At 37.0% G+C, this 72,089-nt stretch overlaps 1 protein-coding gene and 1 long non-coding RNA gene across 3 annotated transcripts; one reads left to right on the forward strand and one right to left on the reverse strand.

Annotated features, from left to right (window-relative positions):
* Positions 1-29,283: 29,283 nt before the first annotated feature.
* On the forward strand, positions 29,284-38,314 carry TMEM74 (transmembrane protein 74). Of its 2 annotated transcripts, XM_012786314.2 has the most exons (3): positions 29,284-29,397; positions 31,401-31,442; positions 31,636-38,314. In XM_012786314.2, the coding sequence occupies exon 3, from the start codon at positions 31,799-31,801 to the stop codon at positions 32,711-32,713; it is 915 nt and encodes a 304-aa protein (XP_012641768.1). In that variant the 5' UTR covers positions 29,284-29,397; positions 31,401-31,442; positions 31,636-31,798; the 3' UTR covers positions 32,714-38,314. The 2 variants fall into 2 exon arrangements, with proteins under 2 accessions (XP_012641768.1, XP_012641767.1); XM_012786313.2 differs by having other exon boundaries at positions 31,401-38,314.
* Positions 38,315-41,927: 3,613 nt separating this feature from the next.
* LOC105883265 (uncharacterized) lies at positions 41,928-51,403 on the reverse strand. Its single transcript, XR_001159719.3, has 3 exons — positions 51,374-51,403; positions 42,560-42,710; positions 41,928-42,085 (listed from the first exon to the last, which is right to left on the reverse strand). It is a non-coding gene; the product is annotated as an uncharacterized LOC105883265 (long non-coding RNA).
* Between the last annotated feature and the right edge of the window lie 20,686 nt (positions 51,404-72,089).

A 72,089-nucleotide genomic window follows, 5' to 3' on the forward strand; every position in this document is an offset into this window, starting at 1 on the left:
ATGCTCCTTTGAGTCTTGGTCCACTCAGACACTTCCAGCCCAAGCCCCCAGCACTCCCTGTCACGGGGGGAAAGTTAAGCCTAAATGTTTTAAAAGGAAAAGATAACCTTTACAGAATTAGATATATTTAGGTATGGCAATTTCCACCTGCTCTTATCAGAAAGAGTTTAACATTTATTCTTGTGTATTTAGTTCTATAATAAGTACCTTCAATCTGTAAGTTTCTACCTAGGGTTTCATTTTACATATGTAAGAGAGGGAGAGGGCTCTGTGGTAAAGAAGCTTCTTTGAAGCCAATTTCCAATGCTGCTTCTACTCTGCATACTCACTCAGAAAAACAGAAAAACGGATGTGGGACTTACAATAGAGATAGGGTAGTACAGTGGTTAGACACACAGGCTGTTGGTCAAATCTCCTAGGCTCAGATCCCAACTTTAACACTTATTAGTGGTATGACCTTAGACTAATTTCTGAACACTTTTCTGGCTCTGTTTTCTTATCCGTAAAATAAGAATTATTGCAATGATAGAACCTAATACATAGGATTTTTATGAGAATTTAATGATGTGGTATTAAATCATGGAAAACACTTAGAACAGTACCTGGCATAAAAGGTGCTTGATAAATGGCAACTGTCATCACAGCCAGCAGCTCACTCTGTGACCAATGCAATCCATAGACTTTTTCAAGAGCTCACTACCTTCCTCCCTAAACAGCCTTGGCCTGGGATCCACAAGTCCTTTCTGTCTCTGATAATATATTCGCTCACTAGAAATAAGCTCCCTTGACCAAATGGCAATCAGTTAAATTCTGACTGTTGGCATTTCACACATTTTAATATTTCAAAGCTCTAGTATAAATCCCCTCCCACACCTCCTGCACAATATGTCAAACTAAAGTAGGGGACAGTGAGAACAGAAATCTCATCGCCATTATTATTCCCCTTGCATGATTCAAAATGTACTATCGTTTGTCTGGTATCTGCAATAACTCCCAAGAAACCTCATTCTGTCACCAGAGATATAGCCTTTGAGGATTTGCCTGTGTTGTTTGTCAAGCTTTGCAGCCTTCACTTTATTCTCTCAACCAGAGTGGTTGTCTTCTAAAGAAACGTTTTCCCAAAGATTGTGTAGGTAACTTATTTTTCTCTCTGCTGTATTCTCCTTTATGGATCCCTTCTTGTTCAGGATTAGAGGCAAGAATTATAGACAAGATTCATTGAAAAACCCATGCCCTTCTCCTCTCAGTGTCAGGAGAATGTAGCATTTGAGGTTAGCTCAGCAGACAGGCAGACAATATCCTGACTCCACCACTTACTAGCTGTGTGATGCAAGGCAAATGTCTTGATATCTCTGAGCGTCAGTAAAGAGGGGTTACTGAGAAAGCAAATTAAATGAGGAGATGCATTTAATTGCATATAGTAACCTTTCAGTAGTGGTATCAGTTATTACTGTACTTTCCCCTCTCAAATATCCGACATGCTGTTTCCTCTCTGCAACTATGTCAAGATCATGATGCTTTACGGTCTATTCTCCCTCCCTCCCCCACCCTGCAAGTATATTCTCTTCATAATCTCCTCTGAATCCTTCTTCACCATCTGATCAAAACACATCTGGTTTGATGATCATCCACATTCTTTTCGAAACACTTACTCTGATTCCCATGTTTAATTGTCTGCAGCACCACACAATATAAAGCAATTATCATTCCACTTTTGCTAATGTAAGGTTAAAGCTTCAATAATTCCTCTCACTTTCCATAAAGGCCACTTTTCTGAAACCCTAGAGGACTCAGGAGGAGACCTCCTAGGGCTGCTGGTGATATTGATATCGGAGCAGATTTGAAACTGGCTGCGGCTGCCTCAGAAGGCTGCTCCTGCCGTATTCGCCTTCTCTCTAGTCACTCCAAAGGAATCATTGGTGCCAGTGCAGAGGGGAATCATCTAGACTCATTCTCTAGATCAGGTGGCAGACACAGAATAGAATAGTGCTCAAAGGTATGGACTCCAGAATCAAGCCAGATATAAAGTCAGGTTTCAGCAACACTGCTTTCTACCTCTATGACCTTGAGCAAGTTATATTAACTTTTTCTAACTTTTGTTTTATTGATTTAAAAACAGGAGGGTACATATAGCAGTATCTAGCATAAATATGTATGTATATGAAATATGCATTCATCTCCTTCTCTACTGCCATGAGACTACTACATTCTCCCTGGAATAATATAATAGCTTTTAACTGGTCATCCTGTTCTGCTCTGCATCTCTGTCTCTACACTATTATCCACAAACTGTTTCTTAAAAAATGTAGACTTGATTATATGTCACTCTTCTATTCAAAATGAATTTTCATTGCATTTAGGGAAAAAACATTTCCATCTTTAACAAGTTGGATCTGGCCTCGTCTATATCTCTCTCTTTATATCTTACCACTTTTCTCCCCCCCCCCCAGTGAAATTTCAGCCACATGGTTTTCTTGCAGTTCAAGTGCACACATTTCTTCCCTACTCAAGGGACTTTGCACCTGCCATCCCTCTGACTGGAAGGCCGCCCACCTGCTTGTTTGCCTGTTCTCTCATTCTGCGTTGTCAAGTCTCAGCAGTGTGTCCTCAGAGAGGCCATTCTTCACCCTTCAGTTAAATTTCACTCCGTCTTTATATTCTCCCATGGAACTGTGAATTTTCCTTTAGAGAGCTTATCCCTATTTGCATTTCTATATTTATGTTTATGATCTCAGTTTAATATTTGCCTCATGACTAATCTCTGAGCACAATAAACACAGGAGTTATACCTGTTTTGTTTGTTCCTTTACACCCAGCATCTAAGCCCATGTGGGATACATGGTAGATACTTTATGAACATCTGCAGAATTAATGTTTGGTGAATATGACAAACATAGGAAGGAAGCTCTTTCTACTCTTGCTTTAGCATACTTGTCACCATCGGTGGCATCAGCAGAGCTTTCACAATAGCAGTAGCTGTAATTTATCAAGATTGCTGGGCCCTGTGTTAAACTCTATGTCTCTTCTCATTTAATCCTCACTATCGTCCTCCTATACTTTGCAGATAAGAGAAAAAAGCACAGAGCTATTGTGGGGACCAGAATTAAACTCAGATCTGTATTCCTTGACATCTATGACCTTGCTATAGGAAGAGAGACCTGAGCAGATTGCAGTTTATCCAGAAGAATGAATTAGTGCTTTTCTTCAAAAAAAAAAAAAAAAAAAAACGAATTTTCAAAACCTCCTTCAAAAGGTACATTCCAGTGCTTAAATTTTCCAAACAACCAAGAAATTAGGTTTGAATCAAAATTGCCTTCTCCCAGTGCTAACTAGAAATGAATAATAAATTGTCTGTGTCCTAAGCTCAGTGAATTTTTTCATGATGTTTCTATTCTTTTATTCCATTGCAAAGGTAAGAGGTAGAGAATTAGAAAGTAATGTTCCTTGGATATCACTGAACCTTTGTAATGATGCTGGAAGGGTTATTTTACCCTGTCACTCCATTTGACTACCTAATCACCAATTGTACTCTTTTTAACTAGTAAATAAAGACAATAAGTGTCTATCTTAATTTACAAAGAAGAAAACATAGACATTTAATAAAATTTTATATATGGCTTTCCAGAGCAAAAAAACTATATCACCTTAAATGGTCATAGGTGATGTGTTTTAGTTATTTAATCATCTCAGAATTGAATTAGAGACCACTAATTCCAATAGACTTTTATTCCATTTTCCATTCCTTGAAAAACAACAACATTAACAAAAGATGTTGACATAACTTGTCATGCATGAATGTCAACACAGAGAGATGTGGATTCTTAAAAATAGTTTCAAGACGTTGTATAGGCAATATATTTAAACTCCAGAGAAGAAAATCTACCTTTTTCTGGCTAGCCTTTATAATGTCATCAGTTAGCCTAGAGTAATAGATAGCCAACTATATCCAATAGTAAGCTGACCTTGAATATCAAAGTTACCAGTACTCAGAATTTTTCTTTAAAATTCTTACTTCTATTTGGCTTCCATATTAATATCTGGGAGCATTATGAATAGCTTTCTAGTTTTATGCTTGTGGTATTACATGCATCTGCTCTCATTCAACCGCCATATATAACCAAGAAAAAAGTTTTTCATTTTTTTGATGTGACTATTATAATATGTTTCATTAGCTTGGAGTACAAGTATAGTCATTGCATTAGTCTGCTCAGGCTGCATAACAAAATATCATAGACTGGGTGGTTTAAACAAATGAAATTTATTTTTTCACTGTTATGGAGGCTAGAAGTCCAAGATCAAGGTGCCAGCCAATCTGATTTATGGTGAGGGCCCTTTTCCTGGCTTGCAGATGGCCACTTTTTTGTTGTATCCTCACATGGTATAGAAGAAGAGAGAAGAGGAGGGAGGAAGGGAGAGTAGGAGAGAGAGAAAGAGAGAGAGAGAGAGTGAGCTCAGGCTCTGGTGTCTCATCTCTTCTTTTTAGGATACTAATCCTATCAGATCAGAGCCCCATCCTTATGATCTGTCCTTTAACCTTAATTACTTTCTCAGAGGCCACATCTCCAAATACAATCACACTGAAGGTTAAGGCTCCAACCTATAAATTTGGGAAAGATACGAACTTTCATTCTGTAACAGTCACATTTATTTTATTTTGTAAACAATTAATCCAGTACCCATATAGTTAAATAAGTAGGAAGTTCAGAATCCCCTTTTTGAGACCACCTTATATCCCTACATTATTTAAGAACTCCTGAGCTTTAATTGTTGCAAAAGGTCAGTTCTGCTTTCTAACACTAGGAATAGAAAAATTAAAAATCAGACTAATTTGCTAGTGGAACCTAGGTTTTGCCTACATTTCTTCCATCTCTACCACAATGATGGAGCTGAACATAGGTCCCGCAGAGTCCTATACTTCAGTGATTGCCTAATTGGCCCCAGTTATGAACAGGTCACAGTGGTACCCATGGTCTGGATCTCCAGATGACAGTTCAACCAATAGAACATTGAACTGGACACCACTCTGGCCATCAACACTGCTCAGGCTGCATAACAAAATATCATAGACTGGGTGGTTTAAACAAATGAAATTTATTTTTTCACTGTTATGGAGGCTAGAAGTCCAAGATCAAGGTGCCAGCCAATCTGATTTATGGTGAGGGCCCTTTTCCTGGCTTGCAGATGGCCACTTTTTTTTGAGTCTAGGCATTGATCCCAGGTTAGTATCCCTGATTTCCCTCTCTCTCAAGATGTGTTTTCTTTCAGAGCCCTGATTTTCTTTCCACACATTAAACATTAGTGAGACCATCCCTGTCCATCAGAGCAGTGCTTGAACTTTGAAAGAAAAGGGTCCTTAGACCTTATGCACATTTGTTTATCTCTGCTCTTGCAATGGGAAACACATATCGTTAAGGCTGGGCACGGTGGCTCACTCCTGTAATCCTAGCACTCTGGGAGGCCAAGGTGGGAGGATCACTCAAGGTCAGGAGTTCAAAACCAGCCTGAGCAATAGCAAGACCCCATCTCTACTAACAATAGAAAGAAATTAATTGGCCAACTAAAAATATATAGAAAAATTAGCCGGGCATGGTGGCACATGCCTGTAGTCCCAGCTACTCAGGAGGCTGAGGCAGAAGAATTGCTTGAGCCTAGGAGTTTGACGTTGCTATGAGCTAGGCTGATGCCATGGCACTCTAGCCCAGGCAACAGAGTGAAACTCTGTCTCAAAAAAAACCCAAAAAACAAAAAAACAAAAAACTTCAGCTATTTAGACCCCAAGTTGGACAACTCTGATGAACTATTTTAGCTCCCAACTATTTTAGCTCCCTACAGGACTGGCCTATGCTCTCATTCAGCCTCCATCACAGTGTGACTTATCCCTATGCCCACTCCTGATTTCTCCTTCTCCCTCCCAAAGATGCTGATTATACCTCACAATATCCATTATACACATTGTACTTAGTAATATAATTCCATATTTTAGATGGGACTATTTCAGCTCAGGTAAAAGAACTTATTTTCCAAACTCCCTTTCAAGTTGGTATAGCCAAAGAACTATATTTTGGCCAAGGAAATGTATGAAAATTATTTTTAAAAGATGAGGTATACCTTTTTTCACCCTTCCTTCTCAATACTTGTTGGAATGAAAACATGATGTCTGAAGATTGAACAACTCTCTTAGCTCATGAGGCAACATGGTAAGTATGACAGAGAAGAAAATAGGAGCCTCAGTACCTGATACTTGTAAAGCCACATCATCAGCTCAAGGTTACTACTAGATTCTTTTTGCATGAAAATAAATAAATTTCCATTATTTACATGTATATTTGGGGAGGTTTGTTTTTACTTACAGTTGAGTCATAATGTCAAAATATATACAAGAGATTCAGAGGGAAGAAAAAATCAACAAAGAGTAGAAGTAAGGGCAATTCCCAAAATAAAATTAAACAGCAATTAAAAAAAAAAACTAAAACATGTCTATCTAGCCTAGATAGCAACCTGTTAGGTCAGAGCATGAAAGGTATTTTCAGAAAAATATACCTGGAATTAATAACTCATCTGATATGTTTGATCTGATATGTCAGGAAAATTGTACTGAGAAATATTTAAAGAGCTATTGGAGAGGGGAAAGACTTAGATGTTCAAAGAAGCTAAGTGAAAAGCAAACAAACAAAATAAGGGCTTTAGTAACTATAGAGGAAATATATAAAAAATAAAATAAAAATCATAATATTTTCCTGGTTCTACATGAACAATATTTATGTAGTCATAGTAATGAAAACCTGAGTCTTCTTTTGACTAAAAATTGACATATATACTGAGAAGATGTGAGGGATCAGGAAAGAGAAGAGGAATTATAAGTTAAATCCTTATATCCCATGTTAAAAGAAAAACTTTAGAGAAATTAAACTTGACTGAGTTTATTTGAACAAATAATTCTTCATGAATTGAGCAGCACTCAGGACCAGAAGAGGTTCAGAGAGCTCCACCCAGCAGCATGGGAAGCAAAACATGAAGCAAAGTAGAGAAATCGCCTGATTGGCTACAGCTAATCATTTGCCTTATTTGGGCATGCTGTGATATGGTCTGTTGGGAGGCCACCAGTTGTATAACCAATTGGCAAGTTGACTGTTTGTGATTTGCTGAGTCTTTTTGTTGTTGTTGTTTCGATTTCTGAGTCAGTTACAAAAATGTTTCTAAGTTAATTTCCAGTGTGCTGACATACAAACTCTGGGTACAGAAACAGCCCCAGGCTTATGGCCACCTGCTCCTTTTGCTTTGTTATCCACAATAGAAAATTTTCATTGGTGAATAAAGGAAATGCAGTATATGCATATTGTTTAAAATTATGGAAATAAATTCCTAGAAAACAAACTAAAGGAGTTCAAAGTAGTTGTCTCTGGGGATCAAGTAGGTATGTTTTTGCAAGTAGGTATTTTAGTGTTTTAACACTATTTGCATTTGAATTTTGCAAATATTTCTTTGTATGTAATACTTTCATAAAAATAACATTTTATTTGTAAGAAATCAGGAAATGAAACTGAAAAGCTTTCACAAGAAGGCACAAAGAAACATGAGAAATGGATAATAAGAAAGGCTGAAGCAAAAGCCTGAGTAACTGGGAGTACTTTAGATTTTAATCTTTGCAATGTCATTTCTTCTCACAGGATATGTATAAAAGCTGAATTATGATAATCATAATTATTGCCCATATTCTCTGCCAATTCACACAAGCTAAATGTCCTGAACTTTCATTTTCAGAATTAATATTCTTCCCAGAGGGAGAGATCTGTGTTACATTCATTTTTAGACTTTGCCATATTGTGAGCTGCTTGAAACTACAAAAGACATTTAAAATCCAGAATGTCTAATACACTTTTCAATATGTATTGATTATCACAAACTTCACATAAAATTGGTATACAATAAAATAAAAAAGCTTCAGCTATTCTGAAGATGACTTAAAGACTTTGTAGGGGTTAAAATACATTAGTAGAGTCTTTTTTGGGTGGTTAATATTTTTTTCTCTTTTTTTTCTCTCTGGCCATAGGTGATCTCTTTTAAATATCTATCTCAGAATTCTTCCTCAATAATTATTTTCAGGAATCTTTGTATTATGTTACTTATATAATCTCTGCTTGATAGATGAACTAACACTTTTACTGACTTTTGTCTATCATATTACCTGCTTTTTTAATGTAAGTTTTCCCTATATTTTCCATTGTTTATTCATCACACATATCTCAAATGTAACTGTCATTATGAGCTATACAAATGTTGAAAGATGAGATATGTAATTTAGCCAACCTAACCAAAAGTTTATCCAAGTTTGCTTTCTGAACTATTTCAAACTTTTTAAATAATGCAGTTGTGACACTATTCTACTTGATACAACTATTCTTCTTCACCAATCAAAATAAAATTAGATTCATTTCCTCCAAAAAAAAAATTTAAAGCAAAATCCTTTTAAATTTGCTTTTTGTACTTGAAAAATTCTATTAAGTACAGTCTTACTGACCCACTAACTACTTTAAGTAGATTTTGATTACAGGCTTCATAAATGTAAGTATTCTTGCTAATATTGCTGCATGACAATTTACTCCCAAAATTTAGCAGATAAAAGCTCTATTATATTGGTCTGGGCAATGGTTTTTTGGATATGACCCCAAAAGCATAGGCAACAAAAGCAAAAGTAGGCAAATTTGATTTGTCAATTTAGATCAAACCTAAAAAGCTTCTGTCAGCAAAGGAATCAATCAACAGAGTGAAGAGATAACTTGTAGAATGGTAGAAAATATTTTCAAACCATGCATCTGATAAGGACTTAAAATCCAAAATATATAAGGAATTCATACAACTCAATATCAAGAAAACAAAACCTGCACACTGTCTGAGGGATGGACACGTTTCAAGCTCTGACTCAGGGGGGTAGGCAGGAGCAAGGGCAATATCTATAACCTAAACATTTGAACCCCCTTAATATGCTGAAATTTTAAAAAAATTGGCAAAGGATTGAAACAGACATTTCTCCAAACAAGACATACAGATGGCCAACTGGTATATATATTAAAAAAAATGCTCAACACCACTTACCAGGAAATTCAAATGGAAACCACAAGGTGATATCACCTCACCTGCATTAGAATGGCTATCATCAAGAAGGCAAAAGATAACAAGTATTGGAGAGAAAGTGGAGAAATGAGAACACTTGCACATTGTTAGTGGAAATGTAATTAGTATAGCCATTATAGAAAATAATATAGAGGCTCCTCAAAAACTTAAAAATAGAACTACAATATAATCCAGCAATCCCATTATTGGTTATATATCCAAAGGAAATGAAACAAGTATGTCAAAAAGATATCTGCATTCCCTTGTTCACTACAGCATTGTTTTACAATGTCCAAGATGTGGAATCAACCTAAATGTTCATTAATGGATGACTGGATTTAAAAAATGCGGTTTATACACAGTGAAATGCTATTGAGACTTTTTAAAAAGGGGGAAAATTCTGTCATTTGTGACAACATAGATGAACCTGGAAAATATTAAGTTAAATAAGCCAGGCAAAGAAAGAAAAATACCAAATGATCTTACTCATATGTGGAATCAAAGTTGAATTCATAGAAACAGAGAGTAGGGTGGTGGTTACCAAAGGCTAGGGCGGGGACTGTGGGGGTGGGGAGATGTTAGTCCAAGGATACAAAATTTTGGTTAGATAGGAAGAATAAGTTTAAGAGATCTATGGTATAATATGGTGACTATATTATATACCAGTATCAAAAGATAAAATCACCACAAATTAAAGATCTATTTGGTTTTTATTTGCAATTCTAGAATTGGGCAACACTTTATTCTATAACATAGAATGAATGCTCTGATGAGCTGAGCAAAAAGGTGTGGCTTTATAGACAAAAAGAATTGAAGAAAGCAAAAATAGGAAGCAAAAAACAGATTGGTCTTTTCAAAACTGTTTTCCTTGTAAGGTTAAAACAGACGAAACTGCTTTATTACCCTGACTCATGTTCACTGAAATCTCCTGTTTGTTTGAAAAACCTTAAGATTTCAAGTTACTGAAGAAAACTTCTGAAATTATAAGAAGGTGATTTATAAACTTTTATTCCATTGTCACTCACCTAATTTTCTCATTCTTAACTATACCCTTGAATTGCTCATTAAACAAAGGTAGCTCTTGAAGGAATTCAGGAAATGTCACTCTAAAATATGTCACTTTGGTTTATTGGTTACTTTGAGCTGAAGGTACTTGGAAAATGGCAAAATGCATGGAGACACGTTCTGTGAATTTCTGTCATCTTGCTAAAGACAGCTCCTTCAAAAGGAACTTTGAAAAGGAAGAGGATTGTCACCAATCCTTTCCCAGGGGAGTTTCATCAACCAGGAAAGATGAACTGCTATCCTAGGAGAGGAAGCCAGACACCACACCCAGACACACTTTGTCAAAAACCATCATCTGTTTTTCCAAGGACCTATTCATCGTTCCCCAAAATCATTTCCCCCAAGGATATCTCTCTTCTTCACCTCCTGACCATTTTACTCACGTTAGCAGGGGGCTGAGTCATGGAACCCTTGCCTCTTCTTGATTGACCTGCCTGATTATTGCCCTAAGTGACCATTAGCTGGGTTGCTTGTTATAAAACCTTGCCTTCCATTTTAGTTTTTAGATTTTTAGATTTCTCCAAACTGGGACAAATAGAATGAACTGGTTTGAGGTCTGAAATGTTAGAGGACCAGCAGGTGATTCCTCTGACCCATTCAACATTTGGTAGATTAAACCTTTATTTTAAACCCATTCCTGTGCATTTTATTTATCCCATTTTTAATGATCATCTAAAAATTTTCAACCTTAAATTTGCATTTCCAAAGAGAGGGCTGTAGTTGCAACAAGGTAGAAAATTTACATCTCAAAAGCACAGACCTTAGATTTCAGACCTAAACACCATTATCTGCCCAAACAAAGAAGGGTATAGGTAGAAAGCCTAGTTAAGACAAAAATGATCAAAAATGAGGGTTGTTTAGACCAATGCTTTCTCCCACTATAAACATTTCTAATGATTTTTCTTTATAGAAGTGAATATTTTACAAGAGTTTCAAAATAATCAGCTAAATTCCAGAAAGGTGGCTTTTCAGTTAGCTTCTGTTTCTTGACCAGATTATTGAATTCAGAGCAGAGCCCATTAGTGAATAGGGGTAGATGAAGCATTTTCTATGCCTGGAGTTAGCATGGTTAACTCTGAAAAAGAAGCAAGCTGCTCAACCTGAAGGCCTTTTATAAACACTTTAACTTTCTTTTGCCTTCTGGGTGAGATAATAACTATTAAAAAGGTTGGCAGATTCAATTTTCATTACCAATTAGTTGCTTATGCTTTTTATTTGCCTCTGTAAGGAGTCTTTTAGAGGGAAAAATATTTTTTACATCTTTTTAGAAACTTCTGCACATCAACAGGTATTCCTGGGTGGGTCTAATTTGGGAGCCCTCATTTTTAAATGCACTGCTTACATGAGCAGTCTTGTTCATCTGGAACATTCCACATGTGAGTATCATAATTTTAAATTATCTTTAGTAAGATTTCACAATTTATGTAAGTATTTGCAGCTTCTGGAACCTAATACTTGCACATGTAAAAGGCAGGTGTAGCTGGAAGTTGGAGTGCCCACTTTTTTTCGAAATTAAGAATCCCATTTTTTATATTGAATCTTGGGTCTCTGAGAGCCAAGATAAAACCTAAAAGGGCGACACTGTGAGGTTGGGTTGTGTAGTATTTTCACAGTGTTCTTTCTCTGCACAGAAATCGTCTTGAGGCTGGTAGGTAACCTAGTGTTAAAGATGAATCCATTCCATGATCCAGCTACGCCAACATGGCAATCTTATTCTTAGGTGGCAAGCACTCAAAGCAGCTTTGGGGTACCCACCCCATGCCACCAGTTAAACTGTGATTTTGGCTCTGAGATTTCTCTTGACCAATTTAGCCAATGATTTTCCCCTATCTATGCACACAAGAAGCAGAAGAAACAAAGAGGAGAAAACTCACATCTCTGGGTGTTTCTGAAAGCCAGAGTTGTATACCTCATGCAATAACAGCCACTGACTGCAACTGCTGTCAGTTGCCTTAAATACTGAAGCCCTTTCCACTGATCAGTCGCAGAAAACTCCAAAAGGTTGTGTGCTTTCTCACAGCACAAACTAACCGTGGATTCGAAAGCCACAAGCATCAAGGGCTCAAAGCAAAAAGAGCAGAGTCCAACCTTTGGGGCTCCATGAGTGAAGACAGGACCTTAAAAGGGGTCAGGGTGCCTCTTCCACATCCCTCAAAGAGTCTCAGGAGTCATCAGCAGCGTCCCTTGGGTCCCTTCCTGGTCACCAAAAACTGTCAAAAAACAAAATCACCACAAATACAGTTTAAAAATGTAATTGGCTTTTATTTGCAATTCTAGAATTGGGCAACACCCTGTTCTGTAAAATAGAATGAGTGTCCCTATGAGCTGAGCAGAGGAGTTTGGTTTTATAGACAGAAGAGGGCTGAAGAAATCAGAAACAGGGAACAAAAAGCAGACTAGGGAACTTACTTTCCTTATAAGGTTGAAAGAGAGGAAACTTCCTAATTATGCTGACTCTGGTTGACTAGAATCTCCTGTTTCTTTTGGACAACTGGCCCATTTCCAAGTTCATTTTGATCACCTTGCACTTAGCACAAGTGACTCCATTCTGGTTTGGTCTGGTCTGCTGGGGCCGGGTGCAGGAAGCTAGTCCAAAATAATAGTCTCCCATAAAATTTGTTTAACACTTGAAAATCACTAGTAGAGTGGATCTCAAGAGTACTCACTACACACACACACACACACACACACAAAGAAAGATATGTGAGATAATACATATGTTAATTAGCTCACTTTAGCCATTCCACAATATATATATATATATATATTTCAAAACATTCCATTGTACACCATAAATATTTATACCATTTTTATTTGTCAAGGAAAATACAAATTAATTAAATAATTTTTTTAAAATAATTTTTTATTTTGCTCACGATTTTATGATCATAGATTCAAGAAGGGTTCAGCTGGATATTTATTGCCAGAAATTTCTCATACAGTTGATTCTAGTCTATTGCATGACTGGAGCTGTGTTTATGTGAAGGCACAATGGGATGGAAAGTCCCAGGTGGCTCACTCAAATAGTAAGCAGTTGATGAAAGCTATTTGTGGGAGGTCATCTAGGATGTCCACTAAGCACCTCCACATGGCCTCCCTGGTTTCAGAGCAGTCAGGCTTCTCCCATTTAGGCTCCAGCTCCAAGTGATCCAGTAAAGATGATGGCAGCTGCATTGTCATTTTGGACCTACCCTTAGAGGTCACTCAGCTCACTTCTGCTGCCTTCTATTGGTTAATAACAAAAAACAGCCCCACTACAATTAAAGGAGAAGAACACAGATATTCCACTTTTTGATCCAAAAACTTATAATTATTTTTATATTATTCATTAAACAGTCCTGTATTTGTGACTGTCATGTGCCAAACATCATATTAGGGACTGATCATTTATCATCAGTGGACAAAATATTCAAACAAGACAGAAGTAGATAGAGTAAAAGTGTAAATTCTCTTTAAACTCATATTTCTCTCAAGTTTTACTCCTCTAAAGGACATTACTCTTTTCAGTTTTTTAAGTGCATTTTGTTTTGGTAAGAACACTTAATATGACCTCTACCCTCTTAACACATTTTAAGTGTACAGTATAGTATTGTTAGCTATAGGGACAACATTGTGCAATAGACCTCTAAAACTTACTCATCTTGCATAATTGAGAGTTTGTCTCTTGATTAGCAATTTCACATTTCACACCCCCCTTACTCCAGCCCCTGACAACCACCATTCTACTCTCCGCTTCTATGAGTGTGACTATTTTGGATACCTCATATAGGTGGAATCCAAAGTATCTGTCCTTCTGTCACTGGCCCATTTCACTCAGCATAATGTCTTCAAGGTTCATCCATGATGTCTCATACTGCACCATTCCTTCTCTTTCAAGGCTGAGTAATAATAGTCCATTGTATGTATGTACCACATTTTCATTATCTATCTCTGGATATTTAGGTTGCTTCCAAATCTTGACTATTGTGAATTGTGCTTCCATGGACAAGCTCATATTGTTATTTTTGTGGTATTTTTGAGATTTCCTAATAAAGTAGCCATTTTGAGCTCCCGTGCTTTTTAAAAGTTTACCATAGTTAGCCTCATCCTATTATTATGTTTAAAGTTATCTTCTGTTCCTGAGTGTTTTCTCCTCTTTGATAAATATATCATATTAAGCTTTTAACAAACATGAAGGTTTTGTCAAGTATGTTTGACAATGGAGAGTTTCTAACCATCTCCTACCACGTTGATTAAAAGAGTTTTCCACATATTGATTGCTACATTTCTTCATCTTCCTTTCCTTCCATCTTCCCTACTTCTCTTTCTTCCTTTTCTATCCAATATGCTTTGACTTTTTGGTTCCGCACTCTGCTAGGTACTGGGGTACTGAGATGAATAAACCATATTCCTTGCTCTGCAAGTGCTTGCATTTTGATGGGGGAGATGGGAACTAAAAATGACAAATAGTGTGGTAAATGTGATTGCAGAAATATGTTCAGAGGATATGAGAGTGCTGAAGCAAGACTAAAGCTCTTCAAAACCTAAGTTATTCAAGAAATAGCAGTAAAAATTCATAATCAATTTACTTTTTAAGAGTGCAAGGGAAATTCAAGGTCTGAGATTCCTGACTATAATATCCACATCTTTCTGGGTCATACATTTCTGAATATAAACGGTTTTATAAATGATACATCCAGAAAATAGGATTCTTTTAAAAACAATATTATTCACATTTACACAAACATCTGAAAATGGACACTAATTTGAAATCATCATATACCCACATCATCAAACCAGTAAAGGTCATCTTCTTCAGGGCTAAGAGAAATGGCAGAAAAAAACCTTTGAGATAATTGGAAGTTCTAGCCCACTCCAGTGTTTGAATTCTCACAGCTCAATTAAAAGAGAAACAGCAAGCACATCTGATCATGATATTTAAAATATTTATGAGGATAAAAGGCCTGTAATAGTGTGTTTCACTATTCATTTATCGCTAGATGGAAGGAGAATTACTTTGGATTCTTTTATCTTCATTATAATTTCTATGACAAAGTATGCCAACTATTTCCCTTTTGGTTTAGCTTGAGAATCAAACCAGTATTTGCATTTCTGATGATTTTTAGGGTAGTTTCTTCCCATCTTACCCAAAGAGAACTTGGCTGCTCACTGTCATTGACAGAAGACAAAGGAAAGATAACTTTCTAGTTTATGGAAGACATCAGCACCTTACTCAGGAGAATGCCAGGTATTTAAACTGGTTCAGTCAAGCAATTGGGCTAAGTTTGGGAGATATTTAGAGTATCTTTCAGGTAGATAAATGGGCTGCAAGACATTTAATACACAGGAAAAATTGCTTGTAGTCTAAAACACTGGAACTTTTCTGACACTTTTAGGAAGACGGAAAAGGTAAGGGGAGTATTTCTTCTACAAGCTAGCCTGTACTACAATAGGAAAACTTGAAAGTAGATACATTAATCATGTGTTCCTCTGTCTCTGAATTCCCAGCAACTAGCTAGCACCGGACCAGAGTGTGTGCTCAATAAATTTTACTAAATGTATAAAGCAATAAATGTGCAGACTGCAACATCATCATAAAAAAAATTCACCAACTATAACTAGGCAAAGGGTGGACAAATGAAGTTGGCTTGTACTTGAAATTTGCAATTTCATTTTCCTTGGTATCGTTCAAAGACAGTGTCCGAACATGCTTGTCATCCTAGGTCTTGAAGAAATGCATATGATATTCTCATGTGTTATGACTATATAAGATTTTAATAGATTCATAAAAATAGAAGTGAGGACTGCTGGGTTAAGAGAATTTGGTAATGAATTACATAGTCTGCCCCCACAGTGAAGGGCAGATAGAGTAATACTGTAATGATCCACTTAATTATTTCTAAAGTATTTTTGAAAGATGGATGTCATAGCTTAGCAGATGTAACAGTGACATTGATTCTGCACAGTGACAGACTCTTCCATTACATATTTTACAGTTCGTTATAGTGTTTTTCCCAATATTTAGCCTTCCTTTCTATTGCTTCTTAAAATTGCCCTGTCTTGATTTTTAAAAGGAAAAGCTTTATCTTGCAGGTTAAGACATACATTACATTCTAATTCTCAGAAGATCAAAGAAAGAATTCTTACCACTTAAGAGCTCTGTCTCTGTTTCACAGAACTAACACTCTACATTGCTATTTGATTCCCCTTTTTGCAAAGCATCCGTTCTAGTTAATTTCTGCAACAGCCACTGCCAAATAACCAAATTCCCTTTTCCTAGGAACACTGAAATCAAAATGTTTATAAGGACTTAGGGAATTAGCCTCAGCTTGCTTGTACATTTTACAGAATGAGAATGCTGTTTGTCTCATTGCCATGTTCATGACCATCACTATGAACTTGATCTTCTACTCTCCTGTGGCTTATCTTCCTTTTCTTATTCTCTTATTCTAAAACTCATTATCCATAAATAAAAGATTGGATTGCCCTTTCTAGAATAATTCCATTTTTTTTAGGGACATTTTTAGTTTTCAGGGTTTTTTTTCTTTCTTTCTTTAAACCGAAAACATTAACTTGTAGCTGCTGTTTTAGCTATGATTCTAGCAAAATAGACCTATATGGAATGTTAGATTTTAGGTTTAAGTTCTTAATTTATCAGTTAATTTACACATTTATTCTATAAATATCAACAGCTGAGCCTTATGAATTGGAGTCTGCTTACTGTTTCTTGTTTTTTAAAAATTTATAGATATTGCTTCTACTTTATTTACACAGGAGAGCTATATTACAGCAGGTTTCAGGTTATACAGCACCCTTAAACACTTATTTTGCACCTATGATGAACTAAGCACTAGGCTAAAGCTGGGGAGGGAGATAAATTAAACCTAGCACTGCCTCAAAGAGTCTGATGAGATAGAAATGTATGACGTTTGGATGCTTTCACAGGTATTAGAAAATCCAACTCCAGCTGGTGATTTGTTGACTTATTAAGAATATCAAAGGCAAGAAGAACTTCTGCACAGCTTAACCTTGACTTTATTCTGTTTCTTTGTGATTCCTTAGTTTCTTTCCTCCTCCTCTGTGTCAGCTTGATCCTTAGGCTAACTTACCTTATGGTTACAAGCAGAAACTGTATGCATCCTCTATCTTCAACCATTGGTCAAAATTTTGAATTTTATCTTGATTGGACTATTTTTGAGCCAACTATGGCTAAAGTTCCATATTTAATTTGGTTTAGGACTTTTTCCTTCCTTTCCCTGAACCAATCACTGTAGCATGGGGAATGGGATTAGCTTTATTAATTTGTGCCTTTCAGCAAAGAGTAAAGTCACTTTCCCCCAAACCACAGTTGCTACACAAAAGAGGAAGATCATTACCTCAAGAGAAATCCACAGCACTGTTACAAAAGAGAATGGGGGAAATTGATTTTGGTAAGGCAACCAGTGATTATATGACTGGTGCTCCACAGATAGCATTGGTTCTCCACCGATTCCCACTTCATGTTCAGACTCAGCACTTTATTATTTAATATTACAGTAGACTGATGGCAAAAATGGCCCTACTTATTGTACATCCCTGGTAATATGACTTCATAGGTCATCCCATTAAGAGGTAGAGTCTATTCCCCCATCCCTTGAATCTGGGCTGGTGATTTGATTTGACAAAATTATGTGTTGGAAATGACCATGTGCAAGTTTTAAGCCTAGCCCCTAAGAGGCCTTGTGTGCTTTCACTCACTCTCTTGGACTCCTGCTGCCATCCTGTGAGCTAGCCTGGTCTAGTCAGCTGGAGGATGAAAAACCACACAGAAGAGAGACAAGCGTCCCAGCTCAGGCCATCCTCAACCAATCAATGACCCAACATTTGACCACAGATATATAACTGAGTCCAGTCAAGACAAAGAGGATCTGGCAGGGAGGTGAAAGCAAGGGTTATATAGGGACACTGCTTAGTCATTCTGAAATCCAATAAACCCTTAAAACCAAAGGATTTTTATTAATTTTTAGTAAACTCATTTGATAGCAAAACCAAATTTAAATGTACATAAGGCTACTTGCACTCTTTGTTTATCCGGACTTTTTGTGTAAATATCCATACTTTTTGCTGAAGATAATATTAATTTGTTTGATCACAGAGTGCTGCCCAAGACTTCACTGGGGATTTTACAAAATATATTGTATATGTAAAGTTTTAGCTTTCTAAATTAAAAACAACAACAATAAAAAACCCAAAACCAAAACAAAAAAACCTACCCAAATCTTGAAATATATGTGGCTCAAAAATTGGGGAACATGAAAATCCATTTTGCACAGAAAAATCTTTAGCCATCCCTTTTTCTTTTTGCCTTTTCCCATCCTACTCACAAAGAATCTTCCCTAATCTCCTTTCACTGTTGTTGTTTTTTTTTGTTTGTTTGTTTTGTTTTTGTCTTTTTCTTCCTCCTCCAAAGTCTCTCTTTTCCAGCCTTTCACTGTCTAGTTTCAGCTTCCTTCCCACTCTGGGATTTGCTTCCCTCCACCTCTTTCCTTATATAATGCTATTTAAATCTTTCTTGGTTTCCTGGTTTGCACTTTTATATATTACCAAGCTCAGCAACCTGAAAGACCTTCTTGACATCTGCCTTATCTGTAAGGGAAGTGGAAGTTAGAGATCAAGGATTAAATTATGATGAAAGTTCTCCCCTTTTATACAGACAAATAAAGATAATAATATATTGTTGGTGCTCTGACAGGAGTGTAATAACTAGGTTAGGCTGAGGTATAGTGAGAGTAGTTGCTAATTCTAGCCAGGGAGGGGAGGGTTGTTAAAGGAACAGCTTATAGAGGAAACCATAGGCTAAGCAGAGTTGACTCCTATGTAGGTGCTCACTGGACCTATAAGTTGGGGCAGTAAAATTCAGAACTAGCTAGTCTAAGTAGAGGAGGAAGCTTGGGGAATGGGATATTGTGGACACAGCTGGGAAACTTTGTTCAATTTCACATAGTTTATGAGACTAGAACCTACACTGGAAAAAAGGGAAGAGACCAGTCATGAAGAAATTTCTCTGAAAGAACAAGCTGCTCTCAAAAATGTGTAGGACTGTCAGTGGGGAAGAAATCATGAGGAATTTTTCTAAAATATTAAAAGCAAATGAGATGTGATTAAAGAAATATGATGCCACTACAATGAAGCTACCAAAATAGACTAAGCAGCAAATCCAGCAGAAAATCTCTGTGATGAAGATGAGTATAATAAAAAAAATAGCAAACTACCTGAAAAAAGACATCCTATGAAAGAGAGACTAAATGAAAGATTTTGTACCCAAGAAATAGTTAACAGAGCAAGCAATCAAGAGAGATACTGGTTATACATTTGAAGATGTGTATAATTAATATGCATGAAGAGTTAAGAGAGGGCATCACATTTATAAAATAAGAAATAGCACAGATGGTTACAAACAAGAAAACATTAAATAGTTTGTGAAAAACAACATAATCAAAACAATGGAAAAACAATATCTAAAAAATAATATAACATGTATCAGATCATTTATTATGTCAGACACTGTTCTAAGTGCTTTGCATATTTTATTTAATTATTTTTCATAGTAGCCAAATAAGCAGTAATATTATCATCCCTATTTTACAGACAAGGAAATTGAACTATAATTCTTTTATAAAACATACTCAAAGCCACATGGCTAATAAGTGGTGGGCATTGGATTTGACCCAAGTCAGTTAACGCAAAAGCACACTTACTAAAACACTGTACCACAGACAGAAGATTTTGAACCCAGAAATTCCTTTTAACTACAACACAAGTGAGTAAAAAAATAGGTATGAGGAAATAAAGGATGAGGACAAGGAAAATAGACCTAGAAGTTTCAGCATCTGAGGAAGTTCTACCTGGAAAGTGTAACAATAACAAAAGAGAAGCAATATTTAAATTCATGATAATTGAGAATTTCTTAGACTAGAAGAAAGATGAGCTTCTTCACTTTGAAAGGAGATACTAAGTGCTAAACAAGACAAGTTTAAGCAATGGAAATTAGGTATAGGGTTTTAGGATATGGACTACCATGATCAGATTCTTTGTCATAAGATCAATACGTGTTTAGTATGAATTAGAAGCTCAAAATTAAAGGCAGGATAGTAACTAGGGGATGATTTCAGTAGTCCAGATAAGAGATGAGAACCTACACTAAGAAAGTAGAAATAAGGTCAGATACTGAGACTAACAATAATGGTGAAAAATAAAGTCAAATTATATACCATAAAGTATAATGGCATTAAAAAAATAAACCTAGTGAAGCATAATCACCACCTATAACGAGTGTTAATGTCAGGCTCCCCCAGGAATGTAACAGATGACATAACACATAACAGATGAAAATAACAGAATAGAACAGCAGAGTTCAACCATAAAAAGCCCTGAAAAATGTGAACGAAAATATGAAATATTCTTATCTGACATGACTATGAAAAACATCATTCTTCTATACCAATCCTGAAGTTTATTTTATACAACACCAATTCTGCAAGATGTTTAATGCAAAATAAAAGATTCATAATCCTGTAGGTTGTGAAAAACTCTAAAAACATGTCTTGCCCTTATAGCTTCAAATCATACATTAGCAAATCAAAGGGTCTCAGAAGCCCTCAAGTAATAAAACCTGCTGAATTTTTAAAATGTGGAACCCTTTCTTCCAGGATTATTTAGTTATATGCCATGAAACTAATATTTATATTTATGGTATAATTGGGGATACATTGCTCTTGAGACATATGTTTATACATTTATAAGAATCCAACTTAATTATTCCTCTGATGTACATTTGAAAAGTATAAAATATAGCTAGAAAGTGTTATTATGCTTTTCAAACATGTCTATTTTATAGGAAAGGAAAAAGTGAGGACAGGAGAGGAAAATTCAAATAGAAAGAGAACTTAGTTTAAGTATTGAATAATATCAGTCAAAAGATTAATAGTAATATTATTAATAATATTATGTGAAAAATCTAAGGCTGTTGAACTGAATACACCCCATCTCACTGCCACAAGAGAAGCTGGTTTTATGCTCACTTCTGACTCTCAGATGGACCAGGTAACTCTCCCTGTCGTTGTGATTCAGTGACCTAGGCTACTTCCATTTTGTGGCTGCAAGGTCATTTTAGCACCACATAGAGATAGAAGATGGTGTGAAAAGTGCAAGGGCAGAAACACCAGACACATAACTAACAGAGCCTAGAAGTTACACATCATTGCCACACATATTCCATTGACCAGAACTGGAAGTGTGGTCACACAGAGATTCAGAGAGTGTATTCACTGTCAGCATTGTTGTGTCTTCTTGACATATTGACCCTTTTATCATTATTCTATCTCTTTATCTCTGGTAATAGTCTTTGTCCTGAAACCCATTAAGTATGGCCACTTTAGCTTCCTTTTCATTAATGTTTGCAGGAGATATCTTTTATCTTATAACTTACCTATATCTTTGTATTCAAATCTTATTGTCATTATCTCTCTCTGAGATGATTACTATAAGCTATTTGATGGCACTTGGTTAGCTCATCTTCAATCTATTCCCCAGAATGATCTTTTCCCAATTCAAATATGATCCAATTATTTTCCTGTTTAAAAGCTATCTTTAGCACTTTCCTGTTTTGAGATGTCCAAGGATGATCTGTCCTCTACTGACATTTCCACTATCATTATTTGACATTCCTACCCTCACACTTCACACTGCAGATATACTGACCATTTTTTAGTTTCTATAATGCACTTATGGATTGTCATCCACTGTTCATCTTCATCCTGCTTTATTCTTCTATTGGCTGGTTTATTTCTATATTTGTCTCACTTAGATTTTACATTGTCTAGGAACCTACTTTGACCGCCCCCCATTCTGAATTAGGTGCTCTTCCTATATGTTCCCATCGTATTATCTATTTGCATTATCATAACACTTATGAAATGGTGTTATACTTGCCTGTTAAATTGGCACATCCCTCACCAGATAGTAACCTACTTAAAAGTTGGGATGTGTCTATTCAGTTCACTGTTATACTTCCAGTACCTAGCATAGAAGCTGCTGACAATACTTATTGAGTGAATGGCTGAATTATTAAATGTTGTTAATGACCTTAGAAAGGACATAGAGTGCAGAGATGGTCCCATAAATTAAGCCATGTCTCTAGAAAGTAATGTAACAAAAGACAGAGAGAGAGTTAAAGGATTTGGAACATTTCTTGAGATCATATCCAGTATTCTCCCCACATTGTGCTTTCTAAATGTGTCATAAAGTTTATGATGCAATAATATAAAATATTTCTATATTTTTACTTTGGAAATATCAGTGTTCTAATTTCTTTAAATCCTAACGTTCTGCAAAACATAATATTAAGAGATGTGCAGAAAGTAATTTAAATGGATAAATGGAAGGGTGCTCAGAACATACAGAGCAGGTACCAAAAATTCTAAGCCAAAGAGTGCTGAACTAATATATATGTGTATATATATATATTATATATATATTATATATATGTATGTATATATATATTAGTTCAGCACTCTTTGGCTTAGAATTATATATATATATGTATATATATATATATATATATGAGTGAAGATGGAACAAAAGCACTGGGAAAGAGTTGGAAATAAGATAGCAGGTGCAAGTCAACTCAAGACATTTTCTACAGATATATTTCTAGTGGAAAGAAGGCTGCCTATTATTAATCTTGCTTCATATGAGATACATCTCTCTATAGATCTACCTTTAAGGCACCAATAGCAAACCCAAATATCTACAAGAGCTAAGTAGGTAGGAGAACTGAGCCATTGACAAGTTGAAGATGAGAATGATGGGAATCTGGAGAGCATATGTACCCTCCAGAGAGCACAAAACCTATTAAGCTCTAGTTAATTGTTAACACACAAAAGTGAGGCAGATTATTTCAGCATCTTACATATAATTTAAGAGAAACCAGAAATCCAAATAGCTGTATCCAATCTTCCAATTTTCCAAATTGGATAAATACCTAAGTAAATATTAACAACTCAATGCGCCAATAAAAACATGTATTCAGATGAGATCCAACACATAGCCACCAATTTTTGATTTCTATTTAGTGGAGTTAATATGGACCCTAACAGCAATAGTAGATTAAAAAGGAAATGAAAGTAAATGATTAGGACCAGTGAATGCAAGTTTGTTTTCAGTAAGTTTGATTATAAGGAAAACCCATGGCCTGAAAACAGAACAGGGCCTCTTTGCAACCCACAGACCCAACTCCTCCCATCAATACCCAGTATTCTCCCCACATTGTCCTTTCTAAATGTGTCATACAGTTTATATACAAAATATTAGACATTAAATATTTCTATATTTTTACTTTAGAAATATCAATGTTCAAATCTCTTTAAATTTTTATGTTGTAAAGATTTTGAGAAAATCTGAATACCCTACCTTTATATACTCTCCCACCCTGCCGTGCATAACAATATGCCAGGTGAAGATAAGCTAGAGGAAATTATCTTTAGGTTCTCCTTAAGACAGAAGAACAAAATCCTTAGAAATAAACCCTTAATGCAGAGATTGTAAATCAGGAGCTTGCAACCTGAATCCACTCCAAAAGATTATTGATCTTTCTATTATGAACTACTACTTACAGAACAATGCATGAAATAAAGAGGGTCACCTCCAGTAATTTAGCCCAAAGAGAACACCCACGCAAACACCATCTAGTCAAGAAATAGAACAATGTAGATGTCCAGAAACCTCCCATTTGCCTCCTCTAAACCACTGTACTCTCCCTCCTTACAAAGGCATTCTCTCTCGACATGGTAACTGCGTTCTTGCTTTTCGTCATAGTTTCACTAATATCCCAAAACACTTTGATATAGTTTTACCTCTAAATTAATATAAATAAAATTATACAATGGAATTACACGTTACGTAGTTTTTAGTGACTATCTTCTTTTTCTTCAACCTTACTGTTGAGTGTTTTTAAATATTCATACTTATTAATTTTATCCTCAATGTGTATATGGTGTTTAGATCAGAAATGGATTATCATTATTTACTTAAAAAGCAAATAATGACCACATAATCCTCTACACTTCAATTCTTAACCCTAGGACAACACAAAGAAAGCCAGGTCAGATGTCTCAGGCATACAAACTTCAAAGTCTGTATCACAGGTGAGAGACAGAGAAAAACTGATTTTGTCTGTTTACATTTAGAAGCAAGAGAGAGCTGCCTTCTACTCTCCTCCCAAAAAGATTGAGAAAAACTTTGCTCCGTGGACACAAAAATCTTGGGTTCTCTAAACTTTTAAAATATAAATACATCTCTCTAAGGCTAAATATACCCAGGTGTGTCCAGCTTTTTCAATGCAGAAATGTTTCCAAAGTCCTAGGCCTCATTCCCCCTTGAATACCTACCTCTAGACTATCTACCTCTAAAGTTAGATAAATCTCTTTGCAGTTCTCTCATTATTTATGTGGTTGTAAATTACCCTTGCTCTTAGCCCAGGATCCCAAGTTTCAGCAAAATTTACTTAGAAAGCCCCACAAATAGAAAAAACATTTTCTCTATACCCAACAATTATCTTTGTGAGATTTATCTACTTTTTTTTGCAAACAACTGTGGTTTATTTCTTACATATTATTCCAATGTGTTAGTCTTCTACATTTTTTTTTAATCTATCCTATTGTCGGGCATTTTCTAGCACATTTTGTGCTTATGTGCATGTCTCTCTGTTGAGTATATATCTAGAAGTAGAATTGCTGCCACACAGTTAACTTTTGTAGACAATGCAAAAAATAGTTTTCCAAAGTAGTATCAATTTACATTCTCATTATATGAGACTCTAGTTGCTCTATACTGTACCAAAACTTGGGATTGCCAATTGTTTTACCACTTCATCTATTCTGGTGGATGTGATGTGGTGTGGTTTTAAACTGCATTCCCCTTATGATTAATGATGCTGTGCCCCTTTCCATGTACATATTGAACTTTTGGATATCCCTTGTACATTTTTAATTCAAGATACAGAACTTTTCCATCACCACAAAAATTCTCCCTGATGTTCTGCCTTTGTTATACCTACACCTTTATCCTCCACTATCTCTATCTCCTGGCAACCACTAATCTGTTCTTCATCTCTATAATCTTGTCCTTTTGAAAATGTTTGTGTGTGTGTGTGTGTGTGTGTGTGTAATCATACAATATGTGACCTCTAGAGATTAGCTTTTGTCATGATTATTTTTTATGTTGCTGTACTTGCAAAATTGTTGGTAAAATTGGTTTGTGATGATGCTGTATTTTTTCAGAGACTGCTTATACTTTCTCCTGCCAGGTACCTGGTGTTCTAGCACTGTGAAGTCACCTTGGTTAAATTTTAGGAATTGAGATATTCACAAACTGAGGTGCATTCCCTGTGAGGAGCTATCCCACTCCTGGTTTGCCCTGCTAGGATGCAACCTTTCAGGATTCCAACCCAAAGTTTAGGGAATGGAGCAGATTCACTATGCCTCCTTCCCTTGGTGGGTTCAGGACCCCAAACTCCATTCTCCTTAGCCTCATTGCCTCTAAACTGTTCTCTCTGGAATCATCTAATATTCCCAAGTAAAAAGAAGCTCCAAGCTCCTGACTTGCCTCTCTGAGCCTCTCTCCTTCTCTGGATCCTAGCCCAGTAATTTTTTTCTCTATCTTAACTTTTCATGTCTTCAGTCAAGTGACTTGTACAAATTTGGTCCAGATTTTCTAGCTGTCTTAAGCAGTGGGTGGATCTAAATTACTTAGCCTGCTATTACTGGAAGCCAATGTTTCCCATAATTATATGTTCTTTGACCCATACAGAGTTTAAAATTTTTTGAAAATAAAAAACCAAAATTAGCTGAGTGTGGTGGTGTACACCTGGTGCCCTATCTACTTGGGAGGCTGAGGCAGAAGGATCACTTGAACCCAGGAGTTCAAGACTGCAGTGAGCTATGATAGCACCACTCATTCCAGCCTGGGTGACAGAGTAAGACCCTGCCTCTTAAAAAATACTGACTTTTGAGTAAAAATTGTGATATCTGACTCTTATTGATATCTAAATTTGCTTAAGACAAAAATTGAGTAGAATGGTTAGGGGATACTTTCCCCTTATAGGAAAGAGACTTGCTCTTAACTTGGGTAGTCTTCTCCCTACTCCTGTTGTCTGTATCCAGCCACTTTATTTATTTAAGTAATATGACTGCTTGGCCACTGTAAGCATTCTTATTAAAAGGAAATCTTTTAAGTTTAATATGACATCTTTGTTCCTAGAATCTTGTTAATTAACAAGTTTTCCATTTTCTAAATTATGGTCATTTTCATTCTTCTCTTTCATAGTTTAGAAGCTCCAGCTGGGGTGCAAGGCCATATTCCTTGTACTATTTTCATTAAATGGTCTGCTATTCAGCCTATTCCAAAAATGTCTTTTTTTTATTATATAATTCCTCCCTAGGCCCCAACCTCTCATGCTAATAACTCCAAGTTCACTAAAGATATTTATATATAATCAGCCCTTATTATTATTGTTGAAAAAAACTGGAAAGCATTCTTAGTAATTATTAATGAGACTGATTGTTAGAAGTCTTTGCACTACCCTTGATTCACATGGTAAGTTTACTTCTCAGAATCTATTTTCTGGTTAACTTAGTATAATATGATTGCTCCTCCCATAACAGAGTGTAAGTAAACAGGAAAACATGAGACATAATCAAAATTTTTGTAATATCAAAATCATTATGTAGATTTTTAAGTGTGATTTTACTACTGTCAATTATTTCATAAACATATATCAAGGAACTACTGTTGCCCATGCCTTGCACTTATTTCATGCCCATGTATAGTTTCAAAGTAATAAAAACAATATGTTCGTTCTCAAGGAGCTTAAATTTTATCTTGGAAGACAGGTCACATAGAAAGCAGTATGAAATATACATGAAATACTTTCTTATATGTAAAATGACAGTATAAAAGGAAGTTTATTATACCACTAGAAAGCCAATTAGAAGGGTCACAAGAAGTTGAGGATGTTGAACAAGAAAGGTTCTTGGAAAAGGTTCTCAGGTTGGATTTTCAGGGAAGTTGTAGGCGTGAACTTATAGGAGAGGGGATGTTATTCCAGCAAGAGGCAATTTTCACAGAGCTTTTTTATCCAAGAGCTCAGTGATTCCACCTTTATTTTTTTTTCTGTAGAATTTTAAAGGGGATTTTGTAGTGTGTTCGTGCAGAGTTGATATATTTTTAGTGCTTAAGAATATGTCAACAGTCAAGGATACTATATATAGAAATATGAAATGGGAGAGAATAGCATGGATAGATAATCATCTCAAGACTCAGTTCAGTATTGTCATCTTCCCCCACTGTATTCAACAGAAATATTGCACTTTCTGCAGGAAGTATTAAGATGTTCAGCATGCAGACACTAACCTTGAGGTGCTTACTTACAATTGCCATTTGAAGTTTAGGTACCTAAGTGAGAAGTTAAACCACAAGCACTAATTAGCTAACCATTCAAGAAATGTCACAACAGATGATAAATATCAAAAATATCACTGTGACGAGTCCATAGGAGGTAGAATCCTTGGGGACAGACTTGGAAGAAAAAGACTTCATGAAAGAGATGTAAGTTAGAATCAGTTCAGTGTGGAGAACACAGAAATCCTCTAATCCTACTAGATGAATCCCTTCTACAACATCACTAATAAATGGCTCTTCTTTTTTTATCCTCACCAGCAATAGAGAATTCACTTTCACGAGACATCCATTTCAAATTCTCAGAAATAATGTCCTTCCTCATGCTAAGCCCCAAATCAGTCTCCTTATTAAATCTAATAGTGCTATCCAGAGCTTCCCAGACCTCAGTGTATCACAGGTGTGCTGGCTTATTTATTTCCTTAGCCCTCCAACCTGTCCTGCAGGGACTGACGTAGCCATAGCCTCAGGACTATGGCCATGAGAAACTTCCTGTGTTTATCCTAGAGCCATAAATACTATCATCTTTTACATATGTTCTGCCATGAAAAAGATTGTGAAGCACAGCTCAGTATGGCATAGTGGTGAAGAGGTCAGTCTCTGGAATCAGACAGACTCAAGTTAGAATCTTGGCTCTGCCAATTACTAGTTCTCAGACCTTGAGAAAGAGATTACACTTTTCAAACCTCAATTTCTACATTGTAAAATGGATGCAATGATACTGCCTCTTTTATAGAGTTGGTGTAAGAATTAAAGATGATAGCACAAGAGCACCAGAAAAATCATATTATTGTCATTAGTTTTCCTTTTGCCCTTTTAAAAACGATATAGAATTCCTGCTCTATTTACAAATTTTAAATTATTAAAAAATAGTTTTGTTTCCTCTAAGTCTTCCCCTCTGGCTAAATACCCCACGTTCCTTCAGCATCTCCTTGTCAACTTGAGTTCAAGTTCCTTCAATATCTTACTTGCTCCCTTCTAGACACCCCAGGATGCCTCTTTTGAATCTATAGTACTAAGTGCAGAACGGATCCCTATAAAATGTGCCTTGACAAGCTAGTCCTCTAGAAATGTGATTTTATGGGAAAGGCAATGACTTTGGAATCTGACTCCTGGATGCAGTTTTAGAAGCTGCTATTTGTCTTTGCAACCTTGGATGAGGCACTTAATCACTCTGAACCAGTTTCTTCATCTATAAAATGAGGATTAATAAAATCTACTTTGAAGATGTGTTTTGTCTGTTAGAAAAGACAAAGTATGCAAATTGCCTGGCACATACTTGAAACTAAATATACACTTTTTCCTTCCTGTCCTTCCCCCACAATCCTGTGGCCACGCCTGAGGCAAGGGCACCCCACTCTGAGCTTAGAAGCCAGGGCTTTTTTCTGAAGTGCCAGGCAAGAGTGTGAGGGGATATAGGGGGAACTCACCTGCAGGAAGGGGAGACCGGGAAGGGAGGGACGCAGGGACCGCCCTGGACTACAACTCCCGGAATGCTCAGCGAGAGAGAGAGAGAGAGAGAGAGAGAGACAGAGAGACAGAGAGACAGAGAGAGAGGGAAAGAGCGCCCCGCCCCGCCCCGCCCCGCCCCGCCCAGCCCGGCACGGCGGGCGCTGCCCACCCCGCGGAGCCCAGAGCCGCGCGCAGAGGCTACAAGTGCCGCGGCTGGTGATTGGGGGACTTTCAGCGGGAGCCGTGCCGGGGCGAGCGCGCGGGGCTCGAGCCGCGCGGGGTGGCCGAGGCAAGAAGGTGAGTAGCGGAGAGTGGGACAGGGAGGAGGCGCTGGACGCGAGGGAGAGAGCCCGGGAGCCCGGTGGAGCAGGGGCGCACATCCCCACTCCCTGCCCAAGGTGCCTGCTCCGAGTACTAGGGGGACCCAGCCGGCCCCCCGGTGCCTCGGGTGGGCGCACAGCTCCCCAGAAATGGATTGATGGATCCCGCAGCGCCCGCGCAGGGCTCGGCTGCCCGGGGCTTGCGCCTTGCCCTCCCGGCACAGCGCGCACAGGACGCGTCCCGAGGTCGCCTCCCCCAGACCAGCCTCGCCCTTGTCAGTTCCTACGCAAATATTAATGCTGTTAATTGCCGACAGACAGACGAGAGAAAGTGCTGTCCCCTCTCCTCCCCTGAAGTGCAATATCGTTAACTGGGCTTTTAGCAGACCAGAGAAAAAAGAGCGAGAGTACGGAAGCAAAGAGCCTTTAGCTGGTCCCCTGGGATTATCCGTTCTCCACTGAGGATGGAAGCCCCGGATTACGGAGCTGCAAAGGAAATCGGCTGTGCAGCTCGGATAGAACAAGCGGGAGCTTCTCTTTTATTTAAAGAGAGGTACAGGCTGGAGTAGAGAATTAAGTGGGGATTTCTCTCCTCCTCTATTATAAATTGGAAGTCCCGTAAGGAACCCTGCCGATTTTATCCAAAGTAATCTAATGTGATGAGTTAATTGTGCCAAAGGTTAATCAGAGCGCATAATGCCTGAGGGAACTGCGAGGCGATTTCTCATTTCTGTAATTGAAGAATCCCGCTAAGATCCTTTCATTCACTGAGGGATCCTTCGGTAGGCGGTTGCTCACTTGCTGAAGGAAAGCTCAAGTTCAGTTATGGTTTTCTTTCACTTGGTGTTTTTTGCTGTTTTCGTTACAGAGAAACTCCAATAATAGGAGAAAAGTGTTTTTTGTGTTTATTTGTTTGTTTGTTTTTAACAATCTCTGATGTATAGCAGAAAACGTGTCAGTTCCCTCTCCCATGTTTTGCGTTGCCAGGTTGACCTTAGGTGACCCTTGCCTGTGCTTCTGTTACCTGCTTTGGAGCTGTGGGTTTTGAAGCATAATAAGCCTCAAGCCCTGAGTTAAATCAATTATCACCCTGGATTTAGAAGCAAAGTAAAAGGGGTTCCGTGGTTAAAAGCCCCATATTTAGTAATAGTGGAAAGTGAATTTTTATTCCTTGGAAAAATGGCAGAAGCGGAGAAAGATGGGGTGATTGTTTTCTGCTCAGCCCAAAGTTCTATTCCAGAAAGGCCCCTGCTGCAGTAGGGGTGACGGAGTGTCAGGGATATAAAATCCCAGAGGTAACCTTGAAAATAGCTTCTCACCAATTTGCCTCAACAGAACTCTGACTCTGTGGGTTTATGGTTTGTCTCTTATTGTCAGTCTACATCTAGATTGGTTTCGTAAAAATTTCTGGATGGTCAATTTCTTGTGCACGTTTGTTAGCAAACAGTACAGAGGGGAATGACCTCAGACCCACCCAGACCAGCTGGAACAGGCAGCAGTGTGTGGGGGGAGCGTGGGGCGGGAGTGGGCTGGCTCCTTGTACTTAGCAGGGATCACAGCGAGGTGTGTTGTCTCCACTCTTTGGTGTCCAGAACATGTGGTGAGGGAATGGGGCCAGTGGTAGCACAGCGAACAAGGAGCATGTGGTCTTGTAAATACAGGGCCCTGTGTCTAGGGTCATTGGATGTTTGAGGTGTGAGGTTAGGAGAGGTGGCTGATTACACCAGCTTTTTTCACCCACTTCCAAGCTACAGATTCAAAATGCTGAGCCCCTGCTCCAGTGGAGCCCAACTGACAAGGGGCATTCGCTCATGGTGACACTCTGAAGCTAATCTGTGTTAGAATCTGTTGTGAACTACAGAGAGTAGAAACACTCACAATCTAATTGCATTAGGAAATCTGTGCTTTCCCAAGTCCCCTTGAATGTTAGCAGCTCTGCTAAAAACGGCCCCTGCCTTTCTCATTTGTGTCTTTATACAGGAAACCTGCCTTCTCATTTGAGGGATCCTGTCGCAGGAATGTGTGAGTCCTTGGATAAATTTGGCTTGGTGACGGCAGTGTGCTTTCTCCAGAGACACTGCCACTTCCTCCGTGCACCTTTTCTACCCTGACCTAAGTTTCTCAGTGTAAATCCCTGTGACAAGTCAGAGCATTTGTCCTTTCCACACTTCTTTACCGTCGCTAGAAATCCCCTCCCTTCTTTTCCCCTCTTTAGGAGAAACGGGCTGAGGTGCCGACAGCTGTGGCTGCAGAGGAAATGGGGACCTCAGGAGCAGCACTCCTGGCAGTGCAGCCTTAGCTTCTGTCGGGTTCTTATCTAACTGCGTTGTTATTGGTAGGCTTTCTGAAAGCTGCTAGGGGCTGTCTGACTAGCTCCCATGGAGCTCCACTACCTTGCAGAGAAGAGCAGCCAGGCAGACCTGTGTGATGCCATGAACTGGAGTTCACGAGGGCTTCCCAGTGACCAGGCAGACGCAGCCACCAGAGCTGCCCTCTGCTGCCAAAGACACTGTACGTCCACACCAAGAGCAACTGAGATGGAAGGGTCTAAACTCAGTCCTTCTCCAGCATCTCCCTGCTCCTCTCCGAGAGACCATGCTATTCAGCCAGACTCCTTCCCACCGGGACCTCTCCACTCAGGGAACAGCCCAGTAGCAGTGGAACGGAAAGTCTGCAACTGCTGCAGCCAGGAATTAGAAACTTCTTTTACCTATGTGGACGAGAATGTGAACTTGGAGCAGCAGAACCGAAGTTCTCCTTCAAGTAAAGGGCGTAATCACCCTGGAGACCTGGGCTGGGAAAATCCAAGTGAATGGTCCCAAGAGGCTGCCATATCCTTGATATCTGAAGAGGAAGATGATACAAGTTCAGAAGCCACATCTTCAGGGAAGTCAGTAGATTACGGTTTCATCAGCGCCATCTTGTTCTTGGTCACTGGCATCCTGCTGGTGATCATCTCTTACATTGTGCCACGGGAAGTCACTGTGGATCCCAACACCGTGGCAGCCCGGGAGATGGAGCGCCTGGAGAAGGAAAGTGCGAGGCTGGGGGCCCACCTGGACCGCTGTGTGATTGCCGGGCTCTGCCTCCTCACTCTGGGAGGGGTCGTCCTGTCCTGTTTGCTGATGATGTCTATGTGGAAGGGGGAGCTTTATCGTCGAAACAGATTTGCCTCTTCCAAAGAGTCTGCAAAACTCTATGGTTCTTTCAACTTCAGGATGAAAACCAGTGCTAATGAAAACACCCTGGAACTGTCCTTGGTAGAGGAAGATGTTCTCGCTGTACAGAGTTAATTCTCGTTGTGAGCTTCTTGAGAATCTGCCTTGGCGTTTGATATGAAAACAAAATGTTAACAAATGTTAACAAAATGTTAATTTATAAAATGTGAATTTATTTGCCTGGCAAGAAAAGTTTATTTCACAAACCAACAGCCAGTGAGTGTTTTTGTTCTCCATGTGTCTTCTATTTCGAAGGAAAGTCATGTAAGATGCATAAGAAACCACAACCAGCCACACCTGTCCTTTCAAAGAGCTGAACACTAATTAATCTGGGATGGCCATGAGCTTCTACTTACATAGCAAAATATTTCTAATGACCCGGTACACAAATGATTTCTTTTACATGAATATGGGATATTTATTCTTTGGATACATGGGGTCCTACAGACTAGGATCAATTGCTAATCTATTTTGTGAAAAGTTTACTAAGCATTAATCACATAATATATTTAATTCTCAAAGGTGCTTGTCCATTTTCTTGCTTAATTTTTCTTCCTGTAATTTGGCTAAATGCTAAAATATAGAATTTTGAGTTTGAACATTTTGAAGCTTGAGGATGTTGGTTATTTTTAAAGTAACTGTAAAAAATGTTATATTTAAAATCATTCAGAAATAGTAACTAAGTCATTAGGATAAATTTTCTAATGAAAGAAAATTGTATAAATCATTATAAGACCAATGTGAATTTAACCCACAATGTTAAATGTGCCCAATAATAGCTAGGGTTACATGCCTCTGTTTGTAAATGAAGTGAAATTCGTTGCTGATATAAATTTTATTTTTTGTTTGTAGTTTTGTCATCATACTGGTTACCTGTGCTCTTGAAGTCTTTGCTGGTTCTCACACCACTTTCATGCTCTCAAAGCATGAAAGTTTTAAAATATGTTTCCAGACATCTAAACATCTCGGCAGGTCTGAGTCACATTGGCTCTGGCATGCTCCCAAGTGACATGTTGTTTGGGGAAAATCTCCAATACAATTGCGGCTACACTCTGGGGAACTGTGCCTAACCGGCTGTCTCACTGCTCTAGGCCAAACAACAAGTCCTTGCCTCAGGATGGCAGCAGTCCTTAAGCCCACAGCCAAAAAAATTAAAATGGAAAGAGAGAGAGAGAGAGAAATATTAAACACACTGATTCAGTGGGAGCTGCACCGAGCACCAGAACTCCCCTCCCACCCGCAGTGGTCTAGGCGTCATTCAGCAACTCTGAGCTCTCGCTTTGTAAAGTGCAAACTCTCGCTCTGTGCGAAGCATGATAGTCAGTGTGGTCACAACTTGACAAAACACACACCTAGTGTCCATAATGACACGCCTCGGTATGGCAGTGGTTCAGGAAGGGGACAGGGAACGTGGCCGCAGAAACATTTTGCATTCTGCAATGTTTCCTTGAGGTGTTTCCAGCCTCCCATTTTAATAGTTGTTTTAGCTGCCATGACTGTGTTACCAGGATCAGGGGGATCATTCTTAAAAATGACTAGAGCTAGGACTTGGTGTGAGAAGGCAGGGAGGAAGAAGTGAGAAAGTGATTTATTTATAGATTGGAAAGCCTGGTTCTAATGTCTAAAGTTTGTGTTGTTACGGAAATCTGTGGGATGTACGGGTGACTTGGCTGGCAAAGTGTGTGGATCAAGATATTTAGGGGAATGAGCTCTCATATGTGTCAAGATTGATTTGATGAGCAAGGTATGCTGTGTGTCACCAAGGGTTAAGGTGAAATGCAAAAAAGGAGGATCAGAGGATAGTAAAGAGAGAGGACAAGTATTGTGAAAGAATTATTAGGTAAAAATGAGAAGTGATATGGACATCAGAGGAAGGTAGATGTGGTTCAATTGCTTTACCCTACAGAACAGTACTGATGTATTGATTCAGAAAGAATTGAGACAATGTAAGCATAACTTTTGTTTTTTATTGATGGTTCTTTGTGCTTTATGAACCAAACTTTGTTTTTCTGTGACTTGTGTCATAGTTTATACTGAGGCTGTCTTACCACTAGTATAAGTTTTATATTCTAAAGGTTTATAAGTCTGGCTCTAGCTTGCCTGAGGATCCACTTTGGATAATATTGAAGCAGAAAGGGAGTAATCTACTGTTTGGCTGAGTGAGTAGGTCTGAGCAAGCAGGTCTGAGCTTTTTTTTAAATGTGTTTACAAAAACTACATGTTTATTCATAGAATCTAAGTAAGATTGACTGAGTTTGTTTTTGTTTATTGGTGAAACAAGATTAATTAGCCAAATGGTAGACTAAACTGAATTAATATGCAGCTGATTTTCAGTTTATGAAGGAAGAGGAGTTTGAGAATCAAATGTTAGGAAGTTTTCTTCAATTGATAATAAGGGAGAAAAAGCCAAAGCTTTTCATGTGGAAGTATTTAGTGAATCTTGCAGTGGTACCAAATTATATAGATGTGGTCTAAAGGCAACATAAAAAAGAATGCCATTTAGGAAAAGAAAATATTCAAGAACTAACAAGTCATAATATATTTACTTTTTTTCCAAGAAGTCCATAAAGTTTTCCTTAAAATTGAAAATTGAAATTTAGTAAGCAAATGCTTATTTCAACATTGTTTGAACCTGCTCAGATATAGAGCACATCTCTTTTGACATTCAACTTAGGTGAGGGCAGATCATTATACCAAAAGGAACCGATTTAGAGAATCATCTGGATGACACCTTTTGTGCTGGATTGATGTCATTCAGATACTTGCCTTAATCAACTTTTCCCTGGATAATTGGTGTGTGTAGCCCTGATCTACCCTGTCAGTGCCTGCATTCAAGATGGGGATTACTTGAACTTAAAATAATGGCATCACAGGCAAAGAAAAGCCATGTGCTTTATACACTGTTGTTTCCAATCTGATAAAGAGTGTTTTTGGCTCTAGAAGTATTAGGCAAGACCAGGTGATAAATGTTACAGACATTGGGCAGACAATAGCTGTGGTATTGGTCTTGGATCCTTCCTGGAGATTTATGACCTTACATCTATCTCTTCAACACGGGTGCTGGTTGTTATCTATGAAAGTTTTTATTGCTAAGCCTAAAGAAGCAAAACTCTTTTTTTTCAGAGATCCTAGGTCTTTAGCTTATCTATCTGGTTTTAGAAGTCTAAACTCATAGTTTCATTCCTAGTCTTAACCAGAAGGCAGCTCATCCGTCAGAAATGTGGTCCAACGGGGTGAGTTCCAGAAAGAAAGCTGCTTTTCTCCTTTACTACTGGGAACTACATGCTGCTAATAGACAGCTTAAGCCTATTAATGTCTTTAATAAACCATTTCCTTTTAAGGCACCTTGAAGTGTTTGTGGCAGAGTTTGCAGAGGGTTTTCTTTGCAATGCTGTTTGTCCTTCCCAGCCATTTGGAGCTCCTAAAACAGACCATACAATATGATGCACTGGCCCTCATACAATGAATGTCTTTCCTCTGTGTTCCCTATCACGTCGCTGGTTTATAGTTTGGAGAACAGGACTGCTTGGAACCGTAAGTTCTTGGAGGCTGTGGATACTTTAGCCCACATGACTACTATGGCCCTTGATTCTGTATTACCTAGATACTTGCCTTGATATCACATGCCTTTCTGTCTACTCAAAATATTTGAGTCCATACCCCTGATACATATTTGCTTTAGGAACCCAATTGGACCAGTGCTGGCACATGCCCTTTGAGGTGCAACTTTGGACAAAAAGACTTCCCTACCAAATTTATTTGCGCCTTCCCTTTGCTCCCTAGGGTAAGGTTAAATGAGTGAGTGAGCACCACTTGGATATTAAGAATTAAGAGTCTGAACTCAAGTGACTCTACTTTTTTTTACTTGCTTCTTTAAGACAAGCAAAATTCTAGGCAGGAGCACATCTTTCACATGTACAATAGTTGGCTCACACAAAACCTTGCCTGAATTATTCTACAGTTAAAGGATTCTATATATCTATCAATAAGGAGAAGATTTTTCAATCTGAAGGTCAGATTTCACTCTAGCAATTAATGTCACCACAAAAATGTGATCTGACAAAGAAGATTCACAACCTTTGCCAAATCTACAGCAAGATTTAATGCTGTCAACTAAATTCCACTGCAACAAAGGAATAAAACAGATCCCCACTGCTCTCTGTAATGGGTTTAACCTTTCCCAGAATTGGACATAAAGAATGACTACAGTGAGAATTATAATGAAGTCTCACTGGCTTTTACCAGTGTAAAATAGTTCATAAGAAAGAGAATTAATACATCATTGTATTTCAGCTGATTTTCAGCTGTATTATTTTATGGTTCATAGTATTCTACAATATTCTTTCCTTCTGACTTTTATAAGTCTAGGGAAATAATTTGCCTGCCTAGTGCATTGACACTGTAAAAAGTAAGACATTATTTTAGACACATAAAACTGATTTTAAAAATCCGTGGCTTACACTTAAGAGTGTACTTGTGGTTTAAGTGTGTTGGTGTGCAAGTTTATGCGCACTCAGGTCTATGTATTAGGAGTACATTTTATAGTTATAGATCTTTCTATATCCAAAGCTATTGTTAGAATAATTTTCTTATAGGAATTTGGCATGCCTTAATGTTGACTTTAAGAACAAGAGAAGTGTTTCACAGATCATGAATGAAGGATTTGGAATCAACCTCAGAATGAGATGCCATAATTATATAAATCTGTTTCGGTGGTTCAGCATCCCACAAATGTTTATTGATTTATTTTTTTAGCCTCTCAATTTCGGGCTCATAAGAATATGGCATATTTAGAAATTATTTTACTGTGGATTGTTATTTTATTTCAGGGAACTATGGGCAGCATATTCCTTTATTCCAACTTCTCATATTTCTCCTATGTTTCAGGAAAAGCCGTCGTTATTTTCTCACTGTCATTTTTACGCTTCTTAGCCAGGTTCCAAAAAAATGTCATGTAAGAAAGAAAGAAAAGATGGGTTATTACTATATAGTATATTTAGAGTTTGCACTCAGTGGCTCTCATCGTGCTTTTGATTTTTACTTTTCTTGCCAAACAAAAATAATTTGATGTTTATTATGTGCTTTTTATATTATAATGGGAAATTATTAAGGCTATGAGCTTTTTTAAAGGGCATTTGACACCTTATAGCAAGTATATCATATCATTTTAAAATAAAGTATTTATTAATATGTTTTATTCTATTTGTTAATTTTTATTTAAACCTGAATCTGTGATGCTGTTTTAGTCTTTTAAAATTATATTTGAAATTATTTGTCAAAATTTAAAACTAATATTTACCCCTAACCTGTGTATCATTTTTCTTGCCACCATACCATTAAATAATGTAAACTGTGCCTTTTTTTCTTTTTTTGCTTTATATGAGATAGTCCAGGTTATTTGGATTTCTCTAGTCAGTATTCAACTAAGAGTATGAATGGTATGATGTGGGGAAAAAAATACATGAATAGATATTTTTTAAAAGCACTTATCTAAAAAACTAGAAAGCTTTTAGGTGAGAAACAAATACTGAATTAGCTTATGCCCCTGCTCTTAATCTTCTCTTAATCTAATTTTGATCTCCATTTTCATATGAAGGATGAATCACAATCTATGTTATTAAGTAGAATTTTATCCTTATTATGTATAAGTGAGGTCAAGGTCAAGAGACAATTGGAAGTGAGGCCTCATATCTTGCACCACCTGTTTAAAATAAAAATTGGATCAAGATTCTTATTTACTTCCTTATGGGAAGAAACTCTAGTTATCTCTTCATATATATTTTTTTTCAAAATATAAAATCAAATTAAATCCTACTCACTGTCCCCACTGAGGTTCAGATAACCTATACTGACTGACACTTTTCCTTGGAGCTAAATAAAAAATGTAGTTACTCTTCCTACGTATCCAGTAGTCCACATAAGTTTCACTTAGTCTCCAGTAAGGAATCCAATGAAGGCAATAAAGTCATATTCGAGTGCTTACTACGTGCCAGGAATTTTACAGTCATGTACAATGTCTTGTGTCTCCACAACATATGATATAATAAGAGCTTCAGAACCAGGAAAACAAATGACCTGAAGTTTGAATGCCTGTTCCTCTACTCTTGTCAAGACATCTGAGCCATGGTTTCTTCATTTGTAAAATGAGCATAATACCGTTTGCCTTGAGCAACACTGATAAAATAAGAGGAAGATCTGAGACAGAATCCTATCTGCTTTCCATAGTTGGATTCACCATTATCTTAGGTGAGACGCTGTGTAACAGCAGAATCTGAGTTTTTGGAGACAATTGGGATCCTATGTTTATTTTGATTACTGGCTGATGAAAAACTGAATTGTGATGATTACTCATCACCATGACACAACATAATCTTTTCTTTCTCCTTGTCCCCCCTCTCCATAATCTTCTGAATTTCCTCTTCCTCCTCCTCTATTTCCCACCCCTTCTCTCTCCCTTTCCTTCATCTTCATCATCATCACCATCTTCTGGAAACTGCTCATTTGGAAGTCTCTTATATCCACGATGAAAAATATATTTCTCCAGGAAAGAAATTTATATTTCCCTTCGTAAGACAAAAACAATTTGGAAAGTTGTCTTTTGCTTAGTTGTGGGGTACAATGTATGAGTACCTTGTACCATAATCCTCCAGACCTTGAATAGTTATAGCTTCAATCATCAGCATGCTATGTGGCCAAAAAAACTCAGTTATCTTTTGAATAGGAGAGTTTTGCCATAGAAAAATCCAATAAAATCCTCTGGTGTGGTTGGATCTTTTTTATAATATTCATATTATTAAAACTTAAAGGATTTTATTCAGTGAGCACACTGGCAAAAGATTCTCCTTCACTGTCATTTATCCAGACCACAGAGTTCATATGCTTGTATTTATCTTTGAATTTTATTTAATCTTGCCCACATTTTGCCAAATTAGTAAAACTAAATGCTTTGAAATATAAATGACATTAAGAACAGTTGCTAAAAATTGAACTAATTTTCCCTTGTTAAATGGCAGAATCAGTGATGTCACCTATATTTGAATGGATCCATAGCAGGGAAACCAGGAGAACCAGAGCAGCAAGAGGGTAGAGCCAGGACCGGCCTTAAATCATACCTTACACATGTGATGAACTCAGGAAAACAAACATTTCCTGGTTGTGAACAACAAAAGGGGGTAAGAGAGAGAGAGGTTCCTAAAGATAAAAGATGAGGCCGACAGAGACTTTGAGCACAAAAAGTTCAGTAGTGATGCAGCCTTATGTCAAAGATCGTATTAAGGGCAAAGCTGTTTTTGGATAATCTCAAAAGAGCGTCCTTAAGCTGTGAAAGAAAAGTATGTGGTCAGGAAGCAAGGAAACAATTCAGGCTGGAGGCAGGAAAATTTGCCTATGGTTATTTGCACATGGTAACACAAAAGCCTGTTTCTCAGGGAAATTTATTGCCAAAGAAGCCATGAGCTTTTGACTATTTGAGCCTTTAAAAACTCTTCGGGCCAGGTGCGGTGGCTCATGCGTGTAATGCTAGCACTCTGAGAGGCAGAGGCAGGAGGATCACTTGAGGTCAGGAGTTCAAGACCAGCCCGAACAATAGCAAGATCCTGTCTCTACTAAAACTAGAAAAAAAAATTAGCCAGTCAACTACAAATAGAAACCAAAAATTAGCTGGGCGTCGTGGCTTATGCCTGTAGTCCCAGCTACTTGGGAGGCTGAGGCAGGAGGATCACGTGAGCCCAGAAGTTTGAGGTTGCTATGAGCTAGGCTGATGCCATGGCACTCACTCTAGCCCGGGCAACAAAGCAAGACTCTGTCTGAAAGCAAACAAACAAACAAACAAACAAAAAAAACACTTTGGTTTCCAAACTTGTAGGAAACAAGCTGGAAAATTTATACAGCCCCCCAAAAGGGCATGCTCTTTAATATCCATTTTAGATGTGGCCATAAATAATAAAAGGCAAGGAAGAAAATCCTAGAGGGTTGAATGGGGGAGGGGGGTTGCTTCTAGAATAGTGGGCAAATGAGTTCCTTCCAGAAAACGGAACAAGACACAGCCAACGAATTTACCCCATCCACAGTTCAGAAAGACTGCACAATGCCTGCATGACAAAGTTTCAGCATTTTTATGGACCAACAATTACTGTCAGAGGGTTTCTTATAGTTATCATGTCCCTGTTCCATCATTGTGTCTTTTATATGAGGTATACCTTATCTTTTTTGTTTATAGTTTGTCACATCACAAGAGGCATCTTACATTTATGAAGAAGACTATGTACATTTTAGGGATCTGGAGGCAATATCTAGATGACTCTTTGCATCCTCCTCCTTGGGAGTTGAGTCCTCTCTCTGTGTGAGGAGGGATAGACTATGGTAGATCCACCAAAGATCCATGCTCATCTCCTTTGTGTAGAGTAGTTACTGGAAAGCAAGGGCTGTATTTCCCAAGTCTCTTTTCATTTAGGTAGAGCCAAATGACTAGTTTGCACCAATAGAATGTGAGCAAAGTGATGTGGGTCACTTCCTGGCTAAAGTGACACTTCTAGGCTTAAGAAACCAGCCTGCCTTGATTCTCTTCCCTCCATAATCTGGTGGCTAGATGAGGCTGTCTCAGAACATAAAAGCCACAGTGAAGATGGAAAATCCTCCATCAGCATGGGTTGGGGGACTGTCTGCTCCCCAATCCTTAGGAAATTGGGCTGATAGAAGCTCTATCATTTTCTAAGATTGCTCTGGTTTTTCATATCTAGCTGGCAGACAGAAAAAGAGAAAACATGGAAGATTTTGTGGGATGTTTTCACCTTCAGATGGTGAGCACTCTATATTATTGTCACGTCTAACTGCAAGGGAGGCTGGGAAACGTAGTCCAGCGATACATCCAGGAAACAGATGAAACGGGCTTGGTGAACTTCCACAAGGTATGACCTACTTATAGTTAATTTCCTGTTTAATGTTTGCTTTTTCTAATTATTTTCTTCATTTCTGCTTGACCAAAATTTTCCTCCAGTTCACTATGCATATGTGGCTTCTTTTATTTTTCCTCAAGTGAATTAGGTTAAGTATCTGATGGTAAAATCTCAATTTATATTCATGTTCAGTGTATGTAAGTTATGTATCGCTACATAAAAAATTACCCCTAAAATTTAGCGGCTTAAAAAAATTAAACCTTTATTATCCCACACAGTTTCAGTTGGTCAGGAATTTTGTGACCAGCTTAGCCTTGTGGTTTTGGCTCAGGGTTCTCTCAGAAGGTTTCAGTCAAGATGTTGGCTGGGGCTGTAGTCGTTTGAGGCTTGACTGTGACTGGAGGGTTTTATTCCAAAATGGCTCGCTGGCGCGGCTGGCGTGTCTGAGCTGGCTGTTGGCAGGGGGGTTTGATTTGATTCCTTATGACGCGGACCTCACCGTGGGGCTTCTTGAGTTTCCTCACGACAAGGCTTCTGGGTTCTCCTAATGAGACTGATCCAAGAGAGAAAGGAGGAAGCTGTGAAGTTTCTTATGGCCAAGTTTTGGAAGTCAAATACTTTCACTTCCATCTCATTCTATTAATTAAAAATAGTGACTAAGTCCAGCTCACAATCCAGGAGAGCAGAACTAGGCTCCAGCTTTGGAAGGAAGAATGTCAAGAAAGGGAGTATACATATTTTAAAACCTCTATTCTCAGTATTTTGATTTTTCTAAATCCCTCCATTCTCTTTAGTGTTGTTAATATCGTACCTCTTTACTTAATTAGTATTGTAATTATATTCCTATTTTAGGAATGTTAACTATATCTTTTATTAGGATATATTAATTTGATCTTCAAAATTCAGTATTGAATTTGATCTTCAAAAATATCAGAGCTGACTTGGACCTTCCAGAGAAAAATCAGACTCTCAAGCTAAATGGAGGGAAACAGGTCTGTGCGTGCAGGTTGTAATGAGCAATACTGACCTGAGTGAAGAGCTGAGCACTCCACTTCAAAATACAGACCAGGCATGGTGGCTCATGCCTGTAATCCCAGCATGTTGGGAGGTCAAGGTGGGAGGATCACTTGAGCCTAGGAGTTTGAGACCAGCCTGGGTGACATAGTGAGATTCTATCTCTACCAAAAGAAAATTGAAAAATTAGTTGAGTGTGGTGGTGTGTGCCTATAATCCTAGCCATGCAGGGGGCTGAGGCAGGAAGCTCACTTGAGCCCAGAAGTTCAAGGCTTCAGTGAGCTATGATCATGCCACCAGTGCACTCCAGCCTGGACGATAGAGCAAGACCCTGTCTTCAAAACAAACACACACACACAAACACAAACACAAAATATATGATGTGTATCATGATTTGGGAGGTAACCTTCAGGTTCCAGTCTCTTTCTCTTTTTTTCAAAGCCAAATCTGTCCAATTCTTTGTCAGAACACCCATACTTATCTATTATGATGGAGAATCATTAGTATATCATATTAACAAGTAACTTACTAAATTTACTAAATGAATGCTTAACTAGGTTAATAATAAAACTTATTGCTATTGAGTGCTTATAATATGCCAAGCCCTAATTTTTGAATTTACTCATTTAATCCCTGCGACAATCCTGTAAGGTAGGTACTCTATTCTTATTACCCTAATGCTATGCCTGAGCAAATTTAGATTTCATAGAAATTAGTAGCTTGCCAAGGTTACTCACTCATGAGTGGCAGAATTGGGATTAAAACCCAATTAATACACTTGCTTAAGGTTAGAGCTAATAAGTGGTATAGCTGAGGCTTCCTACCCAGGTCTGACACAAAAATCCAAGCTCTTTCAATCTGTGAAAGATGCCATTTACCTCTGTAGCTATTTTCACCTACACTTCCTGCCCTTCCCTCTGCCAAGGACATCCTCATTGATGATCATTCACATTACCATTGATCGCTCCCTTCTTTAAATGATCTTAGCACTTTGTATGTATTCCACAGTTTGCTCACGGGAGGATGCCTTATATTGACCACTAATTGTTTCTTTTCTTTCCAACTAGACTTTAAACTTCGGAAGGGTAAGGACCCTCTCTTATCTCCACAGTACCTAGATAAGTACTAACTCATACTGGTCACTAGATAATTGTTCATGACTTGCATAAATAGAAACAAGATAAATTCTCCCAGTATGTCAAATACAATTTAGTCTTCCCCCAATGCTAAAATAGTCTCTTATCCTGGTTTCTAGTATAAGAAAATATTCCAAAGAGGAAAAACTTCTCTAGAGGAGAATTACACGTCAATTAAAGTTAGAAAGCATGACACAATGGAAAACATAAAAGAACAATGAATTCCACTTGAAAAACCAAGGTTAAGGCATGACTTAAACCAATTTACTGTTTTATGATAGTTACTATGCAGAAATATTCACTCTAACCAGAAAACAAGAAAAAAATATTAAAATATTAAACTGATATAGTTTTAACCATCGAGTTAGGAACATTTTCTTTCCTTTTTTTAAAACAATATTACATGTTGCTATGAAAGATGTTATCTCATATATTACCTCATAGGAGCATGAATTAATACATTTCTCACATAATTTAACAGTATGTATCTGGAGTCTTCAAAATATCCTCTCTCCCAGTATCCTACTTCATGAAAATTTAGAATACAAATATTCAAAAAAGATGGATAAAAGTTTATTTACAAATATATTTCTTACTGCATTGGCTGGAAGAGATAAATATTAAAAACGATCCCATAGCTCAATAATAGAGGGCTTGCTGAGGGGGTGGATTGCCATAAAATCACTAAGAGCAATCCAAAGTGACTTTGGATTGTAAACTATGGTCAGAATGTCCTGGTGTTCCCTTTTGGACAACTGTTTTTGAACTTAGATCTGATTTATAAAGTCATCTAGCAGGCACAAACAAAAAAAAAATCACTAAGCATGATTTTCAAAGATTTTTAAGGATATGGAGAAATACTCAATGATGTTAGGTGAAGAAGTTGATGACATAGAGCTTTTTCTCAAATTAGCATCCTCCCAATTATGTGCTATATATGTGACACATATACACATAAGGCCAGATGAAATCATATTAAAATAAAAACAGTATTATCTCTATAATCAGGTTATTGGTAGTTTTTTCTTTTGTTGTATTTTCTAAATTTTTATTTCCTTTTTATTTTCAAAATATGCTTTAACTTTTTAAAAAACATTTATGTACCACGCTCTATATGCCAGCATTGATTTAATGGACTTACAAATATTAACTCATTTAATTTAATGCTCGTAAGAACCCTATGAGGTAGGTACTCTCATTACCTCAATTTTATTAATGATGACAATGAAGTACAGAGAGGTTAAACATTTTTTCCAAGGTCACACAGCTAACAAATGGTGGAAGCAAGATTTGAGTCTATGTACTCACTTAAGTATACTATGATGATGAAAAACCTTGAAATCAGAAAACAAAATAAACTTTAATTGGTGAAAATGGTAAATTATGAATTAATTATCTTGACCTCCCTGGGCTAATGTAAGAGGATAAAAAATCAATCAGACGAATTCCATCAGGAAGACTATTCTGACGTCCAGGAGTGCGACACCACAATGAGTAACAAGGAAAGATGTAGGAAGTGCTCAGTGAGACCATAAAAATGGGATTGGTTCTCTTCTGTATAGTTCATGTCTTCATGCTGAGGGTAGGAAGGTGGCATTTCAGGTCCCTGCCAGCCTGGGAGTCAGTGATTTATGAAATAATTAAGCACAGTCGGATAACTTGGTTTGTCCTTTAATTACATTTATATTCTTCTTTAAAGGAGCCAACAGATAAGACTCTGCTTCCCTTAAATATAATAACTTACTATTTTTTGTCTACACAAAATAACTTAGAATAACAAACATAATCTAAATACTTTCTAAGAAGAGAGAGAGAATCCACTGTTCTCTTCCCTTTCTTGTCAGACTTGAATAAGCCAACTGAGGAAGATACAGTAGAGAGAAGAACTTGTCAGCATATTGTCAGGTAAGTATAGGAATTACACCATATAAATAGCTACCATGAATAATTTATTTGGAAGCTAGATGGTATTATTTGTGCTGAACTGTACTTCATCCGTTTTCCTTCCTCTTCTTTTGGGTTTTTTACAAGTTTGGGGTTTGTGTCATGATATACGTCAGAGGAAAAAGAAATATCTGTTTAACAATGAAAAAAACATTCTAATTTGCCAAGACGCCCATAATCATTTGGAGAAGTTAGTTTTTTGTTGCTGACCTCTCTCCAGTTGCAGCCAAAAATAATTTAGTAGAATGATTACTGATTTTTTTCTCACTCTGCTAAACCATACCAATTTTTCAAAAGGAATTTTTCCATTTTATAACAGTGGACTTACCTTGTAGCTTTTTACTCACAGATTAAACTTCTTCCTCCTTCTCCTACCTGTATACAGGCATATTCACAGTCTGTCTATGAGCTGCTTAGTAGATGGAAACATTTCTGACAAGATCTATTTTTAGATAAAGTCTAATGAAAGAAGGACTAAGTATGTAATTAAAAACTTTACCTGAGAAACAACATTAAAAAACTATGATATGATGTAATAAAGCTCCATAAAAGGTATGTATAGGGCACTGTGATAATGCGCAAGTTAAAAAAAAAAATTTAAAAAATAAAGAAAAGATGCCAGAAAGGAAATTGGAAACTGGCCCCAAGAAATACTGTATAGATAACCAGTAAGCATGTTTCTTTCTTGTGAGAATGTTGAAGGGAAAACTCAGACACCTTAGAATGAAATTCACACATACCTTAAGATTGAATCTTTATGAGAACAAAATGACCATCGTGCACTTGTTCTAGAAAAGTAGAGAAATTTAAAAAACAATTGCTCCCCTTTGGCTTACAGAAAGTGGTAGATGGAGAGACACAGATCAGGAATATAATCCGGATATGAAAAAGGGAAAAAATGGAATTCTAATGTCTCTGCCAAAGTACTTGGCCCTTTTATGTAGTCAAAAAAATTTAAAAAGATAAACCTGGAGCCTAGTTTGGGGTTGGAGAGAGTGAGTAGAAAATCAAACCACTGTGTAAAATAAATACTGAAGTAGCAATCCCTATTTCAGAATACAAAAAATATGTATATGGCATCTAGGAATTGACTTTGTTTTTTGAATTCTCAATTTTATTTTATTTTTTCATCATTACCATACTATTTTATTTTATTTTTTATTTCAACATATTATGGGGGTACAAGTGTTTAGGTAATGCGTATTGCCTTTGCCCATCTGAGTCAGAGCTTCAAGCGTGTCCATCCCCCAGACGATGTGCACCGCACCCATTACGCACCTATCCTCTCCTCCCAACAACCCCAGTGCCCATCAATACATGAGTGAATTTACTTTTTTATTTAACCTCCATTCTTCTGCCCTTCAGTCATAATGGGAACCTTATTCTCTCCTTTTCAACCCTTATCTTCCCTTTATCCCTCTAGGGAAAAATAAGTGTTTTTGTTAGCCAAATGTTTGAGCTTTTTTGTTTATCTGGTTGGTTTTTTGTTGTTGTTGTTTAGTCTTGATTACAGAAATGTGAAGCCTACTGAAATTCAAAAAAATCTCTAAGGCTTATAGATGCCACCTGTGCTGTTAAGTTAGTCTTTCTTCTCCCATTGTTTGCAGTTGATATGCCAGGTTGTTGTCACCCAGAATTAACCTGCCATTTAGACACCCTCTCCTTTATCTCAGTTGTGTTGTAGAGACAAGAAAGAAACTGAATACTCCATAAGATGCTATCAGGTTTCCCTCTACAAACAGAAATAGCAGTTTCTGAAGACTCACTTATTCATAGCACTTCCACTCTCTAGAGAGGCTACAAAAGGAAAAATGTAGGTTAAAAATCCATGTCTTACCAGTTGTTTTCCCCCAGGGAACCCTTTCAAGAACTCTTTTACTTTCTTTTCCTAAATACTGTCATGTTAAATTGTGTGCATGAAAGGGTAATTAAATAATCAGAAACCTGTATTGTTAATAGATAAAAGAATTATTGTTTCATTCTGTGACTATGCAAATAGTCAGTACATCTATACCTGCCTGGGGAATAACTCTGGAGATTGTTATAATTTCCCAAATCAGGAATGCTTTTAGTTCTGATACAGATTTAATTAAAATAAAGATTTTAATCTTTTAATTAAAAGTCTAAAAACAAAGAATTAGACCTTTTACTAGAGAAGTGCTATGAACATCTGCTTTAGTGCTAAGTGCTATGTTTACTTATTCCTCTAAACACCATAGGTATAGACATTATAACCCCAGTATAAATACTTTCTGATGGCCTTCATGGTCCTCCCCATATTTAAACCACAGATACCAAATTCAAATATCAAGGGTCAATTGTTTCTTTATGTTATTTATAATATCTCCAAAGTTAGTGAATTTTAGAGTTGAATTATATTTTTATTTAAAACATCCTAATACTATGTAAACCCTCATACACATAAACACAAATACTATGCAAAATCTCATGCCTATATTTGTGTTTATATGGCTAAATTTCAGGAAAGGATTAAGTGCTTTGGAGACACAGTTAACATTTTTCAGAATTTCCTAAAATGCAACTCTTTGCCTTTAACTACTTGGGGTTTTTGTTCCTTTGTGTCTGACTCACAACACCTACTTTATCTGGGCTGATTTGAGACATACCAGATGGGAGTGTTAAGATGGAGAAAAGCATTGGTTTTCTAGAATTATCAATGGGAGGAGAGAAAGAGGGTTTAATTGGGATTCAGCCAGAGGCATGGGACAGTTCATTCCATGAGAAATATGGATTAGACAAACATGAAGAAACATGGAAAACACTGTGGCAAGGAAAGATAAAACAATTTGGAGGAAATTTATTCTTATGTATTTTTTCATTTATTTCATAATCTTTATTGACTGACTGCTATATACTAGGGATTTTTGCTAGGCAATGGAATATGAGGTAAGCAAAGCAAAACTAGAAGCTACTTATTCTCAAGAGTTTTTGTTTTGTTTTAAGATGGAGGTCTTGCTATATTGCCCAGGCTGGTCTCGAATCCGGGCTTCAGTGATACTCCCGTCTCAGCCTCCTGACTAGCTGGGATTACAGTCATGTGCCACTGTGCCTGACAGTGAGTTTTAATCTAGTAGAAGACATAGGTATGAATCAAAAAATTACATAAGAAAATTGTCCCAACTGATGTTAAATACAACAAAGGAAAAGGGTGGGAAGAAATGAGAGTGTAGTATGGGGAAGGAAGTGTACATAAGGAGATCATGGGGGAACTGAGGCCTGAAGCTTGACTGGTGGGAAAATAAATACTGTTGATCATTGAAAGTATCAAGGTAGGTTCTACCCACGAGACTGAGTACAGAATCACTGAATACTCATGACAAATGAACAGAGGAACTGAAAAGAAGAACAAATTAAGAAATTAAAGAGAATAAAGAACTTGTATTAAGAACTGATCGTGCAGATTACTAAGTGTGCTATCTATGAGAGTCAGCGGTTTGTCCTTAGAAGAATGTATGAAATAATTCAGGATATTTTCTTTCATGCCAGAGGAAGCCCAGTATATTGGAGGCAGGAATCCATCATGTAGAGGTGTGTCATGTACTTTTATTCTTTGAATCTCTGAAATTTGCGTCAGGTGTGATTGAGAGATGGTGGAGATTACAGTCTATGCCAGGGCTATTTGTGTGCTAAAAGACTTTCCTTCATGACGCACAGCTACCTTCTGCCTCAAAACTCAATTGGAGATGATGTCTATTCTGTTAACTTTGGTCTTTGGTATTAATATCAGGAAGAATGAAACACTAGTGAATTATTTCTGAACTTTACTGGCTTGAATTCTGATCAGTTCAGAAGTGCAAGCAGGTAAAGCATAAGTAGGTAATTGGGTAAAGAAAGATTCTTCATGGGATTTTCTTCTCAAAGCCTCATAGTAAGGCTCTAAGCCCTATGGCTAGGTCTGCTTTGTGTTGTGACTTGATGGCAAATAATAGTGGATGACTAATTTTTTTGGAAGAGAGAGCTGTATGTATAATTTTGAATATAGATATTCCAAATACATTGAAATGTCTTTCATAAAAAAATTGCCTAACTTTTGGAAGGCTTCATTGATGTTGTAAGTGTCCTCACATAAGGACTAAATAGAAAGTAAGAACTCAGTTACACTACCCAGAAGAGTTTTAGAGCTGAATTTTATTTGGATAGCTAAGGAAAAAGGAAGAGGTAACATATTTTGCCTGTGGCTTCTGTGAACAAAGACCTTGGATATGAGACTATTTGTCTCCAGGTCCCAGTAATTTTTCTAGACAAAAAGAAGAGGGTCAGTTTAGAGACTGTTAAAATATCCTCTCTAGTAAGATGGAAAAGGCATCTTTGTTTCAGGGATGGCCTAGAAATAGAACTATACTTATGGCTCTCATTTTAGAGGATAAGATAAATAATTTTCATAAATCATTATTATGAGTTTAAATCATTATTGTGAGAGTTTATATGAATTCTACTGTGTCCCATACCACATGCAGATCTCTTTATATTCATTATCTCATTTAATTTTTTAACCACTCTATGAGGTTGGTTCTCTTTAAATGTTGGGGAAACTGAGGTATAGAGAGAGATTAGAAAACCCAATGTAAGATCAAGTAAGTGGATAATCCTGGACTGGAGCCTGGGTTTCTGACTCCTGGAGCCATGCTGTGAATCACTGTAGTAGCATACTGTCTTTCGTCCCCAGAGTCTGGTGTTGTCTCAGTTATGCTATAGATGTTTATTGTATTGATGGAGGAATGAACTGATGAATGAAAAGAAACCAAAATAAGGTAAATGAATTCAATTAAATTCTCTTGCAAAGGAAAAAAATAAAATAGAAAAAAAATCAGTAAAAATAAAATAATAAAATTTAACAGACACACACACACACACTCTCCCCTCAAAACCACTTACAAAAGACCCTATACAAGTACAGAGTGGCTAAAAAGCTTTTTGGAAGGGTGTTAGGCAGATGGGTTTCTTCTCAAAGAAGAGTGTCTTTATATGGGTGTATGTGTGTGTGTCTGTGTGTGTGTGCATATATATATATATGTATGTATGTATATATAGAGAGAGAGAAAGGGAAAGAGAGAGTGTGTGTGCATGCCCTGGGTATTTATTTAATCCAGGAATCCAGTAGCTTTTTAATCAGAGGTACAAGGAAGAAAACACTGCATTCAGAGGAGGCCCCTGTAATTGACATAGTCAGCTAGCTATGACCCAGTCTCAGAGCAAACAAATCATCTCTTTTCCATTCTGACCTGCAGCTTGGCTTGAGTGTTGAACCGGTAAAAGCTTTTGGGGTTGTAGCACTCACAGAATAGTTCACTATAGATCATGGTGTAGGGTTGGCTAGGGCTCATATCAGACACCAGCTATCAAGCATGACATTGTTGCAGCCAGACTACAAAGTGACATGGAGAGAATTTTGAAAAAGGGCAAGGGGATAATTGCATCTCTTCTAAGGAGAGCTTCAGGCACTCAGCCAAGTAAAGGCTAAGATAAGTTAATGTTGCAGTCAGAGCAAGAACAAGCCACAAGCATTTGCAGCCTCTCACGCTCTTGCCAACAGACGCATTCTGTCAAAACTGCACTCAGAATAGGCTTGCTAATAATCATAGAGCTCTGCCATTGGCAACTCATGTCCTAAGATAGTATCTGTAACCAGTACAGCCTTTGTGACCCAGCATGGCTTTCCCGGTGCACTTGGCTTTTCAACCCAGACCACCAGTCCTAACAAACTAGCTGATCCTTTTCTGCTTTACCTGAGCTTCTTGGAGGTGCCATGTGGAATCAAGCAAAGGGCTATCAGACCCATTGTGAGGTCTGTATGTCAATGTGTTCCAAATGTCATAGTAGAAGCCTTCTAAGCAGTGCTTTACATCATGCACGCTAGGTGGTTGACCCATATTACGTTGTTCTTATTGTAGGTCAATATATATGATGGTTCAACCCAGCATGTTTATCTTACCCAGTTTTGACTGTACCAAGCATATACCATGAAAAATGAGTCTCCCAGTTCTCCTCCATAGAAGCATCTATTTTCAGCAATTTATGTAAACTTCCAAATATTTTTATGTGTATGCTTAACACAGATTTGTTTCTAAGTATATATATGTTTCTTACACAGATAGGAACACATCTATGTGAGTATGGTTCCATTCTCCTGTGTCTCGCTTTTTTCATTCAGTTTACATCAGGGATCTTTTCTTCTCAACCATTAGAGAGCTGCCTCCTTCTTTTAAGGATTTTATGTTTTCCATTGTATAGACATACTATTATTTATTTAACTAGTCCCCTTTAAGTTATTTCAAAATTGTTGCTATTATATTGTTGCAATAAACATCTTTATATATGTGACTTTTCATATGTGTCAAATATACCTATAGAATAAATTACTAGAAATATAATTGTTGAATAATAGGTACATGCATTTTAAATTTTGATAGATATTGTCAAATGGCCTTCCAAAGATATTGCAATTTACCTTTCCACCAATAGCACGTGAATTCACTTTTCTTGATACTTAATCCATTTTCCCCAACTTTTATAGGAAATTGTATTTTAAAATAAACAAGACATTACAAATTAGAATTACAGTTCTCTTTTAGCCCTCTCCAATCTCATACATCTTTTTACTTCCATTGAGATGACAACTATCGTTGATGTTTATCATTCCCATGGTTTTTTTTATGCTTCTAGTACATAGCATTTTTTATGCTTCTAGTACACATGATTTTATGCATGTGTTTTAAAAATGTTACAAATATTTTATATGTTTACTTTAAATAGATACTACATATATATTGTTTGGAAATGTCTTTTTAAGCATTATATAAATCATGTAGTATAGTTTTATCATTTGGCAGTTGGCTTTTTTAAAATCGCATTTTATTCTTGGAATTTATCCATGTTTATCTACATGGCTTTGATTTATTATTTCACATTTTTTTTACGGCTATATAGTAGTAAGTACCCATTGTAATGGTGGAATATGTCACTATTTATTTCTCCAACATCCTTTTGATGGAAACTTATATTATTTTATATTGTTTTCAGGGGAGTTGGATTTTCTTTGTGACTACAAAAAATATTGCAATGAACATTTTCTTTTTCTTAGGTCTGAAAATTTCTCTAAGGGGTCAGAGGTTGTGAGCATCTTCAGGTTAAGTAAAAAATATTACTTTGAGCCTATTTATCCTCCCAGCAGCAGTGTTTTAGCACTGTCATTACTCAACACCCTCCACAACATTTAACAGTGTCCAGCTATAAAAGGTTTGCTAATCTAATGGGAGCAAAATTGTATTTGTTATTGTCTCAATTTGCTTTTCCTCCATTACTGAGGTGATTGCACACGTCTTCATACATTTATTGACCATTTGCATTTTCTGTTTTATGAATGGCCTTTACATGTAGCCTTCACCCCACTCAGGTCAAGGGAGGTAAGCCTCCTGGCTGTCTTCTGTGCTGATGGGCAGGCTTTGTTGTAATGCATTCCTTCACAGAGGATGTAAACCTTCGGGACCCCTGGTATAAGCAAGCCTCAGCTCACATGCTTCCCTACTTGTTTTCAGCATTCTCTTTGTTTCTGCTGCATGTTTAAAAATACATTTTTAAAAAATTTGTGGTGATATTTACTTATTTATTTATTTATTGTAAGGAGAGTCTTAGGGTAATTTCTCCAAAGCTATTCCTGGAACTGGAAGTCTGTTAAATTTACTTGTAGGTTGTTATAAAATTCTTATGGAATTCATTAAATGCTAGAGCCTAGTTACTGATATCTCTAAGAAAGCAGCTGCATAGCTGTCTGAAAGATGTTCTGCCTTTAAAACTTCCATTTTTAAATTTTGAGAATTTAAAAGAGAGATAAGAGTTTAACTCCTTTCTTGATAGCACAAGGGAGAAAAAAAGCACCATCCAACAGAAAAGTGAAATATGCAGAGTTCAGTGCAGAAATGATTCAGTGCCAAATGAGTAAGAGTATAGATTCGAGAGTAAGCTTCAACATGTTTACTAAGAGTAAATTTCTCCTGATTAGATGGGGTGGAGTGAGGAAGGATGAAGACTTGACCAAGGAAGACATGGGGTGTTCAACACATATATATATATATATATATATATATATATATATATATACACATATATATATATGTATATATATATATTATTAATTCTAGTGTCATTAGGCTTATTTTCTCAGAAGTAGCTATATAAATATTGCAATTACATATATGGCTACTTCTTGGAGGCATTAAAAGCAATATATTCATTTTAAAAACCAGGCAATTTATAGCAGCAGTCACTTAAATTGACTTTGTTAAGATCCTTTCTCTGATAAAAGTTAACTAATTAACTCACCTCACTCCGTGTGTAAGTATGTGAATATTTTTAAAAGGACAGCAAAAGAATAAATCTTCAGAATATTATAATATTTGAAAACCAAACATCATTTATTTTCTTACTAAGAGCAGTCTGTGCTGCGATAAATATTGGTATATACAATCTGCTGGAAAATAGTAACAAAGAGAATGTTACATACTTCTTTTAAAAAGATTTTACTAAATTAAGGTTACATACTTATTATCATTAAATTATCCACATTGGTGATGATCCTAATCATTTAGCCTGCATAGTCCTAATTGGACATTACTATCTCTTATTGCAAACAGTAAGAAACACCTGGGTGAGTTGTTTTAGCTGCCAAATTAGGGCTTAAAGGGTAGTTTGCACACCCCAAATTAGGAAATGTAAGAACACAATATATTCTTATACTTTTTTAGGACTATATTGCTATACCTATACCTTATACTATACCTATACCTATACCTTATACCTATACCTTTGGGTATAGTTCCCTAGCTCCTAAGGAAATAAAAATGATTAATGGAATTACTGATGTCTGTGGTCAGAGCAGATGTCTGTTGGGAATAATCAGTGTTGGCACCATAACATTAGAACTTATGCTATTACCACGTGAGAGGAACCTTTCCCCAGTTCGACTTCATTCTTGCAGTTCCCACAGCATGAACTGACCCAGCCAATATGAACATAGCAACAAGATGGCAAGTCTATCCTCATGGGGAAAAATTTGATTTTATTTTATGCGATGATTCAGTCTGTTCCTCTAAATTTGCCAGTATCCATATTAGATTGCAAAGAATGACAGGAATGATTTGGTCTGAAATGAAAGAAGGTGAGATATGCGGGAACATAACAGACACTGATGTTAACTGTATTGAGAATTCACTTACTGGAACAGATTCAGAATTTTAGTAACCGCCACCTATTTCTAAGCTAGAAAGGAAAACATAACATAATTTTACATATGCTATTAACTGAAAAGACAAGTTGGGAGATGGTGTCCAAAAATTTTATAGAATCAGATACTTTGTGTCATATAAGAGTTTCCTGATTTATAAACATAGCAAAACCTAATTTCTGTATCATCAAATGGATTTATACTTCCAAATTCTGGAATGCTGCCTTCCATTTAGTTGGAAGTGGATAAAACCAAATAGTTTGAAATTTTAATGATAGAATTAAACAATTGTTAAAGATCCAAACCAAATTCATTCCAAACACATTCTTTAATTTTCAATTTTACTTTACTTTCTTCCTTCCCAGTATTTTGTTGTTTGTTTCTTTCAAGTAATTAAAATGTAATTTCTTGATCCCAGGACCCTTTTTAAGCATTGAATGAAAGGCAAACAGAAAAAAAGAAAAAATTACATTTTATTTCCTTCCATTCCTATATTCCTTAATTCCTGGAAATATGTTTTTTCTTCCCCTATTTTCTCTTTTTCTTTGCCTATACTCTGTCATCCAAACCCTGAATTCATTTTAATTTGGTAATAAATTTATGTTGCTATTAATATGGAACTTCTTTTCTAAACTTTGTTCTAGTCTGACTTTTATGCAAATATAGTACTTTTTTGCATGAATCTCCATTTTAAAAAAATTTATTTGACATCTAGTTGCTAATTAAGCCAACCATTATCTGAATTCACAATGGCTTATTTTCTTAAACTCCCATAAAACAGCAATTTGTGAAGTATAGAATCAAAAGTAAGATTGATTTGGATTGGATTGGTTATTTAAGTACAAAATAGTTAGGATTGGGCCCTTGAGAGGTAAAAGTCAATGGTAACAAACAACTATTTTATTATGAAGTAAAATGTCCTCTTTAGACTTGAACTTTGAAAGACATTACATAGTTTTCAGTGGGCCTACTAGCCTTATTTTCTTATGCTATATTTTAAAAAATATTTTATAGTAATGTCTATTCATCATCTTTCACAAAAATATTGTTATGGAAATTTCATGGTACCTTTAAAATAATTGGAGGCAATCTGAACATTTCACAGCCAAAGCCAGGACACATGGATATAAAGCAGACTTAAGAAATATAAAAAACTGCTGATTTTCACTTCTGGCCGTGATAGAGTCACTGATGTAAGACTTATTATCTCTCTTTAAACAGCAGGAAAATATATATGAGGCAACTTTTTTTTCAGGGATTGCATAACAGCCACTGCAGAAATGTGATCCTTAATAGAAGGCAAATACACAAGGTGAGATTCACACCTGGGGACACTTTCCTAACTTCAGTATAAGATGGACTGTATGCGGAGCAGTAGTCTCGCTGATGTGAAAAGGCAGAGATTGGGGTTCAGGGATGCTGAGATGGCTTGAATCCGAAGGGCTATTGAGCAGAGAGGAGGGAAGTGTACGAAAGAATCTCTAGAATTCTACATAAGGGTTCCCTTTAATACTTTGACTGGGAGCTGGGATAAGTACATGCAGAGCAAGACTCTATGAAAAGTAACAAAGAAGTTGCTGTGGATATGAGAAGTAAATGGAGATAGGAGACAGCTATGAGAAGGTGGGGTTCAATCTTAAAGTGGAGGAACTGCATTTCAAGGCATTCAGTTGACCCTAGCAAGGCCAGAGTTTGGTAAGTAGTAAGGCTCAAATCCTAGAGTAAGGGCCATGTTGTTGGACTGAGAACATATTTCTACCTTCCAATGCATAAAATCAGTCCTAACAGGATCAAGCAGTCAGGAAAAACATTCACAGAATTAGCAGCCCAGACACTGGAATTAGCAGCCAAGAACTTAAAAACAGAATATAAAGCTGTTTATTTAAATACAGGTTTAAATAAAAAGAAACAGATGTAGTGAAGAAATAGGAAAACTCAGCAGAGTAATTGAAAATATAAAATGGAACCAAATGGAGATTGCAAAATGAAAAGCACATCATATTAAATGAAAAACTCACTGGGTGAACTTAATAGCCAATGCAACTCTGAAGAGGAAAGACTGATGAACTGTAAGCAAGATCAATCACAATTATCCACCCTGAATACCAGAGATGGAAAAGAAAAGACAGAAAAAAATAACAAAACATTCAGAAATTTGTGAAACAATATCCTAGCTATGGCCCAATATACAAAGAGAGTCACAGTAAAAGAGGAGAGATTACAATGGAGGGAAAATATTTCGAAAAAGGGTGAAAAATGCTTAGATCTCAAGCCTGGCTGAGGAGAAAGTTCTGATACTCTCCTCAGAGCATTTGACATCTGTGGTGAGCTACATATAACTGAAGCTGCAAAAAAGTGCAGGCCCAACTCAGATAAAGATTAGATCTTCTCAACATGCACCCCCAACCAAATGGTGGCCTGACAGGATAGACATATGCTTTTGCGAAGGTAAATGTTGTATATTTCATGCTATTGTTCTTGTAACCCAATATCCAGACTTGGTGTACAAGTCTCCAAAATAATAATACTTGAAAAAAAAAAAAAACAAGAAAATGTGACCCATGATTAGAAGAGGAAATTGAGACTGACCCAGAGGTGATGCAAATGTTCATTATCTGAAAGGGTCTGTAAAAGAACCATTTTGAAAAATATGACATGGGAGAAAATGGACAACGTGCATGAAGAGATGAGAAATTTCAGCATAGAGATGCAAGCATAAAAAAGAACCAAATGGAAATGCTGTAGATGAGAAATACAATCTCTAAATGATCTAAGATGTTTAAAATGAAGAGGCCATTCTGTGTTCTTAATAGCAGACTAGATATAAAAAGGAAAGGATAATTGAACTTGAAGACATGTCAATAGAATTTATCCAAACTGAAACACAAATAGAAATAAAAAGTAAAAATTAAAACAGAACAAAGGGTCCAAGATTTGTGAAACAATAGTAATAGCAGTTGATCTAAAGTACTTATAATTGGAGTCCCAAAGTGAAGTGAAAGAGAGAATTCAGGGGAAGAAATATTTAAAGAAATAATGGCTGAAAATTTTCCAAGATCAATGAAAAACATCCATCACAGATCCAAGGATTAGCAAACCCCAAGAAGGATAAAGAGAAAGATAACTCTTATTTAAAATTATATAAACAAAGATAAAAAGTAAATATTAAAATCACCTGGGGGGTGGGGGAAAGCCACATTATATGTAGGTAAACAATCATAAAAATGATACCTGATTTCTGATGAGAAACAGTGGAGGCCAGAAAATAATGAATATCCTTATAGTGCTGGAGGAAGAAAGATTGTTAACCTAGAAGTCTGTAATAAGTGAAAATATCCTTCAAAAATGAAAGCTCAATAAAAACATGTTCAAATGGACAAAAGATTCAAATAGACAAAAATAAGATTTTTATCTTCAACCATTCTGTGCTATAAGAAATGTTAAAGGAAGTTCTTCAGACAGAAGGAAAATGGTATAAGAGGGAAGCCCGATTTATAGAAAGGAAAAAAAGTGTTAGAAAGGGTAAGTATGTAGGTCATGTTAATTTTCTATGCTGTGTAGCAAATTATCACAACCTTAGCAGCTCAAAAGAACACACATTTATTATTTCAGTTTCTGTGTATCAGGCATCCAGGCTCAGTTTAACTGTGTTCTCTAATGAGGATCTCATAAGGCTGCAATCAAGGTGTCAACCAGGCTACCTTCTCATTTGATGCCATGCAGGGAGGAATCAGTTCCAGCCTAGCTTTGGTAGTTGGCAGAATTCATTTCCTTGAGGTTGTAGGACTAAAGGCTGGCTGTTGGTTGGAAGCTTCCCACTGTTCCTCAAGGCAGCCTTTAATTTCTTGGTACATAGCCCCTGTGCTGGTTAATTTTAGGTGTCAACTTGACTAGATCAGAAGGTGCCCAGATATCTTGGCTAAACATTATTTCTGGGTATGTCTGTGAGGGTACTTCTGCATGAAATTAGCATCTGAATCAGTGGGCTGAGAAAGCAGATTGCCCTTTCCAATGTGAGTGGGCTGCAACAAAGCCACTGAATATAGAACAAAAAGTTGGAGGAAGAAAGAGATTCAGACCCTCTCTCTGCCTGACTGCTGAGCTGAAACATCCATCTTTTCCTGCCTTTGGATTGAAGCTTACACCATCAGCTCCTCTGGTTCAGGTCTTCAGACTTCGACTAAATTATACCACCAACTTTCCTGGGTCTCTAGTTTGCAGATGGCAAATTGTGGGACTTAGCCTCCATAATTACATGAACCAGTGTTTTGTAATAAATCTCTATCTATCTATTTGTTTATCTTACTGATTCTGTTTCCTGGAGAACCCTGAATAATATAGCCTCTAACTTCTTAGAGTTAGCAAGAAGAGGCTCTAGAATAGGCTGTTAGCATGGTGGAGTCTTATATAACATAACAACCACAGAAGTGACATTCTATCATGTTTGCCATTTCAGTTGGCTAGAAGCAAATCATAGCTTCTGCACCCTCTCAAGTGGAAGGGGTCTTACAGGAGCATGAAGACTGGAGTCAGGGATATGGTGAAGGCCCCTTGGGCCTGTCTGCCACATACATAAATATATGAGATGTTTTTTATTATCTTTATTTTGAATATATTTTAAAATTTATTCAGCCACTTTGGTATCGCGCTCACTGGCCACGAAACCTTGCCCACAGCCAGCACTCATAGTCCGCACATATAGTTTGTGCTGTGCATTGATGACGAATCCGTTTTGCTCCTGTGTGATGAGGAAAACTTTAAAGCACTGAAAGCTTGTTTTACTTTACAGACAGCTTTACTTGTAATGTAAATCAGGATAGGTAACATATACATATATGTTTTTATTACGTTATTTTTAAATATTCCCAATTTTATTTTGATAAATGAAAAATTAGAAAGTCAATTCAGAATTATAGTTTTATTTCATTCATATCATAAAGAAATAAGGCAAGTTTCTGAATGTTACAATAAATTTTATTCTTTGGTATGATAAATTTTGAAGCATGGGACTACACATAGGCCAACATTACATTGTTTACAATAGTAGCTAGTACTATGCCTTTTATTATTTTTTGAGCATACAATACATCTTCTTAATGGATTTTTTTCCTTTTTGTTTTATCACTATTGTAAAGTGCTGGAAAATGTCTTTCTCTAATACGCATGAGATTTTCTGATGCAGTCCAAGGGTTGCATGGCCTCAATTTGGAGTACTGTTGTAGAAGTTTTGTTATTAACACTAAAGTCGATGCTTGGCTGTGTACCTTCATAATACTGCTGTTGGCTAAAGTCGACGCTTGGCTGTGTGCATTCATCTGTGGCTGTCGACTATAGTCGACGCTCGTATGAAGTGGTTAAAAACCTATTAGCAGTATAAGATAAATAATAACTATATGATGGAATTTCAGCATATGTAGAAGTAAAATATGTGTCAATAAGAACAAAAGGGATACAATGAATTGTGTTTGGGGTTTCTTACATTGTTCACAAGGTAGAATAAGATTATTTGATAGCACCCTGTGATAAGTTAAAGATGCATATTGTATTCCCTAGAGAAGTAGTTCACAAAGTATGAGCTTCAGAACTTGCTACATATACAAATTCTCAGCTCCTACCTCCTACTTTTTGAATCAGAAACCCTGGGGTTGGGCTTAGCATTATGTGTTTTAACAAGTGCTCCAAGTAATTTTTATTCATGCTGAAGTTTGAGATCCACTAAAAAGTAATATAATGAGGTACGTCTAAAAACATCAGTAAAAGAAGTAAAGTAAAATACTAAAATACACGTAATTCACAGAAATGAATATTGTAAAACAGGATTGAGGGAACAAAAAGGAGATGAAACACATAAAAATAAATTCCAAGATGATAAACTCATACATAAATTTAAAGCAGTACAAAACAGAGTAGGCATACTTGAAAATTGAAGTGCTGATATAGATAAAGGCTTGGAATAACCTCATAAATGGAGACAAAAAAGGACAAAGAGATTAAAGCAGTCAGAGTAAATCTGGTAGCTCTAGTAGGCAAACTGGATCCTTAGTAGTATAATTGGTATTCCTGAAGTATGGAACTCAACAGAAGAAACAGAAAATATTGAAAGATAAAATAAGAAAATTCTTTCAAATGGAGAAGCACCTGAAGTTGCCGTTCAGAAGGCACATAGGCTCTTGGAAAATATGATTCCAAACAGCACTAACCATATCAGGAAAATTTGAAGGCAAATGCTCAATATCAAAGACATGTCATGAAGCTATTTAATTTCAAGCATCCAGGCATAATAAAAAAATTCTAGAGGTAAAAATTAGGCTGGCATCAAATTTCAGTACACAAACATTTAACGCCAGAAGATAGTGATGCTATGTTCATTAAGTTCTGACTATACGAACTCATAACCTAAGAATATTATATCCAGTCAATATATTTTTCAAATAGAAGCATTCTTAAACATGAAAGGGGTCCAGAAATAAAATATCTGTAAGTCACTCTTTTTTTTTTTTTTTTTTTTGAGACAGAGTCTCACTTTGTTGTCCAGGCTAGAGTGAGTGCCGCGGCGTCAGCCTAGCTCACAGCAACCTCAAATTCCTGGGCTCGAGTGATCCTCCTGCCTCAGCCTCCCAAGTAGCTGGGACTACAGGCATGCGCCACCATGCCCAGCTAATTTTTTCTATATATATCAGTTGGCCAATTAATTTCTTTCTATTTATAGTAGAGACGGGGTCTCGCTCTTGCTCAGGCTGGTTTTGAACTCCTGACCTTGAGCAATCCGCCCGCCTTGGCCTCCCAAGAGCTAGGATTACAGGCGTGAGCCACAGCGCCCGGCCTGTAAGTCACTCTTGAAAACTACTCCACCAAACATCCAGCCAATTAAGAGATAAATCAAAATGTTTAAAAATTTTTTAGAAATGAGGAAGCTTAGAAAAATGAACACAAACTGAAATCTGTGGGGGAATTGAAGAGAAAAGGATGTGGTAAAAGAATGACTGTATGTTACCAGAAGGCAAGCTGAGGTTGGAGAGTAATGAATTTTTGATGACACTAATATCTCCTACCTTCAGCTGCCCAATTATAGGATTTTCATAACACGTGCAAGAGAAATAAAGAGGGAGAAATAAACCTGGTTGTACTTACAAGGAAGACATTGTGACTAAGCTGGATAAGAAAGGAAGCAAATTCCTGAGGAGGTGATGAACTTGTAGAATGGAAGATATAGGTGCATGGAAAAGTGCCAGAACAGTTAGAGTAGGAACAAGAGTGAACACAGTGAAAGAATATAAGGTTATGGGCTGAGATTAATATATTTGAAAGGACAGAAATTGTTTTATAAGACTCCAGAGCAGGACCAGTTTGAAATGACAACAGGTTTGGTTAAGCTCATGCAAGTAGGTTGGTAGTTTACGGAAGAAAAGCTGGGATGGAAGGAGGTAGAAGATTTTGTTAGAAGGGTCATTCATGCGGACCGTGAAGAAGCTGCCTGTAGTGACAGCAAGTGTTTGGACGTGAGATACCATATCATTGACCTTACACCGAGGGCTATATTTATGAATTTCTATCTTTTTTTATGTTTTCATTCAATAAATATTTCCTGAGACCTTATTTTGTGCTGGGCACTCTTCACAGGCTTTAGATGGCTAATGTATTTACTCTCAACAACCCTAGGAAGTGAGTACTGTTGTTATCCCTATTTTAGAGACGAGGAAACTTAGGCACTGACAGTTTAAGAAATTCAACCAAGGCCACTGAGCTGGCAAGTAACGGGACTAGGATTCAAATGCAGAGAGTTCAACTTCAGATTCAGTGCTCCTTGCCACTACCGCTTTAATATCGCCCTATCCTTTATATCATTTACCTATGTTTTCCTATAAGGTAGGCTTTGTCATTCATTCATTCATTCATTCATTCAACAACATTCTTTGACTGCTTAGGCACTTCTGTAGGCTGGGACCACAGTGGTGAACAGGACGAGAGCCCTCACCCACGCAGCTGCCCCTTTCTCTTCTATTAAATATTAATACCTAATAAAGTTTCCTAATAGCATCTGGTAGCACAAGTTTCCCCTCTTTCCTCTTTCTTTTTAAAATTGTTCTATTTTCATATTTTAGAATACATTATTGTATGTTCTCCAAAATCCTGTTGTAATTCTGATTGGGAGTATATCATACATAGAGATGAATTTAGGGAAAATTTCTAGTGCTTGCTTCCTAAGAGCAAAGCATTTCATTCCATTTAGTAGGTTTGTTTTTGTTGTTGTTATGGTTTTTTTAACGTCCCTCAATAGAAAGATTTTTAGGGTTGTTTTTTTTTTCATTTCTTTATTTTAGTTCCAAACATTTCTTGTTGCATTTAGCTCTAGTTTATGTTTTTTGTTGCTACTATAAAGGAGAGCTTTTCTCCTATTTAATTTTCTAACCAGTTATTGTCAGTATATAGCAGCTATTGACTTTTACATATAAATTTTGTAATCAATGACCATACTGGATTCTTTTATGGTTTTTAGTAGTTTGGGGTGTACTCTCTTGAGTTTTCTAGATATATTACCGTGACATCATTCGGCTCTAGGGTAAAAACGAATGGGTGACAAAGCTGGGATTCAAATTCCATCTCCTGTTCCAAGTTCAATGGCATTTCTACTGTACTACAAATTGTACATACAGGTATATGGAATGAGCTGCATAATGCACAGTATGGTCTAAGGAACACTGGACCTGGGCCCTTCCCTAAAAATTTCTTTTCTTCCTTGCTGCCCACCATGGAGACTAAAACATTCTAACCCTAATGAATCATTTCTTTGGGTCACAAAGACAGTTTAATCCTCTAAAGCAATTCTGTTAAAGTTCGCATACTGTAAGTAACAATATTGTAAGGCATCTGTCCCCAAAATGAGTCATTTTTTACTAAACTCTAAGCACCAAAAGGCAAGAGTCACTGCTCTCACTTATGAAGCCCTTGATGCACAAAGTAGTTTCTCTAAGTGTATTTGTTCTATTGAAGTGAATTAAAACATTTAGAAGACAAATTCATAAAAAGGTTGATAGGTATTATCTGAAAAGAATTTCCATAATCAAATACATTTGAGCAATATTTGGTGAAACGATGTTGACACAAGTTGATTTCCTGTGAAATTCTCTGAGGGTGTATACATCTGCAGGTGACTTCTGTGATTCTCAGAGCAGGAGTTAGATTTTCAAAATGTTCCAACTTATTTTGCCATAGAGATTTTTCATTTCCCTCAGAGCAGTTTAGGACATTGAAAATGCTGCTGAAACAGATGATAAGTTAACAGATAGGAATAGTAATTAGTGAATGGAGAGCTAAGATCAGAGGCCTATGGGGTGTGGAATAGAGTGGAAATATGAGCAGAAGAGAGCTCATGAAAGAAGAAGGAGGGGCAGGGACTCTGAGGACAGACTTTGCCTACTTTTCAGCTCTAGACCCAAGAGGTCATCTTGCAAGGCCAGAAAATATAGGTATATGTGGTTACTAGTCTGACATCATCTCCCAAATGCTTCACCGACCTCCTAATACTGTCGAGAGGCCAATCGAGGTACTGCAAGCGTGTCTTCAGATCATGGGCACGTGTGCTACAGCTCCGTGTGGAGAAGTGTGCTTCTGCCGCTGGCCATCAAGGGCAGGCCGGCTGGCCACACGCAGGACCAAGTGAGATGCACTTCTCGGTGATGCTCTCACCCATAGCTTCATTATTTTTAGCACCCATATTTTTCCTTTACCTTGATTTCCTTATCTATTTTGTTTATCAGTTTTTTTTTTTCTGGGGTTTTGCCAGCTCTGCATATTCTTCATTAGCTAGAATGAGATATTGTAGAGAAAACTCCTGTTTTATTCACTCCACTCTCACACAAAACACTTCTGGCACCAGATGTCTGGGGTTTTTTTCTCCCACAAGGACCAATTCTCTGACATCAGCTGCATGTCCCACAATTTAACTTAATTCTACCACTATCTACCTAGAGATAGCATCAGACCCCACAGGTTAAGGGCTCAGTCCCACAAAACTTCCCCCACTACAGGGACCAATTCAAATTCTAGGTTATTGTCTGTGCTTCTATGGCTATAAATCGGAGGTTTGCCTAACCTCCTCCTAGAACTTGATAATTTGCTGAAATGGCTTGTAGAACTCAGGAAAACAATTTATTTACTAGATCAGCAGTTTATTATAAAAGGATATAACTCAGGAACAGCCATATGGGGAGATGCACAGGGCAAGGTTTAAGGAAAGGGGCACAGAGCTTCCATGTCCTCTCCAGGTTTGCCACCTGCCCAGCATCTCCAGGGGTTCAGCAGCCCAGAAACTCTCTAAACCCTGTCTTGGGGGTTTTTATTGAAGTTTCATTGCGTAGACATGGCTGATTAAATCTTGGCTGTTAGTGATTAGTTCAACCTCCAGCCCCTCTCCCTTCCCCAGAGGTGGGGGCATGAAGGGAGCTGAAATTTCCCACACTAATCACATGGTTGGTTCCCTGGCAACCAGCCCCCACTCCAAAACTATCTAGAATCCTCCTCCCACCTCCCCAGCCACTAGTCATTTCATTAGCATACAAAAAGACACCACTTTGGAAATTCTAAGGGTTTTAGGTGCTCTGTGCCAGTAGCTGAAGAACAAATATATATATATTTTTTATGATAAATTATAATATTAAAGCTATAAATAAACAAATGAATAATATTGCCATGCACTCTAGGAGGCACTGGAACTTAATCTCTGCCCTTGTAACTCTCCTAATCCATTGGAAGACCAACACCTAAGCACACAATCACAACTTAATGCGAGAGGTTCTGTAACAGTACATGCAAGATGTAAAAGGAATGTCTACATCATCCAGGGAAATCCAGGATGCTTCATTTTGAGACATTTCAACAGTTCATCTAATTGCAAATGCCGAGGGACTCTCTACCCATTTCTCTTTGGATGGGAAATGCATCTGGAATCTTTACAGTCAAAAGAGCCTCCCCTTTTAAATGATTTTCCTTAGAACAACATTGAAATATTGCAGAGAGGGCAAGCAGGAATCTCAGCAAATCTGGGGTGACAAAGGGAAATCAATATGGAATTAAATGTACCACAGATATTCCATGTTGACCTTAACACAATGTAGTAACTATTTACATATATGTAAGTTTATTATATTAAGTGATTTAGTATATACAATAGGGTCAGCAAATTATAGCCTATGAGTCAAATCCAGCCCAGTACCTGTTTTTGCACAACCAGGAGCTAAGAATGATTTTTACATATTTAAATGTTAAGGGGAAAAATCAAAAGAAGAATAGCATTTTTTGAAATGTAAAGTCTATACAAAATACAAAGTTTAGTGTTCATAAATAAAGTTTTATTAGAACACAGACACACATCTTTATTCATATATTATCTATGGCTGGTTTTGCCTCCAACAGCCGAGTTGAGTGGTTGCAACATAGATCATAATGATGAACAAAGCCTAAATATTTACTCTCTTGCCCTTCATGGAAAAAGTTTGTTAACCACTGAAATCCACCATTGTTTAGTCTGCACAGGAAGCTATTAGGAAGTTAGGGGAGTAATCCCTCCAACTGAACAGATGAAGAAAGAAATTAAAGCACTTCAGGTCACATGGCTCGTGAGTGCTTATTCTAGAAAATTAAATGAAGATTTCCTGACCTAAATGAAGATTCTTTGTATTACAGGTCAACATACATTTTGACCGTTTTGCTCTAATTGTTGTTACTATTGTTCAAAATTTTGTCTTATTTATTTGGGGTATGGTAAAATTCTCATCACTTCTGCTGAGGCAGTCAAATTACCTGGCCTGAAAGTACTCAATGAATCTCAGGGTCAGGTTGACTCCAAAACCCACATTCAGAATTCACTGCCCAGCAGGCTCTTGCTATTGATGCTGTGAGCCCTCGATAGAGGATAGCAGTAAAATCATAAACCATAAAATAAGAAGCAATGTTGAATCCCTCCCAGGATGCAGGTGTACTAAACACTGCCTACTTCTTCCTTTATTCTCTTGCTTTTGTTAAGAAAATAGCATTGAGTACCTTGGGTGGCATTTTTTAAATCGCTAGATAAAAACTATCTAAATAAAGACATTCATGTAGGTTGCAGTTCACATCTTCCTTCACATTTTCAAACATTCTTTCTCCCCTTGGAAAGCTACTCAGCAGCATGCCCCTGGAGGGAGGTGAAAGGCTCTGAAGGAGAGGGGGAGGATGGGACGCTATTGGGAGAAAAATAAAATCCTGTGCAAAAATAAACTGAGCTGTCTGAGCCTATTGATATTATGAATTGATTTTTTTTTTTAAATCACCAATTAGATAAAGCTCTCTAGAAGACTTTCCTGGGTTTCTGCTATTACAAGAGCCAAGAAAAACTAAAATAAACCAAACCATAGGCACATCTGCCAGGTAACTTTACAAAGCTATAAAAACAAGAAAGCTATATATTTTGCCTTTCCCCTCATTTCCCAAAGTGTTCCCTCAGTATAGATATTGCATTTTGAAAGATTTTTAGTTTGATAAGTCTTCTAGGACACTTTGCACGTATTTTTCATGGATGCTATTTTTTCTAATCAATAAAATTAAATTCTTCCATTGTTTTTCCTATTTAATTTCTGGTAAGGCCTTTGTGTTGTTGTTGTTGTTATTAGCAGTATTTTACTTAGTTGTTTTGTTCCAAGAAGAAGGAGAGGAAAATGCAGCTTCTAAATTATACAAAAGAAGAGAGCTAAGCTAAATAAACTCTGTGGCAATACTGCCAGGATACTTTCTTAAGAGAAAAGGCCACAAATTCAACTTACATTACCATTTTATAACTAAATTTTGAATTTTTTCATGTACAGTAAACAACATGAGGTTGTTTGCTTTCTTTGCAACTAAGAAAACCACCTCCTGAATTAATTGAGGCTTAGCCCGTAACAAGAGGCAGATCATTTAACATTTCCTGCTTAAAGTATGTTCATTATGTTCTGGCTGATCCGTTTCAAGGCTGTTGCTATGCATAAAACTATCAACTATATAAAGCAACAAGCAATGAGGAAATGCCACTTGTGCTGAAAGCAAAAATAGTCTTCAAGTTGTTTTCAGTTACAACCTCTACTGATTTATGGCTTTCCTGGTTGAAACGTTACTCCAGGTCATTAATAATAATAGTAACTCATATTTGTGTGATGCATTCTGCTTCTCAACCTACTTCCACTTTATGCCTTCATTTGATTCCCACAAAAGCTTGTAAAATCAGAAGATGTGTTGTTCCTTTTCTTATAGTGAGAAATCCAGGTTGTCTCAGAGAGGCAAAGCAGCTTGCTCAGGTTTATATAGGTAGTAAGTATCTGAGCAAGAAAGAGCACGTAGGACTTCTAATCCAGAACACTTTCTACTATCGTTCCTGACTTAGGAAACATTTAACAGTTAGCAAGTATGACATCAGAGAATGAGCAGAAATAAGAATAGTATAAATAGAATAGATTAAGAATCCTTTTACAGAAAAAATAAGTCCTACAGCTAGTAGTAGTGCTACTTACCTCTTAGATATGCTATAAGAATTGACTGGATCTACAATGTTTAAAAATGTTTCTCACACAAAGTAAGATTCTAATACATGAAAGCTAGTAATAGTTATCACGGCATGGATCACACTGCATTGAAAATGAATTTTGTTGTTTCAAATTTTCTTCCCATATAGGTAATACATGCACAGAGCACAAAATTCTATTAGGCCAAGGGGGTTTGCAGAGAAAAGTCTCCCACCCCTGTCTTCCAACCACCTGATACCCGATCCACAGACTTTCACTGTATCCATTTGTAAAGTGTCCTTATTTCCCTGTACTTAGTTTTCACAAGTCTTCCTTTTCAAATGTTGGCTATAATTAATTCTTTTGTTTCTTCCTTAAATTTAAATTTATGTGCTTTTGAACAGGCCATATTACATGAGCTGAAGCAGAATATAAACACTATTGTGCATCTTGTGTCTTTTTACTGAACAATGATTGAGGGCGAAAAATGCTCCAGTTAGCAATTATGCCACTTGTAAACCATGGCTGTCCCATGTAAACCAGGATAGCTATCTTACTTAACGGTCTATCTTAGCCCTCATTCATATGATACATAAAGCATGCCATTTTTAGAAGATATTTTATTATGTAATGCTTGAGACATACAAAAGAGTTCAGACATATGTGTAAGTTTAAAGCATAAGCCTAAATCCCTCACCTTAAGAACTTGAATCTCGCCTTTCTATGAAAGTCACTTGTGTGTTCCTGCTGTTCCATTCTTTTCTCCTCCTCCTAGAGGTTAGCAGCCACCTGTAGTTTATGTTAATAATGTCACTGCTTTTTTAAAAATAGTTTTATCACATAGGTATACCTAAACAACGTATGTATAATTTTGCTTGCTTTTTGTATTATAACAATAGTATCATAGAGTAATGAGGTCTTCAGCAACTTGCTTCTTTTTAACCCAACATTCTATTTTAAAAAGTATATCTGTATTGTTTCACACAGCTGTAGTTCACTGACTTTCACTGATGGGTGATTTTCCATTGTATGAAAACTTATTAGGTTTCTGGTCTGTCAACTTCATGTATATGAAACAAGAGCCAAAGGTCTTGCCTATATAGCATCTTTCAGCCTGAAGAGGCCTTTCTTTTGCCAGCTGATACCTGTTCTGCACATGCTGTCAGCCCTTGGTTTATTGACACTAGCTTGAATTGACACTAGCAATTTGAAACAATTTGTTTGGATGGCAACAGTATTCATTTCATAGATTAGAATAGATTATCAAAACCTTTGATAGAGGATTCTTGTGAAAAGTTGCTCTTGCTAAGGTTGCCACGGCCAACTGCCTCTGTTTAGAATGCAAAAGCAATTGTCTTTACAACACTTCAGGCTCCAAATTATGGAACTCCTCAATTAATGTAGATTTCAGGATGCAATTATAATGCAACTTTGTTGGCAAGTTTGTCCTCTCTTTCCAAAGATAGCACCCCAACCCTTAAACAACTATACCTCAGAGATATTTCAGGTTCAGTTCCAGACCACTGAAATAAAGTGAATAGAACAATAGAGTTGGCCACACAAATTTTTTGGTTTCCCAGTGCATAAAAAGTACATTTACACCATATTATAGTCTCTTAACTGTGTAATAGAGTTATGTCTAAAAAAATGGATATACCTTAATTTAAAAACTTTATCACTAGAAAATGCTGATGATCATCTGAACCTTCAGCAAGTTGTAATCCTTTTGCTGGTGAAGAGTCTTGCCTTGATGCTGCTGGCTGCTGGCTGAGCAGGGTGGTGGTGGCTGAAGATTAAGGTGGCTGTGGCAATTTCTTAAAATAAGACAACAATGAAGTTTGCAGCATCAATTCACCTTTCCTTCATGAAAAAATTTTTTGTAGCATGCAATATGGTTTGATAGCATTTTACTCACATGAAAACTTCTTTCAAAATTGGAGTAAATCCTCTCAAACCTTGCCACTGCTTTATCAACTAAGTTTTTGCAATATCCTTTATAATCCTTTCTTGTCCTTTCAACAACAATCACAGCATCTTCACCAAGAGAAGATTCCATCTCAAGAAACCACTTTTTTTGCTCACCCATAAGAAGCAACTCCTCATCCATTCAGGTTTTATCCTTAGATTGTGGCAATTAAGTCACATCTTCAGGCTTCACTTCTAATTCTAGTTCTCTGGCTATTTCTACCATATCTGTAGTTATTTCCTCAACTGAAGTTGTGAACTCCTCAAAGTTACCCATGAATGCTTGAATCCAAACTTTTGTTAATGTTGATATTTTGATGTATTTTGACCTCCCATGAATCACAAATGTTCTAAATGATATCTACAATGATGAATCCCTTCCAGAAAGTTTTCAACTTATAATACGTTGTCACATTGATCAGAGGAATCACTATCTCTGACAGCTATAGCCTTACAGAATGTATTTCTTAAATAACAAGACTTGAGGGTTGAAATTACTCCCTGATCCTTGAGTTGCAGAATGAATTTTGTATTAGCAGGCATGAAAACAACATTAAGTTCCTTGTACATCTCAGAGGTTTTAGGTGGCCAGGTGCATTGTCAATGAACGGTAATATTTTAAAAGGAATCTTTTTGTTCTGAGCAGTAGATCTCAACAGTGGGCTTGAAATATTCAGTAAACCATGCTGCCAACAAATGTGCTGTCATCCAGGCTCTGTTGTCCCATTCATACGGCATAGGCAGAGTAGATTTAGCATAATTCTTAAGGGTCCCCCGGATTTTTTAAGTGGTAATGAGCATTGGCTTCAACTTAATGTCACCAGCTCCAATACCCCCTAATAAGAGAGTCAGCCTGTCCTTTGAAGCTTTGAAGCCAGCTTTGACTTCTTCTCTCTAGCTATGAAAGTTGTGGATGGTGCTTCTCCTAATATAAGGCTGTTTTGTATAAATTGAAAATCCATTGTTCAGTATAGCCACCTGTATCAATTATCTTAGCTAGATCTTCTGAATAACTTCCTTCAGCTTCTGAATGTATTTGTTGCATCACTTCATACTTTTATGTTGTAGAGACTGCTTCTTTCCTTAAACTTCATGAATCAACCTCTGCTAGCTTCCAACTTTTTCTTGTTGTCCAGTGGCTTCTCTTTTCTTTCTTCAGTCAATTCCACATTTTATCTTCTGTTACTTTTAGCGCCTCTTTTAGGATCCAAATTCTTAATTAACTAGGGATTGCCTTTGGCTGCATGTAATGGAATCCTAGTTAAAAATGTTTAGCCAAATAGGAAATTATCTTTTTAATGTATCAAGAAGTCAAAGACGAGTAGTCAGGGCAGAGATAGCTACTTACGGCCCCCAATTTCTTTGCCTTCTTTGTTTGCAATAAGATTCATTATTTTTAGCTGAACACATGTCTACCTTATAGTTAAGTATGACAGTATGACTAATTCCTGGCTGAAGGATGTAAATAGAAGTGTCCTATGTGACTTCTGGAAAGTATATTTTTAAAGAGAAACAGTATGTCCTTCTTTCGTCCTTCTTGCTTAGTCACGAATTAAATGTGAATTTAATGGCCAGATTATATGGTTTATAAGTCTTCTTATGAAATACAAAAAATCCAAGTGCCTAATGACTGAGGAGTTGATATACCAGTCCTGGGCTGTCCATCCCTGGACTTTGTTTACATGAAAGAGAAATGAATTTTTATTTTGTTATGCTACCATTATTTTGAGATTTTACTTTTCTCAC

Source organism: Microcebus murinus, chromosome 7 (assembly GCF_040939455.1).
Source record: "Microcebus murinus isolate Inina chromosome 7, M.murinus_Inina_mat1.0, whole genome shotgun sequence".
Taxonomy (NCBI): domain Eukaryota; kingdom Metazoa; phylum Chordata; class Mammalia; order Primates; family Cheirogaleidae; genus Microcebus; species Microcebus murinus.

Excerpts from the sequence above, each read along its gene's own strand:
- TMEM74 (XM_012786313.2), top strand. The coding sequence starts at position 31,799 with ATGGAGCTCCACTACCTTGCAGAGAAGAGCAGCCAGGCAGACCTGTGT.